The following is a 72,089-nucleotide window of genomic DNA, read 5'->3' as shown; positions in this document are numbered from 1 at the left end:
GACCCAGGATGGAGCATCAGATAAAAGACTACGTCAAATGCTGTCAGAGGTGCATCCTGGCCAAGACACCTGATCCATCCGCCAGAGCTCCCCTCGAAAGTATCAGGACCTCAGCTCCTATGGAGTTAGTGTGTTTGGATTTTTGGAGCGCAGAAGACAGCAAACAGTGTTCAGTGGATGTTCTCGTTTTAGCAGATCACTTTACAAAGTTGGCCCACGCATTTCCATGCACAAATCAGACAGCAAAGCTGGTTGCTAAAAGGTTATGGGATAACGTCTTTTGTGTCTATGGATTTCCAGAGCGCATCCACACAGATCAAGGGGCCAATTTTGAAAGTGAGCTGATAGCGGAACTACTCAGGTTATCAGGAGTCTCCAAGTCGCACACTACAGCATACCATCCAATGGGGAATGGAGGAACTGAGAGATTCAACTGGACTCTGAGTAATATGCTTCGTCCGTTGCCATTGAGAGAGAAGGCCAAGTGGCCCCAACAAATACAGACTCTAACGTTTGCATAATATGCAACGGTGCATGAGACGACTGGATATGCTCCCTTCCATCTCATGTTCGGCCGTGTTCCGAGACTCCCTGTTGACTTCATGTTCAAACAGGTGTTACAGGACCCTGTGGTTGTTGACTACAGCAGCTATGTGAATACACTCATGTCCTACCTCCAAGAGGCAGCAACTATTGCGCAAAAACATAGCATCAAAGAGCAGGAAAAACAGGCCAGGGGTTACAATCAAAAAGTCAAAGGAACTTACCTGAACAAGGGTGAGAGAGGAAAGAAGAAGCTTGAAGAGAAGTGGGCGGCGACAGTATATACCGTCATAGACAAAAACCCACAGACACACTGTGGCAGTGGGCGTGGTCTGCGCTCAGCTGCAGGCGAGAGAGGTGGGGGAGTGGTTCATGGGAACAGTGCCGGGGTGAGTTCAATGAAGACGGCTGTAACATGGTGCTAATCAGGCTGAATGTATTTAAGCAGTAGCAGGCGGGAGTTCGAGAGCGACAGTCACAGACGAGGAACGGACTGAGACAGAGCGAAGCCATCAGAGAGGTGGCGACGGAACGAGACCGGAAGCCATCAGAGAGGTGACGTTACGGGAACACTGGACCGAGTGCGCCCGAGAAGCCGGGCAGCGAAGCGGAGCGCACGACGGTTCGCATTGTGTGGTGTATATTGGATAAAATAAATATACCTTTGTTAAAAACCTACCCACTGAAGCCGTGTCTGTGTTGGGGAAACCTACGGTAGTCGAGAGTCGGCTACACTGGCGCCTAAACGGGGACCTCAACACCGTGATGACGGAGCAGCAGATACAGCCGGTGGCGGCGTTGGCCCAGATGCTGGGGGAGATCGCGGCCATGCACCAACAGCAGACGGAGGTGAACCGGCGGCAGATGGAGGCACTCCACAGCCAGGCGGAGATGCAGACCCGGGTCCTGGAGAGCCTGCTGTCCCGGTCGGGGGCGGCGGCTCCACCCCCTCCGTCACCGCTCACGGGCATCACGCTCCACAAAATGTCCGCGGAAGACGACCCACAGACCTTCCTGGAAATGTTCGAGGGGACGGCGGTGGCGTGCGGGTGGCCGGCGGCGGCATGGTCCGTGCGCCTGCTCCCCTTGCTGTCAGGGGAGGCCCAAACTGCGGCGCTCGGCCTGCCAGCGTCCTCGCGGGGAAACTTCCAGGACATAAAAAAAGCCGTCCTTGATAGGACGGGTTTCTCCCCCCGAGGACCACCGTCGCCGGTTCCGGGGCACGAAATGGACACCCACCGACCGTCCTTTCGTGTATGCACAGAAGCGGAGGGACGCAGCTAACAGGTGGCTACAGCCAGGGGAGTCTGATGGTGAGCAGAAGATGCTGGAGAGGATCACAGTCGAACAGTTTGTGGAGGGCCTCCCGACTGGGACGTCGGAATGGGTGCGGTGCCACCGACCTGGGGACTTGGGGGCGGCCATTATCCTCGCAGAGGATCACCTCGCCGTCCACCCCCGGGGACAGGGAGCGGAGGGGTGGACATCAGCGCCTGTCCGACCGACTCCTGCTCCTCGCAGGAAGTTCCTCACCTCAGCCTCCCTCCATCGGCCCCCACAAGCTCATGCATTTCAACCGCGCAATAACCCTCCCTCTGTTTCCTCCCATCGCCAGGCTCCAGGCGCTGTTCCCAACCCACAGGGGGCCCCTCAGGCGTCAGAGCAGGAGTGTTGGAGGTGTGGGCAGCCCGGTCACTTCTGCAGAGAATGTCCACTGATGGAGGTCGGCCAGGTGTGGGAGTGTTCCCCATCCCGCTGATTGGGGGGAAGGACCCGGTGCTCTCCGTCGCCGGCTGGTGGGTGGGGTGGTACACCCCGTCCTTCACGGTCCCACAGGACCGTTCAGGCCGAGGCTTCAGGGGCGGGATGCCACACTCCCCCTCGTTTGCTCAAGCCCCTGGTCTCTGGGGAACCCACCCAGACAGGCATCCCGACGTGACAGGGCGTCGGCGTTGGCATGCTCCCGGCCCGGTCGGTGGTCCACCCGGAACCGAAAATCCTGGAGAGCCAGAAACCACCGTGTCACCCGGGCGTTTGTATTTTTGGCCCCCGCCATCCATTTCAGGGGGGCGTGGTCGGTGACTAAGGTGAACTCCCTCCCCAGGAGGTAGTAGCGCAACTTCTCCAGGCACCATTTAATGGCCAGGGCCTCCTTCTCCACGGTGGAGTAGTTGCGCTCATTGGGGAGGAGCTTCCGGCTGACGTAGGTTATCGGGTGCTCCTCTCCGGCCCGGACCTGGGACAAGACCCCCGAGTCCCACCTCCGAGGCGTCTGTGTGGACAATCACAGGGAGATTAAAGTCAGGTGTTATTAGTACCGGTTCTGAGCATAGGGCCTCCCGGAGCGTCTTGAACGCCCGGTCCGCCGCCTCTGACCAGGTGACCCGGTCTGGCAAGGCCTTACGGGTTAGGTCGTTCATGGGGCTGGCCAGCGTGGCGTACCCGGGAATGAAGCGCTGATAGTAGCCCACCAGCCCCAAGAACGCCTTCACCTGCTTCTTAGTCCTAGCACTGTCCCTCTCCCGACCCGGTACCCCAGGTACGTCGTCTCCTCTCTCCCGAGGCGACATTTGGCCGGTTTAGCGGTGAGGCCCGCCTTCCGCAGCTCTCCCAGCACGGCCCTTAGCTGGCGGACGTGGATATCCCAGCTGGAGCTGTAAATGATAATGTCATCAATGTATGCCGCCGCGTAATCCTGGTGGGGCCTCAGGAGCTGGTCCATCATCCGCTGGAACGTGGCTGGGCGCCGTGTACCCCGAAAGGGAGGACGGTGTACTGGTACAGTCCCCCGGGGTGGAGAACGCCGTCTTTTCCCGGGCCGCACGGGTCAACGGCACCTGCCAGTACCCCTTGGTCAGGTCCAGGGTCGACAGGTACCGCGCCGGGCCCAGGCGCTCGATAAGTTCGTCGACCCGGGGCATGGGGTAGGCGTCGAACTCCGATGCCTCGTTCAGCCGCCTGAAGTCGTTGCAGAACCTAAATGTACCATCTGGCTTGGGCACCAGGACCACCGGGCTGCACCAGGCGCTGCGTGACTCCTCTATCACGCCGAGCTGCAGCATTCGGCGCACCTCGGTCCGTATGGCCTCCCTCCGGGCCTCTGGGATCCTATAGGGCAGAACCCTTACCCTTATGCCGGGCGCCGTCCGGATGTCGTGGTGGGTGGCGGCCGTCCTCCCCGGCAGGTCGGAGAACACGTCCCGATGCTGGAGGATGATCTCGTCCAGGTCGTGCCTCTGGGCCGGGCTGAGGTCCTCCCCACCGGGACCTCCGGGATCTCCTGCCGGGCCGCCAGGGACAAGGGAGCGGGGTCGGCGGGTGTCTGCTCCCCCCCCCTCCACTGCTTCAGGAGATTGATGTGGTATAGCTGCGTCGGCTTCCGCCTCCCTGGCTGGCGGACCCGGTAGTTCACCTCGCCCACGCGTTCCACCACCTCGTAGGGCCCCTGCCACTTGGCCAGGAACCGGCACTCCGCCGTGGGGACCAGGACCAGGACCAGTTCCCCTGGCTGAAAGGTCCTCAGCTGGGCTCCTCGATTATAGACCCTCGCCTGGGCCTGCTGCGCTTGCTGGAGGTGCCCCCGGACGATGGGCCACACCCGGGCCATGCGGTCACGCACCTGCTCCACGTGGTCCACGGTGGTGCGGTGGGGGGACGGCTGGCTCTCCCAGGCCTCCTTGGCGATGTCCAGGATCCCGCGGGGCCTCCGCCCGTACAGCAGCTCAAAGGGGAGAACCCGGTGGACGCCTGGGGGACCTCCCGTACTGCGAACAGTACGTGGGGTAGCAGTTGGTCCCAGTTCTTCCCGTCGGCTTGCATGGCCTTCTTGAGCATCTGCTTTAGGGTTTTGTTGAACCGCTCGACCAGGCCGTCCGTCTGGGGGTGGTACACCGAGGTCCGGAGCTGCTTCACCTGCAGGAGCCTGAGGACCTCCTTCATCACCCGTGACATGAAGCACGACCCCTGATCGGTGAGCACCTCCTTCGCTATCCCCACCCGGCTGAAGAGGAGCATAAGTTCACGGGCGACTGCCTTGGCGGTGGCGGCGCGCAGGGGAAGGGCCTCGGGATACCGGGTGGCGTAGTCCACTAGCACCAGGATATAGCGGTGGCCCCGGCTGGTCTTGGGAAGGGGGCCCACGATGTCTAAGGCCAAACGCTCGAAGGGGGTCTCAATGATGGGCATGGGAATGAGGGGGTGTCTAGCGGTGGCCCGGGGGCTACCCGCTGGCACTCGGGGCACCCCTGGCAGTGGCGCTCAACATCCCGCTTAACCCCCGGCCAATAGAACCTGGCTAGGACCCGCTCCCGGGTCTTGTCCATGCCCAGGTGGGCCCCCAGGAGGTGGGTGTGGGCCATAAAAAGCACTTTACTGACGTAGGACCGGGGCACCACTAGCTGTTCCCTCACTCCCCCCTCCCCGGAGGCTACTCGATACAACAGACCCCCCTGGTGCTGAAGTGCGGGTGTGGTGTGTGACTCACCGAGTCTCGGGCCTGCCCGTCATGAACCAGGACGTGGCTCCAGGCGTGCTTGAGGGCCTCATCCTGGAGCTGAGCGGTGGCGAACTGGCCGGGTCGGGACGAGCCTTCCCCCTCTGGTAAGAAGTCCGAGAACTCAGTAAGGGGGAGCTCTCCGGGTCTTCCGGTGGGTCTGGTTGCTCGGAGGCTGTGAGGGTCTCCGGGGTGTCGGGGGTAGGTTCCGGTGTCTCGCTCCGGACTGGTCCTCTCGCCGTGCGCGCCGGGGTCCCCGGTGGGGAAGGCCCGTTCCCCTCAGATCCCTCGTCCTCCGCCGTCAGCTCTCCCGGGGACGATGGACGCCGGGTGGCCCCGTAGGCCTGCCGAACCCCCCGCGCCCCTCTGCGGGGAGGGCCTCTCCAGCTCCGTAGCTCCCGCGTCGGGTCCCACAACCGGTGGAAAATCGGGCAGTCCCTCCCGATTAACACGGGGACCGGTAGGTGGGGGACAATCCCCGCCCGGATCGTGAATACACCGTGTGTGGTGCGGACTACCACGTGGCACGTGGGGTATATCCGGGTGTCCCCGTGGACGCAGGCCACCTCCATCGGGTCCCCTGCCTTCCCGCCCGCCAGGTCGGGGCGAAGGAGGGTAACCGCACTGCCGGTGTCCAAGAGGGCCTGCGTGTCCTGGTTCATCACCCGCGCCGGGATGGTCGGACTACCCGACGTTCCCTGCGTCCAGCAGGTCGCCAACATGCACGTGTGGTCCGCCCCCGGGTCCGCGTACGCTGACGGCATCGACACATCACGTCCCCTCGGGCAATAGCGAGCGATGTGGCCGGGCTGGCCGCACCCAAAGCAGCGCCGCACCTCTCGGTTCTCCGGTACTCCGCTCATTGGGGTGACGCCGGGAGCCGGGTTGCCGATGGGGGGTCCCCTCGGGGCTTGGCGGGTCTCGGCGCGCCGTGGGGCTGGGGCGGGTCTGGCGTCCAGGAGCTGGGCCACCTGCCAGTTCTCCAGCTGGAGGACCAGGTCGTCCACGGTGGCAGGATGATGGTGGGCGGGAGTCGCCGCAGGGTGTGGTCGATAATCACCCGGTCGATCGGGCTGGGGCCCTCTCCCGCTGTCAGCCACCGCTTCACCAGCCGGCTGTGCTGGGCGATCTGGGTGCGCACAGCTCCCTGCGCGTCAAACCGCCAATCCTGCGCGCGTTGCGCGCGCGCCGCGAGGTTGTGGCCATAGTAGGCCAGTATGGCCTGTTTGAGCGCCGGATACTGGCGGGCGGCGTCCGCCGGCAGGTCCTGGCTCGCCTGCTGGGCGGGTCCGGTGAGGAACGGCGTCACTATGTGCGCCCACTGCTCCTCTGGCCAGCCTTCCCTCTGTGCGGTCCGCTCGAAGACCTCGAGGTAAGCCTCCACGTCGTCTTCCGGTCCCATCTTCGTGAGGCGACTGGTCGGGGCGGCGGTCGGCGCAGCGCGGACGGCGTGCTGAGTCAGCCGCAGAACAGCTTCGCGGAGCAGGGCGAGGCTCTCGGTGGTCTCCCGCTGGTGTTGCTGGGCAGCCAACGCCGCGGCTCCGTCCGGGTTCGGCATGGTGGGGTAGTAGTCGTGGGAACACTCAAAATGTCCGCCTTCTCCACCATATGTGGTATCCGGGAATGAAGAATGCTCCGGGATTCCGAGAAAACACGAGGCAATGGTTTGTTTAAGCCGACTTCGGCGTTTATTTCAGTTATCAGACAGGACAAGGGTATGCTTGGGTCTCCGTGAGCCTCTAGCCTCTGCAGTCCATGCGTGTCTCTGCCTCTCGCCTCCATGCGTGTCTCTGCCTCTTTTATAGTGGCTCCGGGCCTTCCTCCTCCCAGCCGCCAGGTGTTCCCCATCCCGCTGATTGGGGGGAAGGACCCGGTGCTCTCCGTCGCCGGCTGGTGGGTGGGGGTGGTACACCCCGTCCTTCACGGTCCCACGGGACCGTTCAGGCCGAGGCTTCAGGGGCGGGATGCCACAGTATCACATTTAGTAGTTTTGTTATATATTTTATAAAACCTTAAGTATTTTTGTATTTAAGACATCATACAGAACATGTTTTTATTATTTATTTTTGCATTTATTATTTATTATATAGGCCATTTTATTTTTATTAGGCAAGATTTGTAATTGTACTAAGAATGCACTGGAGCTGGCCGAGAGCGGCATGTACTGAAGATGAATGACCAACGCTGTTTCTTTTCTTCTGCTAAAACACTGAACAGAGCACATTCAGCAGCAATAAAAGTCCTGTGCCGAAAATCAAGTCCCGGTCTTCTGCTTCACAAACTGACACACAACGCAGGTAACCGGCACAAAGGACAGACCGGTTACATATAGACCTATCTCTAACCTTCCCTTCCTCTCTAAGATCCTCGAGAAAGCAGTCCCAAATTCGCTGTGTGACTTTCTACATAACAATAGTTTATCTGAGGATTTTCAGTCAGGATTTAGAGTGCATCATAGCACAGAGACAGCACTGGTGAAAATTACGAATTACCTTCTAATTGCATCAGACAAAGGACTTGGTGCTGTGTTCAACACCATTGACCATCAAATCTTATTACAGAGACTGGAGCATCTAATTGGCATTAAAGGAACTGCACTTAGCTGGTAAGTCGTATTTATCAGACCAATCTCAGTTTGGGGAGGCAGACACACTCACCACTTTTAAAAGTAGGCTTAAGACCTTCCTTTTTGATAGCACTTATAGTTAGGGCTGGCTCAGGTTTGCCTTGGTTCAGCCCCTAGATATGCTGCTATAGGCATAGACTGCCGGGAGACTACCTAGGATACACTGAGCTCCTCTATCCTCTTCTCTCCCTCCATCTTTATGTATTCATGTCCTATTTATGCACATTACTGTCTTCCCCGGAGTCCTTGTGCTTTCTCGCCTCACAGGTTTCCATGAATCGTGCTTATATCTTGACCATGGTCGTGCCTCCTGCTGTGGTCCTGCTGACACCCACTGCTACTACCATTATTATTATTGTTATTAGTCACATTACTATTACTATTCCCTATACAATTATTATAATTCTACTATATTCATTGCTGCTGTTATTATAAGTGGTCTTAATTAATTCCTTCATTACTGTGCTTACTACTCTTATTATATGAATAATTCTGTCAAGTCATATACATTGAATGTTTTGTAACTCTGTAATTTTGTTCATTCTGTACACATGACATCTATTGCATTCTGTCCATCCTGGGAGAAGGATCCCTCCTCTGTCGTTCTCCCATAGGTTTCTTCCTTTTTTCTCCCTGTTAAAGGGGTTTTTAGGGGAGTTTTTCCTGTGCCGATGTGAGGGAAGGACAGAGGATGTCGCATGTGTACAGATTGTAAAGGCCTCTGATTGTGACTCCTATCGGCCTTTTGTCTCAGAAGGGTTTGTTACACAAAGTGGTAGTGACATTAAGGTGCCCGTTACAATTTTGAGAGATACAGGTGCTGTGATTCTGGGCTATAGAAAATAAACTCAATTGAATTGAATTAACCAGCGCAAAGCATTTTTGGTTGAAAAAAAGATGTAATACACAGCGCTGTGCCATCAGTGTCTGATTTATTAAACTGTCAACACTGAAGATTGAACATTGTTGCATTGAACTGAGTGCTTTTGGATTTACATTTTAGTGAGAAACTTGTGCTTGTGCTTCACTGAGAATCTTTGTCAGTCTCGGTGGCAGGGAGGCAACTGCTGTGATCAAGCTCTTCTCCAGGCACAGTCTGTTTCTCTGCTTTGTTTTGATCACAATCACTGCAGAGAAGGAGGCCTCACATAAATATGTGGAGGCAAAGGGTAGTAGCTGCTCCAAAGCTTTCTGTCCCAGCTCAGGGTATTCCTGCTTCACACACACCCAAACACACCCAACTTGCTCGACAATGTCTGTTCCCATTTTATCTACTCCTGCGGCACACAGAGTCATTTGACAAAGGCACAGTCTTTCATTTCTCCACTGCGTTTGTGTCCAGCATGGTCTCAGCCAGCACAACAGCGGCGGGAAGGAGCAGGTCTTCGGCTATAGTGAACGGTTTCTTGGCTTAAGCTATGAGCAAAGACACCGCGAGAAGAGGCCTCCAGGGCTTTGGCTGATGTCGTGGAGGCTTTCCGCATCGTGTCTTGAGATGACCTGAATTCAGAAAGTTTCCTCTTAAAAAACTCAGGTGGCTTACCAACATGACTTGCATGTTTTGTCTTGAGATGCCGCTGAAGATGTGCTGGCTTCATGCTACTGTTGGCTAATCTCTCCCCACAGAAGAATCACAAAGCCTTGGGTGGGTTGCAACTCGTGGAGCTCTGGTTTCGCCTTCTTTGGCACTTGTCCCTCCGTGTTTTCAGCAGCATTGCTGCTACGCTCCAACCACGACTCCATTGTTTGAATTTTCAAGGCGGCAGTGATTGACAGGTGATGACAGGTGGCGTGTGCCAGGTTGGGTCAAACCATCCTGGTATCGGGGAGACTCAGGGTTTTTAGGATAATGAAATTGAATAGCCTACTGAATGTAACATTCAGTTTATGAACTTACTTATATTTTATTGAATATTTATTCAATAATAAGGATTTTTGCGTGTACAGATTGTAAAAAGCACATGTACATTCATATCTACGTCTTTGATGTATTATTAGCCACAGTTGTTAAATAGTGAACATACAGTTTGATGTTGTGTAATACATACCCTCTGCTGATCATTTTAGAATATTTTTAAAAGCCCATTTTCCATCAATAATCTAATTTTGTTGCCTGATGTAGACGTGTCCTTTGGCAAGAACAGATGAGCAGGCTAGTGCTTTGCCAGGCATCTCTGTCCACAATGGCATGAATGTGTGTATGTGAGTGAATGTGATTTGCTGCAAGGTGAAACACCTTTTATAAAAGTACAGTCCGTTTACCATGTGGCATTTAGTCGCTGATTCAGAGCTAATCCGGAACAATTCATTGGGAAATTGTTCAGTATTACCAGATAGATATGTCTAATGATAGGTTTATATGGCAAACATACATCTATTTACACATCCAGCATGATGGTGCAACATTCATTAAGAGCCGTTTATCTGGTCAGTGGCAATATTTACTCTTGCTTTAGCTCTTGGTCTCTTACAACTCCTGGGGGAAACTAGTGATACAATGCTCCACGAGGTTTTACAGCTAGTCGCTTACTAGCTGTCTGTTTGCTGTTTGGTGCTGGTTAGGTAGTGTACATGCAACTGTGTGCTGCTTGTTAAAAGAGGTTAGGAACCAAAACAGTTAAATTGTGGGCTGTAAAAAAAAAAAACCTTAGCTGGAAGAAGCTTAGGACTCCATAGAGTTGAATTTAATTGCAGGGTCGGGAGAGTCTTTGACACAATGATCAATATCATACAATCAATTATTCATGTGTGAAAAATATAGTTTTGTGCAACTTAATTGCATTTTTTCTTAAGAAGGCTAACTTAACTCCACCGTCGAACAATAGCTTGATAATGCTAACATTCACATAAGACCAGGACAGCCAGATGAAATTTGGTGAAATTAAAACCCACTTATCACTTCAGCCTTGGTGACAATTTTGGGAAATCTTACAAAAGATTTTCCCTTAGAAATAATCAGCTCTGGCTCTTCATTCCCCAATGATGAGTGAAGAAAAATTTGGTTTAGGTGCACTGTACATCTGGTGGGGGCAGATGTACCGAACAGATGTTCAGAATCTGAATATCACAACAGAAACGGCATCATTGTGTCATCACATTTTTATTTTTAGCTGACAGTTGAACACAGAACACTCTCTTTATTACTGAAGCCTCTCAAACTTTTGCCCATTCTATTGTTCAGACGAACGGTAATTGAACCTCTCAGCCAGGTGTGAGCTGTCTGCATTAACTGGGAGGTAAAACAAGTAAACTTCATACTGAGCATTGTTTTCATCCCTCTGAAATATTTCTTCACTTTTTAACTGACTGTGCTCAAAGTGTACAAAAAATAGCACGTCTACTATTCCTTTCTTATAGCCTTCTAAGCTGTACTGTATTTGCATGTTTTGCACTAGTCAGGATGAAGCTGAACTACAATGCCTATAAAAAGTATTCACCCCCATTGGATGTTTTCCCCTTTTATTGCTTTTATACTTGAAATCATGGTCAATATAATTTGGCTTTTTTGACAAGAATTCGCAAAAAAAGCTTCCTTCATGTCAAAGTCAATTAATTAAAAATATATAGTGTAAAATAAGTGTTTGCATAAATATTCACCCCCTTTAAAGTGACTGACCTAATTCAACAGAGGTCCAGCAGTGTCACAATTAGTGAAATGGAGATCACCTGAGTGCAGTCAAGTGATTGTAGTATAAAAACACCTGTGTCTGGGAGGTCCAGTCTCTGGTTCATCAGTATTCCTGCTACAATTGCAACATGAAGACAAAAGAACACTCCAGGCAACTCAGAGAAAAGATCATTGGAAAGTATGGCTACAAGTCAGGAGATGGCTACAAAAAGATTTCCAACTCACTGGACATCCCACAGAGTTCAGTTAAATCCATCATTAAGAAATGGAAGGAGTATGGCACTTGTTTAAATCTGCCTAGAGCTGGCCGTCCTCACAAACTGAGTGACGGGGCAAGAAGAAGACTGGTGAGGGAGGCCACCAAGACACCTACGACCACTCTGAAGGAGTTAAAAGCTTCAGTGGCTCAGATGGGAGAGACTGTACATACAACAACTGTTGCCTGGGTTCTTCACCAGTCGAAGCTGTATGGGAGAGTGGCAAAGAGAAAGCCACTGTTGAAAAAAGCTCATAAGAAATCTCGCCTGGAATTCGCCCAAAGGCATGTGGGAGACTCCAAGGTCAATTGGAAGAAGGTTCTTTGGTCTGATGAGCCATCAGACTAGAAGCTATGTTTGGCAAACACTGCACATCACCACAAACACACCATCTCCACCGTGAAGCATGGTGGTGGCAGCATCATGCTCTGGGGATGCTTCTCAGCAGCAGGCCCTGGAAGGCTTGTAAAGGTAGAGGGGAACATGAATGCAGAAAAATATTGCCAAATCCTGAAGGATAATCTGACTCAGTCTGCAAGAGAACTACGACTTGGAAGATTTATTTTCCAGCAAGACAACGACCCCACAGCAAAAGCTATACTGAAATGGTTCAAAGACAACAAGGTGAATGTTCTGGAGTGGCCAAGTCAAAGCCCAGATCTCAATCCAATCGAGAATTTGTGGCTGGACTTGAAAAGAGCTGTTCACGCCCGATCCCCAAGCAACCTGACAGAGCTTGAGCTGTTTTCCAAGGAAGAATGGAGAAAAATTGCAGTGTCCAGATGTGCCAGCCTGATTGAGACATATCCACACAGACTCAGTGCTGTGATTGCAGCCAAAGGTGCATCTACTAAATACTGACCTGAAGGGGGTGAATATTTATGCAATCATTTACTTTACCTTATATATTTTTAATTAATTGACATTATTTTGTAAAAATCGGTTTTCACTTTGATATTAAAGAGGTTTTTTTTCCAAATTCTTGTCAAAAAAGCCAAATTATATTGACCATGATTTCATGTATAAAAGCAACAAAAGGGTGAAACATCCAAGGGGGTGAATACTTTTTTATAGGCATTGTATGTTTTGTCCAGTGGAAATGGAATAGAGCCGTTCCCAGCCGTTTTGCTTTTTGTTACCTCAAATATCCTAGACACTGAGCTTCAAAAGTTGAGAGTTGATAGAGAAATGTGGTGAAATATTTGGTTATCAAACCAAAAGGGCAGTACTAGATCACACTGCATATTGCTGCTATTATCCATATTTATAAACTAACTAATCAACAGTAAAACAGAGGTTAGGGTGTCTTCATCAACCTTAATGTGACGTATTTCTGAGTGACACATATGAGGAGATTTAATTCAAATCCTTCCTTTCATTGATTAGTGTGGGCATGGCTTAGCCTCAAGGATGGCTGTGGCTCAGAGGTAGAGCGGGTTGTCATTCCCCTGCTCCTCCAGTCTGCCTGTCAAAGTGTGCTTGGGCAAGAAACTGAACCCCAATTTACTCAAAAAGGCTGCTTCATCAGTGTGCATGAATGTGAATTGTTCAGATCTTTATGAGCAGGTGGCAGCTTGCATGGTTGCCCCTGCCATCAGCGTATGAACGTGTTTGTGAATGGGTAAATGTTGACATGTAGTGTACAGATATTTAAATGCAAGTCCACTCACCAAGTCCAAACACAGCACAATAAGATGCTGTATAGAACTGTTGCCCTTCATCCATATTATTAAATCAGAGACAAGGGGATAAAGAATAAATTGTAGCACAACAAATGTATGTAGGACATCTGACATCCAAATACATACTACCTCAGACACATACCGCTCTTCTGGTATGTTCAAGTGCCATTCTATATGATGGGAGGGTTTAGCTAATGACCTCAAATCCCATTTGATTGGAAATGTATATGTACAGGGGTTCTAAATGTCATAACCCATATTTGATAGAAGGAGAAAGGAGATTTTGATATAAATTAATGTAAACAAGTATCTTTAAGAAATTGCATATTTAGAATAATTATCTTTAACATTCAATTCAATAAAAAGTCGCGGGGGCAGCAAGCTAAGGAGGGTCCTCCAGACGTCCTTCTCCCCAGCATCACTTTCCAGCTCCTCCTGGGGAACCCCGAGGCGTTCCCAGGCCAGACGAGATATATAATCCCTCCAGCGTGTTCTGGGTCTACCCCGGGGCCTCTTACCAGTTGGACGTGCCTGGAAAACCTCTAAAGGGAGGTGTCCAGGGGGCATCCTGATCAGATGCCCGAACAACCTCAGCTGCCCCCTTTCGACGCAAAGGAGCAGCGGCTCTACTCCGAGCTCCCTCCGGATGTCTGAGCTCCTCACCCTATCTCTAAGGCTGAGCCCAGCCACCCTACGAAGGAAGCTCATTTCGGCCGCTTGTATCTGCGATCTCATTCTTTCGGTCACTACCCAAAGCTCATGACCATAGGTGAGGGTTGGAACATAGATGGACTGGTAAATCGAGAACTTTGTCTTGCTCAGCTCCTTCTTCACCACAACGGCCCGGTACAACGCCTGCATCACTGCTGACGCTGCACCGAACCGCCTGTCCATCTCCCGTTCCATTTTACCCTCACTCGTGAATAAGATCCCGAGATACTTGAACTCCCTCGCTTGGGGCAGTGACTCACTCCCAACCCAGAGGGTGCAATCCACCATTTTCCGGAAGAGAACCATGGCCTCAGACTTGGAGGTTCTGACTCTCATCTCGCTTCACACTCGGCTGCGAACCGCCCCAGTGCGTGCTGAAAATGTATTTTGTATTGCCCAAAATGACAAATTTGCCTCAGAGGGCTTTAACTCCTCTAAAAAAAACATTTAACAGGGAGAAAAAAGGAAGACACCTATGGGAGAGCGAAAGAGGAGGGATCCTTCTCCCAGGATGGACAGAATGCAATAGATGTCATGTTGTACAGAATGAACAACATAACAGTTACAACTCATTCAAGTAGCAGTAAGCAGAATAATGATGGAAATATTACTACTACTAATATTAACAGCAGCAGCGGATTTAGTATAATATTACAGATAATAAAATCTGTAATGGTATCATTAATAGTAATGTGACTGATAATAATAATACCATATATTTTGAGAAAATTAACTATTTAACCCACAGGCTTAGGACCTGAAAGACTTATTTATTTTAGTTAACTTTTTCTTTCTTGTCTGTTAACATTGTAGTGGTACAGTAAACCAGGCATTCATCACACAATCTTACAGTCTGACACTGATTATGGCAAGGTCTATTTCTTTTTTTTTTTTTTTTTGTTTCAATACTTTTGTTTTACAATTCTTCACTTAAAGACTACATCTACAACTGATTCCCAAAACCTAGACAATAAGTTGAAGTCACACGGGGGATTCTGAGCAACTATTACATCTATCATCTTTCTGGGTACATTTTGGAGAGTGTATCCCTGCTGTAATGCACTCCATGGAGTAGCTTAAGTTGTATGGACAGGAGGACGAGGAGGAATCGATTGATTCTAAAGCTTCTTCCCAGAATTCATCTGAGGGGGTAATTTATATATTTGTTTGTAGACGTAGGAAACATGACCACTCTTTAAAATATGCCACAAGTAAATGATCTGCAATGTCGGTCGTAGCAAAGCATCGTAGTTGGTTGTATCTGAAGAAGTCTGAGTTATTTAACTGGAAGCTAAAGATAGGGGAACACCAGAGACAATGGGTATGCTTCTTTCTGACTCTGTGTAATGGGTGCACAAGCATAGCAAGGGTTAGGTCAGAACAAAATAATATGGAAAGCAGAAGCTTTGAATTTCTTCTCTTGTTTAACTGTGTTTAAGGCCAATTCAAAGTATGTGATCGGTGGATTGGTGAAGCAAACTACCCAACCACTTGACACAAAGACCACAACAATAAAGTAATACATGTACGATGACAAGGGTTAAATAGTCCTATGTATTGTAACACTGTTCTATGTTCAGTTAAAGATATCAGTCCATGAAGGGAGACGGGAGACTTAGTATGCTGCATTGTTAGCTGCTGATTCAGTCAGTTGTTGATGAGACAGGCTGGCAATAGTTGTGGTTGTTGAGTAGTCCTTTGCTAAGCATTGTTCTGATTGTGCATGTCGGAGGACACTGGTCACTGCATTGTTCACCTGACAGAGTTAGCAGTTCTGCGCTAACTTGAGGAATACTTCACGATAGATGCCCTGGCATTGTTAGGACTGCATAAATGTACAAGCACTTTGATTTCTCTGTCAAAAAAATCCTTTTCCAGGTCTTCCTCTTAGTAGTTGCCCCGATTCAGTGTAAAGACCCTTTGTTCAGCAGGCTTGTTTCTATGCAACAACATTCAGAAGGTGCTTTGCATTGCCATTTATGGTTTAATGTGGGGGTGTAGAGGGCGGGATGTGAGGCTGAACCAGCTGCGCACATTTAAAGGTTGATTCGGGATTTCTAAAAAAAAACTGCGCACTGGCAGGCGTACAGAAGGTTTTATAAATCAGAATTTTTTTGGGCGTGCAAACATTTCCTCGTTTGCATGAACACAAAACTTTAGTTTGGATCCTACGTACTGTTTTCTAAATGAGATCCCTGGAGTCTATGCTGCTGTCTTGCTGCCATTAAGGACTGGAAGGCTTCCAACGTCCTGCAACTTATCACAGATAAGACTGAAGTATTGGTTATTGGTTCTGGTCATATATCTAACAATGTTACCCCACCTTAGAACACTATCAACAAACACGTCACACTCAGCTAGAGACTAGGGAGTTGTTTTTTATCTGTACCTCAACTTCAATCAGCACATTAAGAGTCTTGTTCAATCCTGTTATATATAAATTAGGTTATTTCCACAATCAAACCAAAAACTTAGCGGTACACCTCATCCACACCCTCATTTCCTCCGGACTAGACTACTGTAATTCCTTATTTACTTCCCTAAACAATGCAGCAGTTGCGCGTCTACAGTTGGAGCAGAATGCAGCAGCAAGACTCCTCACAAACACTTTATGTCGGGAAAATATCACTCCAGTCCTGGCCCAATTACACTACCTCCCCATTTGTTAAAGACTTTAATTTGAATTATGTTGATTACTTTTAAATCCCCACATGATCTGGCTCCAATTTCAGAATTCTTAACCTTTCGTTCTGATCCCTCCTCAGATCATGAATACAAATCCTGCTAAAAATGTACTGGTCCAGTCTCAAAACAAAGTGGGACCATGCTTTCTCATTTTAGCTACAATGCTGTGGGACAAACTCCCATTCAATGTTAGATCAGTAGAGCCAGTGGCTCAGTTTATAATGCTTTTGAAATATTATAACTAAAAGTCCTCCAATTACTTACGTAATAGTACTTGAATAAATGTAATTAGTTGCTCTCCATCACTGGCAGTAAGTGCATTCAACTTTGATGTTATAGATACCAATAGCGAGCAAAGGTCACACATAAAACACTCCTTAAAAATTAGGGGTTTGGCTCTCGTGTATTGAAGGAAAGGTGGTATATCCAGTTTGTTCATGTTTTACAAGGCTCCCACAGAAAGTAGAATGTAGATTTACTGTGCTGTGTCAATGTACAGCGGGTAAAATAAGTATTGAACACGTCACCATTTTTCTCAGTAAATATATTTCTAAAGGTGCTATTGACATGAAATTTTCACCAGATGTCGGTAACAACCCAAGTAATCCATACATACAAAAACCAAACAAATAAGTTCAGAAATTAAGCTATGTGTAATAAAATGGAATGACACAGGGGAAAAGTATTGAACACGCTTACTGAAATTTATTTAATACTTCGTACAAAAGCCTTTGTTGGTAATGACAGCTTCAAGATGCCTCCTGTATGGAGAAACACTAGTCGCATACGTTGCTCAGGTGTGATTTTGGCCCATTCTTCCACACAAACAGTCTTCAAATCTTTAAGGTTCCGTGGGCCTCTTCTATGAACTCTGACCTTTAGTCCTTTCCATAGATTTTCTATTGGATTCAAGTCAGTTGATTGGCTGGGCCATTCTAGCAGCTTTATTTTCTTTCTCTGAAACCAATTGAGAGTTTCCTTGGCTGTGTGTTTGGGAACATTGTCTTGCTGAAATGTCCACCCTTGTTTAATCTTCATCATCCTGGTAGATGGCAGCAGATTTTTATCCTTCCTTCAATTATATGAAGTTTGCCAGTGCCGTATGCTGAAAAACAGCCCCACACCATGATGTTCCCACCTCCAAACTTCACTGTTGGTATGGTGTTTTTGGGGTGATGTGCAGTGCCATTTGACCTCCAAAAATGGTGTGTATTATGGCATCCAAAGAGTTCAATTTCGGTCTCATCTGACCAGACTACAGGTGCATCTCAATAAATTAGAATATCATGGAAAAGTTCGTTTATTTTGATAATTCAATTCAAAAATTGAAACTCATATATTATATAGATTCATTACACACAGAGTGAAATATTTCAAGCATTTATTTCTTTTCATTTTGATGATTATGGCTTACAGCTAATGAAAACCCAAAATTCAGTATCTCAGAAAATTAGAATATTGTGAAAAAGTTCAATATTGTAGACTCACGATGTCCCACTCTAATCAACTAATTAACTCAAAACACCTGCAAAGGTTTCCTGAACCTTTAAATGGTCTCTAAGGCTGGTTCAGTAGGCTACACAATCATGGGGAAGACTGCTGACTTGACAGTTGTCCAGAAGACAGTCATTGACACCCTCCACAAGGAGGGTAAGCCACAAAAGGTCATTGCTAAAGACGCTGGCTGTTCACAGAGTGCTGTATCCAAGCATATTCATAGAAAGTTGAGTGGAAGGAAAAAGTGTGGTAGAAAAAGGTGCACAAGCAACAGGGATAACTGCAGCCTTGAGAGGATTGTGAAGCAACGGCCATTCAAGAATTTGGGGGAGATTCACAAGGAGTGGACTGAGGCTGGAGTCAGTGCATCAAGAGCGACCACGCACAGACGTATCCAGGACATGGGCTACAACTGTCACATTCCTCGTGTCAAGCCACTCCTGAACCAGAGACAACGTCAGAAGTGTCTTACCTGGGCTAAGGAGAAAAAGGACTGGACTGTTGCTCAGTGGTCCAAAGTGGTCCTCTTTTCCGATGAAAGTAAATTTTGCATTTCATTTGGAAATCAAGGTCCCAGAGTCTGGAGGAAGAGTGGAGAGGCACAGAATCCAAGTTGCTTGAAGTCCAGTGTGAAGTTTCCACAGTCAGTGATGATTTGGGGAGCCATGTCATCTGCTGGTGTTGGTCCACTGTGTTTTATCAAGTCCAAAGTCAACGCAGCCATCTACCAGGAAATTTTAGAGCACTTTATGCTTCTTTCCGCTGACAAGCTTTATGGAGATGCTGATTTCATTTTCCAGCAGGACTTGGCACCTGCCCACACTGCCAAAAGTACCAATACCTGGTTTAATGACCATGGTATCACTGTGCTTGATTGGCCAGCAAACTCGCTTGACCTGAACCCCATAGAGACTCTATTGGGTATTGTCAAGAGGAAGATGAGAGACACCAGACCCAACAATGCAGACGAGCTGAAGGCCGCTATCGAAGCAACCTGGGCTTCCATAACACCTCAGCAGTGCCACAGGCTGATCGCCTCCATGCCACGCCGCATTGATGCAGTAATTCATGCAAAAGGAGCCCCGACCAAGTATTGAGTGCATATACAGTGGGTACGGAAAGTATTCAGACCCCTTTAAATTTTTCACCCTTTGTTTCATTGCAGCCATTTGCTAAAATCGAAAAAGTTCATTTTTTTTTCACATTAATGTACACAGCAACCCATCTTGACAGAAAAAACCAGAAATGTAGAAATTTTTGCAAATTTATTAAAAAAGAAAAACTGAAATATCACATGGTCATAAGTATTCAGACCCTTTGCTCAGTATTGAGTAGAAGCACCCTTTTGAGCTAGTACAGCCATGAGTCTTCTTGGGAATGATGCAACAAGTTTCTCACACCTGGATTTGGGGATCCTCTGCCATTCTTCCTTGCAGATCCTCTCCAGTTCTGTCAGGTTGGATGGTGAACGTTGGTGGACAGCCATTTTCAGGTCTCTCCAGAGATGCTCAATTGGGTTTAGGTCAGGGCTCTGGCTGGGCCAGTCAAGAATGGTCACAGACTTGTTCCGAAGCCACTCCTTTGTTATTTTAGCTGTGTGCTTCGGGTCATTGTCTTGTTGGAAGGTGAACCTTCGGCCCAGTCTGAGGTCCTGAGCACTCTGGAGGAGGTTTTCTTCCAGGATATCTCTGTACTTGGCTGCATTCATCTTTCCTTCAATTGCAACCAGTCGTCCTGTCCCTGCAGCTGAAAAACACCCCCATAGCATGATGCTGCCACCACCATGTTTCACTGTTGGGATTGTATTGGGCAGGTGATGAGCAGTGCCTGGTTTTCTCCACACATACCGCTTAGAATTAACGCCAAAAAGTTCAATCTTGGTCTCATCAGACCAGAGAATCTTATTTCTCATAGTTTGGGAGTCCTCCATGTGTTTTTTGGCAAACTCTATGCGGGCTTTCATATGTCTTGCACTGAGGAGAGGCTTCCGTCGGGCCACTCTGCCATAAAGCCCCGACTGGTGGAGGGCTGCAGTGATAGTTGACTTTGTGGAACTTTCTCCCATCTCCCTACTGCATCTCTGGAGCTCAGCCACAGTGATCTTTGGGTTCTTCTTTACCTCTCTCACCAAGGCTCTTCTCCCACGATTGCTCAGTTTGGCTGGACGGCCAGGTCTAGGAAGAGTTCTGGTCATCCCATACTTCTTCCATTTAAGGATTATGGAGGCCACTGTGCTCTTAGGAACCTTGAGTGCTGCAGAAATTCTTTTGTAACCTTGGCCAGATCTGTGCCTTGCCACAATTCTGTCTCTGAGCTCCTTGGGCAGTTCCTTCGACCTCATGATTCTCATTTGTTCTGACATGCACTGTGAGCTGTAAGGTCTTATATAGACAGGTGTGTGCCTTTCCTAATCAAGTCCAATCAGTTTAATTAAACACAGCTGGACTCCAATGAAGGAGTAGAACCATCTCAAGGAGGATCAGAAGAAATGGACAGCATGTGAGTTAAATATGAGTGTCACAGCAAAGGGTCTGAATACTTATGACCATGTGATATTTCAGTTTTTCTTTTTAATAAATTTGCAAAAATTTCTACTTTTCTGTTTTTTTCTGTCAAGATGGGTTGCTGAGTGTACATTAATGCGAAAAAAAATGAACTTTTTCGATTTTAGCAAATGGCTGCAATGAAACAGAGTGAAAAATTAGTGATGAGAAAGGATGCTCCGCGGACACTGTTCTTGCTGGTATAATAAAGTTTATTACAAACAAGCAACACATGTCATGACGGACGTCTAGAGCGCCCGGAGGTCTCGAGTCGAATCTGTGAGTTCCCTGACTTTCGAGCTCTTACACCTCATTATATAGGATACATGTTAATCACATTTGGGGGGGAAAGACAAGATAAAGTATGTGACCCCGTCATTATACACACTTAATCACATTTGGCCCCTGGTATCCTGTCCATCTGCTTCCTGCACCCTATGTAAGACAAAAACACTTAGGTCCTTCGCTGTATTGTGCAAGACCTGAAAATATACCACATATTCCCCCCTTCGAGACTTACACAAAGTCTCGAAAAAAATAAAAGAAGAGACATACAGGTGTATAATCATGACAAACTTAACAACCCGTCCTTTTTAACATTAAAGCAACTGTACGGAGTATAAAAGTGAGAGTGAAAAACCTGTCAGGCAGCTAATTTTTCTTGAAATATCCATTAAACAATGTAGACAGGAAAATTCCCTCACGGTCCCTCTGCCAAGGCGACCATACGCAGTACTCCATAACACTGAAATGTGGAATTTTAGCAATTTGTGTAAGGAAATGACTTAAGCAAATACATATGGAACTCTCAGTAAATCAAAACAAAACAATGTCCAAAGTCAGGCTGGTCGACCCATCGCACCTTTCTATGGACCTTTTCCTGCCTACCCCACTGTCCCTAAACATCGAGAAAAAGAAAACATCCGAGGTCCCATTATATTTAGAAACCGTCATTTCCCAAGCATTTAATACACAAAGAAGAAAATTCATTTTTAATAATACTAATGTAACATCTAAGAGAAGACATAAGACTGTATAACGCTGCAGTTTCTCAGCAGCCTTGACTCAGGTGTAGTGTCGATGGCGTCTTGAATCTGGATGTTGTATCGCCAGTCCACGTTCAGAGTCCTTCAGACCATTCGTATTTTCATGTTTGAAGTGTCTGAATCCATTCAGCCCTCGGAGTCCCTGACAATCCACCACCCTCACAGTGGTCTTCCCCCAAAATGTTCTAGAATGGAAGAAAAGAAAACCAGTATCTTTTGCATACAGAATAGATGCAAATTAAAACATCAAACACAGAATAAGAACACTTCTATAAGTAAAAATGTGAAATCACATTGTCCATTAATCATATTGTTCATTTGTTTCCATACCCCCCCTTCGAGACTAAACAAAGTCTCGAAAGAGCAAAACAAAATCAACACTACAAACTACGCAAGCGATAACAGAGGTAAATAATAGGATTATAATCATATGAGATATTCAAAATGGATATTCCTCCACCAATTCGATCTTTATCGCGTCATCCTCATCCACGTCCGTGTCAGCTTCGTGTAATAATGGCATCAGAGTTTGATCGCCGGGCAGCACAACTCCAACCCATCTAATTATCATAGCCTTTGCAAAGGTCAACAACAGCGTACAAAAACAAAACATCACACACAACGACAGAACGAGCGCTACCAAACCTGAACTAACACTGCTCCTAGTGGCCCCAATTTATCCTGCAACCAAGCATTTGCAGACCATCCCGCGTCTTCTGACGGGCCAAACGCATCTCTTATGAGCTTCAATGCCTCTATGACACTAGTCATATTATCAGAACTATCAGGAATCAACGTATAGCAAGCCGACCCTGTTAAGTTCAAAGTCATACAAAGGCCCCCTTGTTTGGCCAAAATATAGTCAAGAGCCATGTCATGTTTTAGCAACGTCAGTCTGTGGCTTTTCTGAGTGTTTGACAAATATTCAAAACCTCTTATGGTTTCGTTCGCAAAGCCCTGCAAGGTGTAGGTAATGTTGTCGATGTGATCTGCCAAGAATGTCACCCCATACCATGGAAATAATCCTATACCCCACTTCTCTCCTATACTTATTCTCCAATGGTAAGATTCCAAATTGTGGAACTGTGCCAACTCACGTTTCTTCCTACTACTTGAAGCGACATCGGATTGGACCCCATCTGGCCCTACTCCCTTCTGGATAGTAAGAACCTCATATGGAAGTTTCAACAGTGCCATATAACAGCATCCTGTCCACCCATATGGTAGAAATATGTATGCCTTATTACCACAGACCCACCAAATATCTTTGAAATTTCCTATAGTCACATTCCCCGGCAATATCTGGTTATGTACCCTTAAAATTGTCTTCTTTTTGTGTTCTGGTACCTGAAAAGATGCTTCATACGAATCATTACTATTCCCATGTTTCATTTTACCCAAGTCCATCATATAGTCATCACAATCTGATAACCCCATAAACGTTCCCGGCCCATCATAAGTTGTATTTGAACAAAAACAGCTGGTAGCTCCCACTTCTGTCACCTCCATTACATCAGGGAACGCAGTTCTGATATCTTCATGCTGATCAAGTAAATTTACATATGGTAATTCCATCAACCAAGAACAAGTAAATCTAGGCCTAAACAGATGCACTGACAAAGACATCACTATATCTACTGCTGACTGCTGGTGATACAACAGCCATGATAATGCATAACTTTGACACTTAGGGGTTAGTGGTTCTGGTATAGTCTCTAAAATCGCAGGCCATGAGTTCGGCGATAGGACTTTCACCAGACATGGACCATCCGTTTTCACAACCGATCTTACGGAGTGGGTTACTTGCTGGAACCATAAGTTCCTACCTGCCCAAGGGTCTGCGATGTGTAACACTGAAGGATCAAACCCAAATGCCTTCCATTTAGTGTCTCTCTTTTGTATTGTATGGTATTGATCCATCATGTATTCTGGTGTCTGATCAGAGTCAACAAAGTTATTATCTACGTTTGACATAGTCCTCTGAGCTGTCATAGATGACTCTACATACCTCTCTTCTATCCTCTGTTCTCTAACTTCAACAGTGTCATTACTGCTGTTCACGCTAGGCTCTATTTTTGACATTAGCTTCTGGGTTGCATTGATCGCATCCTTAAATGTCCAAGATGTCATATTAGATGTCTGCGTTATATTTACAAATGTCGTAGATGCCACAGATGTCGTCACTGTTGTAGCATTCATCCCCTTTGGAGTCATAGCTAGAGTAGTAGCCTGAGTAGGTGTATGACCATTCTTAGTTGTTTCTGGAACTAACGTAACAAGCTTCATCTGTGTACTAATCACCTTTGGAGTAGTTACTGTAGTAAATTGTTTCTGAACCCGTTAGTATTCGTAGAAACTCCAATAGGCCCCAAATCTCTTATCAGGAGTGACACTCTATGAGTTACACGACCTTCGATCCAATAATTTTGATATGGAACAAATTTAAACTCCGGTTCTACATAAGTACACATGTATTCTCCTTCGTCTTCCCGAGTAACATTACGCAGGACAAGGGAACAATCATCTGTACTTTTCTTCCACCTCATCTCATTAAACAAAATATACTTCCTTTGATCACGAGGCACAATGTCATCTTCAGGTCTTGTCAACAACAAATCTTCACCACGACTATTCTCCCATTTGGGAGGCAAGTTACCACCACTGTTCCATCTCCCACATTGACAAGGAAGGTAAGCTGTTCCTCCTAACCTAACTCTGATCACAGTACTCAAAGGAGGTGACGTTATAGATACCTCCTGAGGCGCCTTTGTAGTTACATGTGATGCATTTATACCTTCAATAGCTTTTGCCATTGAAAGAGTAGATTTCTCTTCCATTTTCCCAGCTTTCGTCTGGAGAGTTGATGTCATTGTTGTCAATTCTCTTGTTTCCCCAACATCTTGGAAGTCCATACTCTTATTCCCCCCTAGTATCACTAGAGACACTATGCGAACTCTAAATCCTAACTCGGGCCGCTTACTTCCAATATGTCGATCGTAAAAAGTACACCTGTAATCACCCTGATCTTCCTGTTGAGGCTTGCGTACATAGAGACTACAGTCTCCCTCAACCTTCACTCTCCTTTTGTCATTAATTAATGTATATTTCCCTAATGGTACTGTCTCTGACAGATCTAAGATCTTACCATGGCCATCTTTCCACTGAACTCTGAGTTTCCCTTTACCACTATTTTCTTCTGTACACTGACATGGAAGCCGAACTGACTCCCCCAAGGTTGCTTCAACCCTGGTTCTTGTAACGGTTTGGTTTGACTCTTCTCCTAACTGGTCTCGGGCTCCTTTGTCTAACTGGATCCCTGGGTTGTCCTGCAGCGGAGTCACCGCCCTTTGATATCTCTGGCGCTTTGCAGGCAACTGAAATAGGTCCTGCTGGGTCTGGGACATGTTGAAAGACAATGTCTCTAAATCTTCTTTCCTGTCCATCAACTGCCGAGTCATTTCTGGCATCATCAGGAATATGCACAGAAACATCAGCATTGTCCACAACTTGGACGATCTCTCCTTCTGAATTCTGACTCTGGGGATTTTCATGCATCTCCCTCTCCGGTGTGTGTTCTTCCACATTGTCTTCGGGCTCTCTTGAGCCTTCAACATCTTGGATCGGTGAATGTGGCGCCTCTTCACTTGGCGCTTTGACACAATGTGATAAATGATACCACGTGGGAGACCCTTTAACCTGGACCGCGGTTCCAGTACTACGAACTACTTCAAATGGTCCTTCACGGCGTTCGTTATACCACTTCCGTCTAAACACCTTCACGAACACCTTGTCTCCAGGTTGCACTGTGGTCCTTTTTGCTCATTGAGCTTCTCCTGCACCTCCTCCTTAGTTTGCCTGTCAGACACATATGTGGATATTCTTTTATGTAGATTAACCATGTATGTGACATATGTTTGCATTTCATCTTCTAAAAGGGCCAGACTTGGACCTTTCCCACTTGTCCGCAGACAAGGCGTTGGCATCAGTCTTCCTGTAACCAACTCATGAGGTGTCATATGTAAATCGCGGAGCTCACTAGAGCGACATACCATTAACGCCAATGGAAGCGCTGCTATCCAATTTAACCCCGTGTGCTGGCATATTTTGACAATACGATTTTTCAGAACACCATTCATTCTTTCGCACATCCCTTGACTTTGCGGATGATAGACTGCACCAAGACGCTGTTTAATTCCTAGTTTTTGCAAAATCAATTTCACCGTCTTATCCACAAACTCTTTCCCATTGTCTGAGGATATTCGATCTGGAAGTCCCCACATGCTTATGACCTCTCTACATAAGAACTTGGCGACCGATTGAGCATCTTTCCGTTTTGTTGGAAAAGCCTCAGGCCATCGTGAAAATCTGTCCACAACGACTAGCATGTATCTTTTCCCTTCAATCGGTTTTATCATGTCAACATAGTCCACAACTAGTTCACGCATAGGACCCCTTGGAGTTGGGATGTGGCCCGGAGGAACCGTCACTCCCCTCCGAACATTGTTTTTCAGACAGATAGTGCACCTGCCTATGACATAATCAATCTGTTCAAGCAAACATGGTGCCCAAAAACCATACTCTTTTGTAATCTTTCTCTTAACTTCCCCCCTTGCAACGTGAGCTAAACCATGCGCCTCCTGAATCATCAGACCCAACAGGTCTGGAGGTGATAGTATCAGCCCCTCATGATTTCTCCTAGTCCAGTAGAATCTCGGGTGGCACCTCGGTCTAGCCACAACTGTTTGTCCATTTCAGGAGCAGCTTCCTGTATTAAAATCACATCTTTGAGCGTAATTTTGTCTTCCAAGTTCACTTCATGCGTGACGAGAAGAACTTTGCCCAATTTATCTGCTCCTGTGACTGCTCTTGCAGCTTCATCGGCCGCTCTATTCCCTTGTGAAACCCTTGATGCATCCCTCCTATGTGCCGCACATTTAGCTATTGCTATTTCTTTAGGCTTCATCATAGCATGCAGCAATTTCATGATCTGGGCGTGATGCTGTATCGGCGAACCATCCGTTTTCTTAAACCCTCGGTTCTTCCACACTGCTCCAAACAAGTGGCACACATTATGTGCATATGCAGAGTCGGTATATATCGTCACTCGCTTCCCTTCTGCCAACAAACACGCTTCAGTTAGCCCCACCAGCTCAGCAAGTTGTGCCGATGCAGGCTGTGGTATCCCTTCAGCCTTCTCAACTGCAAATCCAGTTCCTTGGGCTTTTACTACCGCATAGCCAGCACTTAATTTATCGCCCACACGATAACAAGACCCATCAGTCCAATACTCCAGGTCCACCACATGCAATGGGAGAGCTTGTAAATCTGATCTAAGCCTAGAGTATTTCTCTGCTTCTTGAACACAATCGTGTGGCTCACCATCTTCTGGAGTTGGCAAATTCTCAGCTGGATTTACCGTAACACACCTTGCTAGGGTAACATCTTCCTGCTCTAAGAGCCTATGATAGTCTCTGAGCCTAGACATAGTCAAGTTGTTCTTACCATAATTCAAAAGATTTCTGAGACTATGATGTGTAAGAATTGTCACTGGATAACCCATTGTTACAGATGATGCTTTATTGTACATTAGAGAAACTCCCACCATAGCTCTGTAACACAGTGGTAACCCTAGCTCCACTTCTGAATAAGCCGTGGAGTAATATGAAATGGGTTGAGGACTCGTCCCCGTACCCGTTGGTTGACAAAGAACTGCACATGCATGTTTACCCCCAGTAGAAGTCGATACATATAACACAAAATTCTTAGAGTAGTCTGGAATTGCTAGCGCCGGAGCCTCTTGCAACTTCTTTTTTGTTGTTTCAAATGCCAAAAGGCCATCGTGTGTCCAGGACAGATTACAGTGTAGCTTAGCATTCCCAGTACTTTTAATCATAGCTCTCAAAGGCCCCGTCAAGCTAGCATAATCCTCAACCCATGCTGAAGAATATCCTGCAATACCAAGAAATGTCATCATCTCTCGGACTGTTCTGGGTTTTGGAGCCTTGCGAATAGCCTCCACGTGACTATCAGAGATGCTTCTGTGTCCCTGCGTTATTGTTTGACCCAAATAAGTTACCTTCTCCTGACAATACTGCAGTTTCTTCAGAGAGGCCTTGTGACCCCTCTCTGCCAGTATTTGTAGCAATTTAATTGAGTCCTTATGACATGTCTCCTCATCTGGTGAACAAATGATGATGTCGTCCACATATTGAATTACATTGCTTTTTAATACCTGCTCTATCCCCTCCAAATCGTCTTTCACTATTTTGTTGAAAATGTGAGGACTATGTTTGAACCCTTGTGGCAGTCTCTCATACTCATAAGATTGTCCGTTGTACGTGAACCCAAATAAGCTTTGGCTTTCCCTACTAAGTGGAACACTGAAAAACGCACCACATAAATCTAACACTGTGAAATGTGTCGCATTTGGCGGAAGTTGGGCTAACAAAGTATGTGGATCCGGCACTTCTGCTGGAAAATCAACCACCACTTCATTGACCGCTCTTAAATCATGTGTCAGGCGATATGAATTATCTGGCTTCTTTATCGGCAACAAAGGCGTGTTGCTCTGGGGATCCTGTGTTATCCTTAAAACACCCGCCTTAAAAAGTCGTTTTCTCCCCTTTTTTCCCTTCTTTTGCTCTGCCTTGTATGTGGATACAAGTACCAGCATTATTTTAATTACCTCTGGGTTAAGAGTCCCCTCCACTGGCCATGGTTGGTCAATTTCAGGCCAGCGTTTGTGCCATTTTTCCGATATTTTTGCAATATTTGCGATGCCTCTAATTAAAGGATTATTCTTCTGTACTATATCAACAGGAGTGATTACTTTTGGATTTTTAGTGTTCTTTTTCCCCATTATAACGGCTTCCTTATGTTTCGTTATTGTACTTTAAGAAGTAATTGCTAAATTTAAAACTACTCAAGGCTATTTAGATTACTTCCCCCTTTTTTTTTTTTTTTTTTTTAAACCCAATTAACCAATTATCCAATTAACCAATTAACCAATTAACCAATTAACTAATCAACCAATTACCCAATATTCAGCTCAAATCGTCAAACAGACACCATATTGAATGTCCACCACAGCACAGATCAGAACAAACCACGCACAATAACAAAAATGGACGTCTGTAATTGTCAGCAGAGGTTAGACCAAACAATCATATGCCACTAATCAATTAAATGCATTAACTAGTCAATCAGTTGCCAAGTTTTCTATTTATTTATTTATTTATTTCTCCTAACTGCCTAGAGCATGTATTCTTTCATGTGTATAGGAGCAGGTCAACATCCTCTTAGGCTTATAAATGAAAGCAGGTTTATATGTGTACCATCAATATTACCTACGACTGAGAACACATACAAATATGGAAAATGCAGGTTTTGTTTTTGCCAAAGAGTCTGTGGATAAAGTTGTACCGGCCTTTAGTAGATTGAAACGGAAGCCTCCCCGTGGACGTCAGCAAACCTTGCCTCCCGTCTCAATTCTCATTTACCGTAAATGACATAACAGACAAGAAACAGGCAATGATTTAGTCTCTTGTGAACCCATTAGGTCCCTTTAACAGCATCATAAATTCTATTCCTAAATTAAACCCCTACCTAAACATTGTAGTATTTAGTGAACACCGACTGGACCAAACAGTTCAAACGGCAAAGGACTTCTTTGTAACTCCCAAGAAAGTGTCACCGAACGCCTTTTTTGAGACGAGTGAGGGGGGGTTTCAAATGCTACCCTTCTTAAACGAAGTTCATTGTGCATTTAACAGCTTATTTATTATATTACGTCCCTTTTAAGAAGAGCTCATGTTTTATTTACTAACTCGTTCAATTCATTACGTCTTCTAAAAAGAAGCTCATAGTTTTATACAATACTTTATTCAATTCATTACGTCTTCTCAAAAGAAGCTCATAGTTTTATACAATACCTTATTCAATTCATTACGTCTTCTCAAAAGAAGCTCATAGTTTTATACAATACTTTATTCAATTCATTACGTCTTCTCAAAAGAAGCTCATAGTTTTATACAATACTTTATTCAATTCATTACGTCTTCTCAAAAGAAGCTCATAGTTTTATACAATACTTTATTCAATTCATTACGTCTTCTAAAAAGAAGCTCATGGTTTTATACAATACTTTATTCAATTCATTACGTCTTCTAAAAAGAAGCTCATAGTTTTATACAATACATCGGGCCACATATCTATCCTCACAAATTATTAAATGTCCCGTTCTCAAATCACCACCTATGCATGTTTATTCAATCATAATGTGTTTTTCTTTCTTTTAACTTTAACACATCTATTCTCTTCCTATGCATTTTATGGCACACAGTTGGAACACATCAGCAGCCAAGTTTCACACACACATGCAGCACTCCTACGCACACCCATTGTCCCCCTCTCTTCTCATCCCAAAGCAAACACACACACCCATTCTCAAATCAGTTTCAGATCCCTTCATTCATACAGCATGCTTATTGCCGCTATTTCCTTATTTTTTATAAAATTTATGCTACCTCTGAGATGTAGATTTCGATGAGAGGCTGCATCAGACACCATTCGTCAACAAATGTCAGAGTGGGAACAGTCAATCGAATTATGATTCTACATTCTCCAGTTATTAAACTGACCATCAGATGTCATTCCAGGTTTTATTCGGCCCGTACTACATGCTCCTACTCTTGAGGGCTCTATCCTATCCGATTTGCGGCTCAATCATATGATCCTTTCCTTTATTTCCTTTATTTCCTTATTTCCTTATTTCCTTATCACTTTTTACATTTATTTATACAAATTACCTGGATCCAGGTTTCCCCAATTTTGTCTTTCTAACTTAATTCCGGACTATGTCAAAGCCATCGTTACGCAGTGGCTAATATGCATGTGTCTTACCGTTAAGAAGTTGAGGGCCCATCTTCAATTAATCTTGCACGATACTGTTTAACACACCTTATCGTTACCATGAAGCTATTCTAAACTATTCCTTGTATTTCTCATACTTCTTTCCTTCACTTTTTATCTTCCCCCTTTTACACTAAATTTAGCACGGAGCCTCACTTTAAACATCAAATCAACAGGACGTGTCCATAACAAGAAGGTTCTTGATTTACGGTGTGACCAAACAACTCCACATAACAGCCCCAATTTATGACCAGCATTCAATCGAGTGCGCTCACCGTATGTGAAGTTGTAGCAGAAAACCGCGAGGCCACCTCCGATCCTGTTCGTTCTTCAACAGCGACAGTGCTGTTGAAGTGATGAGAAAGGATGCTCCGCGGACACTGTTCTTGCTGGTATAATAGTTTATTACAAACAAGCAACACATGTCATGACGGACGTCTAGAACGCCCGGAGGTCTCGAGTCGAATCTGTGAGTTCCCTGACCTTCGAGCTCTTACACCTCATTATATAGGATACATGTTAATCACATTTGGGGGGGAAAGACAAGATAAAGTATGTGACCCCGTCATTATACACACTTAATCACATTTGGCCCCTGGTATCCTGTCCATCTGCTTCCTGCACCCTATGTAAGACAAAAACACTTAGGTCCTTCGCTGTATTGTGCAAGACCTGAAAATATACCACATTTTCTTTGAAACAATTGTACCAGCTAATTCCAGGTCTTTCTGAAGCTCTCCACAAGTGGTCCTTGGCTCTTGGACAACTCTTCTGATAATTATTTTCACTCCTCTGTCAGAAATCTTCCGAGGAGCACCTGCTCGTGGCTGGTTTATGGTGAAATGATGTTCTTTCCACTTCCGGATGTGGCCCCAACAGTGCTCAATGGAACATTTAGAAGTTTAGAAATCCTTCTGTAACTAATGCCATCAGTATGTTTTGCAACAATAAGGTTGCGAAGGTCTTGAGAGAGCTCTTTGCTTTTACCCATCATGAGATGTTTCTTGTGTGACACCTTGGTAATGAGACACCTTTTTATAGGCCATCAGTTGGGACTGAACCAGCTGATATTAATTTGCACTGACAAGGGGCATGATTGCTTTCTAATTACTGATAGATTTCAGCTGGTGTCTTGGCTTTCCATGCCTTTTTGCACCTCCCTTTCTTCATGTGTTCAATACTTTTTCCCTGTGTCATTCCATTTTATTACACATAACTTAATTTCTGAACTTATTTGTTTGGTTTTCTTTGTATGTATGGATTACTTGGGTTGTTACCGACATCTGGTGAAAATGACATGTCAATAGCACCTTTAGAAATATATTTACTGAGAAAAATGGTGTACAGGTGGTATATTCAGTCTAGCATAAAATAACACTGCCTCCAAGTGGTAATTGAAGTGAAGGGCAGTGGTGGGTCTCAGAGTAGGATGTCAGGACAGGATGTGATATTCTATCTCATCACTCGTCCCAAACAGGTCTGTTGGGTATGGTGGCCCACATGATGTTCACCACAGCCTTCCAGCTGACTGTTAGTTTGGGCCCAGAGGACTGGAAACCTCAGACATGGGACTACAGCTGGTCATACATGTGAGTTCACATGCAGCATTTGACAATCTGCAGATCCATATAGCAAAGACTGTGGTAACAGTGGACCACAGAATGTTGTTTTTCTAAACTTTGTAACAAAACTTGTATTGTAAGAGAGAATTTGAATACTTGGTTGGCTTTTTGCCAGTGGTATTGTGGTTTTGTCATGTTAAAGCACAATCCTCCCCACAAGCCTCGGTACTGCGCTCTCTGGTACTTTTTCAGTTTTCTCTCCTGAACAATTAATCATTTATCCTCTGTATGGTACAAATCCATGTGCTATAACCCGGTAACTTTAAATTAAATTGTTTCCATATTTATTCAAGCAGCCTTGCACTTTTATCTACATTTCATTGTCGTTGTTTTGTTGTGTTTTTATGTTCATATATATACTTTTGCATTTTATATTTCTGTGTACAAAATAGTTAATGTTTATTCTTTTTTCCAACCTGAGTCAAATTCTGATTCTGATTAAAAAGGGAAAGGATCAAACACAAACTACTGACACACACAACCCAGTTGGAAGTTGGAAGCACAAAATCGCTAGATTATAATTTTATGCTTTATGATTAAGATTGAACTGGAATCATGAAAAACAGCCTTAGCTCAAAGGTACACACATAAAACAGTATATATATTTTGTTCTACATTATATATTATGTCCTAGTTTGAATGAAGGGGCTCAAACTGTTTCTTTCTCTTTACTTCAGTTTGGCGTGGAGCTCCTTCACAGCCTGCATGGCGTCCTCAGTCACCACCATCAACCGCTATACCAAAACCATCCTGGAGTTCAAGCACAAGCGCAGGAACATTGAGAAGAACCTGAAGATCAAGCAGAAGCTGTTGGAGCTGGACTCTCCGGAGCAGGTATGGGACATGTACATCAGCTCGGTGCCAAGCACTGCAGAGGAGCTGCTAAATCTGTCATCAAATGGTCGCAAACTGTCCAACACCTCCATCTTCCTGGACATCAACGACCTGCCCGACCCACAGTTAGAGGACTACTGCTAAAGGAGCAGCATGTAGCATTTTCAAACATCAGCAGGTTATTGTCCCGTTCAATGTGGTACAATAATAGTGTTAGTGTAAACAAATGAGACCATGGCTGAGAGCTCCGGTGCTTCATGACTCCACAACAAGCTGAATCACAGACACGGCGTACATAAAGTTAACATTACAGCTAATGATTTAACATAAAGAGAGTTAGGCTATGGGCAGCTTACCACTTACTCTGTGTTGTTTTATTCATGTTATTAAGGATGCATCATGTTTCCGTTGTCCATCCTGACTGTCCTCAGAATCAGCTGCTGTCAGCACTTTCTCTACACAGAGTTTTTGTCTTTATCTCTCCAACGGTAGTTGCTGCTCTGTGCTCACAAGAGAACAGGCTCTATTCCCGTGAACCCAGCAGTGCAACCAGAAACGTCCTTTTTTTTGTAATTTAGGGGCCATTGTTCATTGAATTATACATATTACCAAACTAATTCAGGTATGAAAATGTAAGATTCTGTTCATGCACATATAACAGCATGTGTTTTCTCAGGAATCCTTTTCATCAAATGCAAATTATGCAATAGATATGATGGAAAAGCATCATGCACCAGCAAATAGAATTCATTGCATAAGCATACACACACATTTTACTGATCAAAAAAAACAACGTTCAGACTTATTCATATTTGTCTGTAAATATATATATATATATATATATATATATATATATATATATATATATATATATATATATATATATATATATAGATGGATATGTGCTTGTATCTGGCAGTGTATTCTCTCCTTTATTCTTTTCATATCTGCCTCGTAAAACACTTTGCTGCTCATTTTGATAAGTTTCTATTATTATTATTATTATTATTATTATTATTATTATCATTATTATCAACTACACCTTCATTCTACAGCATAAGACCAATAGCCAGCAATCTAGCGATAAAGGTTACAATTACACAGAAAATTCCGATTTTCTACTAAACGTAGTGTTGTCCAAACAAAGAGCCAATCAGCTCTTTAAACAGGCGACAGTCGGGCATTTCCCATCATGCCCTGGTTCATGCAGTCGGTGGAGAGCAACTGCGTTGCTGGATCTAGTTACTGCTGCCCCATCTCCTCATACCCTCTGTGTAGAGAAAGTACTGACAGCTCAGTTGCTGATCCTGAGGACTGAAGCATGGCACAACTTTACAAAGTTCATCCCTCCTCTGTCGCTCTCCCATAGGTTTCTTCCTTTTTTCTCCCTGTTAAAGGTTTTTTTAGGGGAGTTTTTCCTGTGCCGATGTGAGGGTTCCGGGACAGAGGATGTCACATGTGCACAGATTGTAAAGCCCTCTGAGGCAAATTTGTGATTCTGGGCTATACAAAATACACTGAATTGAATTGAAAGTTAAGTAGGAATCAGACGTATCAGTGATATTGTTTAATGATTTTCTGTAATATTAATTACATTATTAAGTTTAACATTTTTCAACTGCAGACATGAATGCACGCGCACATTAGCTGTTGCATCTGTTCTACATTTGTTTTTCTCTGTGGTATCTATAAACGTTTCATCACCTCCATCTACTGGAGAGCACTGTGTCATTCCTTTACTTGTGAATTGAATGTGACACACAACAGCATGGTGTAACGGCCTAAAGGGGGCGGCTGTGGCGTAGTGGAGAGCAAGGTAGTTCTCCAATCAGAGGGTCAGTGGTTCGATACCCAGCTTCAGCAGTTGATGTGTCCTTGGGCAAGACACTTAACCCCAAGTTGCTCCCGAAGGCTTGCCATCGGTGTGGACTGGATGTTGTATGAATGTTAGTTAGAGTCTGATGGTGGCACCTTGCATGGTAGCCTGTCATCAGTGTGTGAATGGGTGAATGATATGTAATATACTACTGATTGTAAGTCGCTTTGGATAAAAGCGTCTGCTAAATGACTGTAATGTAATGTAATGTAATGTAAAAGAGTACACACAGGTAGGTGGACATTTACAGATATATCTCCTTTGAGTTGAGGTACAAATGATGATAAACGAGTAGTACTTTAGAGGCACAGATAAAGAATTTACAAATACAAATCACTCTTCATTTACTTGTTCATTGTGCAGCAGAAATCAGTCCTAAAACCTAGTAAGCAATTTTGCACTTGTGGTTCCATTGTCTTGAAGTCAATGGATATTTTGAATAGGTTTTTGGTTAGATGTCTGAAATAAGGTCTGTGGTTAATAGTGTAAGTCCCACCTGGTTACAATTGTAACGTTTTGTTCTACAATATAAAATAGGAAAGTACCCTTCTCCTGATTTTTTAAGCTTTTTACCGATCTTACAAAAGACAGTTGCTAACAGGCTGCTAAATGAGACACCAAAACGGCCCTACACAGAGTATTAGTTATATTCTAATAAGCCTGCAAGTTACATAGGAAGAGGACCCAAATCTGAATGGCTTGTTGATGCGATTGCCTCTCATGTCAGTTCGTGGCTGGAAAAAACAAAAGGACAGGAGAATACTGCTTACCTCCTGTTTGCAACACACCTACACAGAGAAGTCCAACAGATGGCGCCATTGTGAATGAATCAAAGCAGAGGACAGAATAGTTGGTAAATGAGGCCCACTTTTGAAGTTCTGGGGTCACATTTATAACCATTGTGTTTAACAAAACGGGGCCTGAAAGAGGCGTACGCAACTTTATATGCAAAAGTTGTGATAAAAACAAACTTGACGGGGAATGTGCGCACCTGTACTCACACTCTGACCCATGTGTACAAACATTTTGGAGAACCGATTTTATTTCACTTCATATTAGTTTGCACAAATAGATAATTTTAATCATAAACATTTAAACCAGCAGTGTTGGTATGACCTCAATCATCAAATTTTGCTTCGTATTTCCATCAGGGCTGTCTGCTCTCCACAGCTCAGAGGAGAAGACCGGACTACCGACACTTGTGGAGCAGCTGATGAAATTATCATCTGTAAGATAACATAAAATAGCGTAAAAGACGTGCAGAAAGGAGCGCAAGTAGTTTTCAATAATCTTCTAATACTGTGCATATATCACCAAGTATGATTTTAGTTTGTATTTAGTTTTTCTGAGTAAAATCGCTGCTGTGAACATGACTTTATTAATTTATGGTTTATTCCAAAGGGACGAATATATACAGCACACTGAAGCAGACAAACTGTAAACAGCTATGCGATGCCAGTATCAGAGCTCCCTTGAGTCATCATGGTGACTGTCAGACACTCTACCTTCATAAGTCACCTCACCAGTCACATATTCACAAGCTACAAACAAGAATTGTGTAAATTAGCAGTCTAGAAATAAAGCCAGTACAAACACTCCATATCCTCATTATCAGTCCCATCATAGGGCCATAAAAAACAAAACTCAAAACAAATAAATGAAGTGTGTTTACCTGTCAAACATAAATGGAAGAATGGGGAGGAAAAGAGCGTTCATGGATATCTTCATCCACAAGCACTTTTATTTCTTTGCCAAAAAATAAGCTTTTTCTTGGTCTTACTCTCTGTAGTTGCTGTGATTCACCTTAAAGAACCACTGATCAGCAGCTCATTTCTATGCATTAACATTCATAAGGTGCTTTGCATTGACCATTTAGATGTAGAGTGTAGAGTGTAGAGTGCTGATTGTGAGGCTGAACCAGCTGCTCAGATTTACTGGTTGATTTGGGATTCATTACATTACATTACATTACAGTCATTTAGCAGACGCTTTTATCCAAAGTGACTTACAGGAAGTGTATTCAACATAGGTATTCAAGAGAACTACTAGTCACCAGAAGTCATAAGTGCATCTCCTTTCTTAAACAAGCATCTTAAAGCATAAACCAGAGCAAAAGTATAGTGCAGAGGCAAATTACTACGAAAACAACAATTGCAACAGACTAATACGAATATAATAAGTGCTACAAACTACTACGAATAGGATAAGTGCAGTAAACGAATACGAATTCAATAAGTGCAGCGAACTGATACGAATACAGTAAGTGCACCAACTAATACATAAAAGCAAACTGTGCACTGGTTGGCATACGCAAGGTTTAAAAATCAGAATATTTCTGGGTGTACAAACATTTCCTCATTTGATGTACACAAACATTTAGAGTGGATCCTACGCACTGTTTTATAAATGAGACCCCTGGTTACAGCCCTGGTGACAGCTGAACTTTCGAAAGAGGACAAATATAATGGAGCTGATTTTCCAGCAGCCTTCAACATGCTCCGTCATTTACAGATAAACTCTTCTGTTCCTGCTGTTGAGAAGCACCACAACAAATTTCCCACCAAGCCCACCACATGTGTACATTGCAAGATAAAGGTTTGCAGTCTGTTCAGCAGTGGTCTCAGTTGCTTACAGAAGCTACACCAATGTCTCAGAATTGATGTATTGATGCTAAAATGCTATATGTGGCACCTTTCAGTCAGTGCTGAACCACACACCGTATCTTTTAACCACATTGACTATACAATTTTTGTGTTAGTAGGTGTTAACTTACATTACCTCTTCCCAAACAATGCTGCTATGCAGGGCCACTACTTAAACACTGTGAGTTAAAGGGAGAGTTACAAACCTAGAGCCACCTGAATATAAAAACAAAGCTCTGTGAAGTGGACAGTAGCCTGTTCAATGATCTTCCTCAGCTGATCTCCCTCAGCAAACACTATTTTGTTCAAAACTAGCACCCTGTAATGACTCAAAAGAGGAAACATGTAGCTGTCTGTGCAAACTGCCAAAGCTCATCAGCTAGAGGAGCGTGTTTCTTTTGAAACTCTCTTTGTAATATTTATGTGATGGGGTACTTTACTTATGTAATCACACAAATTGTATACAAGGAAAACATTTTGCATATTTTTATTTTAAGCCAAATGTATTATATGGGCTACACGTGGTGTGGTGGCTAGCATCGTCGTCTCACAGCAGGGGGGGGCCCGGGTTCAATTCCCAGGCTAAAAGGCCCTGTGTGTTCTCCCTGTGTCAGCGTGGGTTCTCTACGGGTTCTCCGGCTTCCTCCCACAGTCCAAAGACATGCATCTTAGGTTAATTGATGACTCTTAATTGCCCGTGGATGTGAGCGTGAATGGTTGTTTGTCTATACCCTGTCTTTGCCTAATGGCAGCTGGGGTCGGCTCCAGCCCCCCTCCCCCACGACCCTTAACAGGATAAGTGGTTACATATAATGAATGTATTATATATATTATGTATTTTATTGTTTCAATTCAAAGTGAAATGTAATGTAGACGACTTAAAGCTTGGGTAGGTAAAATTGGAGAATCTAGCAAGAGTGTGCTAGATTACAAAAAAGATCCAACTTAAAATCTCAGCCAGGTGTGGCTGTTGTTAGAATCCACCACTGTCAGGCTAGCAGTTTGTTGAAGACTCCTCTGCAAGAGAAAGGGGAGTATATGATAAGGCAAGTAGGCAGATCAGTAGGTAGGCAGACAGGTAGGTAGACAGTTAGGGAGGTAGACAGGCAAGTAGGCCGTCCAATCATTTCCTTGGAATATGATTGGATGGGATTATTACAGTCCAGCGAAAGCCGCAGAGAAAATATTTTGGTTTGTAGGAGCATTTTAATTATTTATTGCTGTCGATGTGTAAATATAACAATAAAATGTATATTAAGCCAAAATGTTTCTAAAATGTTTACCTACCCTTGCTTTTAGGATCTATCATGGTTCAATTTAATTTTCAAGTGTGTCAGCAATTTATGCTGATGGATTGTTGAGTCTTTTTGTGAATGTCAGACTTATTTATAGTTTCACTTTTTATGTGTTCTTTAGTTACATTTTGTGGGTAATTATTTGCAACCAATATTAATATTAATACATTCAAATGAACATATATGATTTAAAAGTAAACAAGGACAGAACATTATAATAAATAAGCAACTTGTTTTTATTGTGCTTTCTACTGGACCTCAAACTCTCCCTTTTATTGTCCACAAGATGGTGATGTTGTCTTAATCTGACATAATCAGAACGTCTTTTTCCAGTTAACCCAGCAACTGTCCATTTTTCTGATGAAAATAGCTCTTTGTTTTTAATCTTTAACTCAGTGTGTACACTTATGCAGGAGTGGAAACACCAGCATGTAATCTGTTAAATATTGTACTTTTTAATTTAATTTACCCCTTTAAACATATAATTTCCCATAAAACCAACAGTAAATCTCAGACATTCTATAAAATTCATAAATGTCATCAGTATTATTACAGGGACATTTGCAAAGCAATTGCACTAGACCACTTACTATCAGTCAACTAAACTGTTGTCTGCACACACATTCAACATAAAATCCAAACTATACTCTTTATGGCTCAATGAAAACAAATTATTTGTTTAAAAATAGTTTTATTTAGTATGATTTCAAACTAGTGCAAATACATGCAAATTGAAAACAGAGAACCCTGTAAGCAGGCCGTCTCACAGTAACACAGTAAAGCCTGAAAGCTTCATACATCACAATCAGAGAAATGGCCTTTGATACAGTAGGTCGACCTTGATTTGGTCTTGTTTTGGTTGTCTTCAAGTGGGCCCTTTACTTCACTCAAGGTACAAGTCGGGTGCTTTTGCAGCCTAATGCCGTGTTCACACCAAAAGCGAAGCGAATATTCGCAACGCGTCTTCGCGTCAGTTTACTCGCAGGTCCATTTGTGTTTATTCGCTTCATTAGCTAGACGCGCCGCAGAGGGGGAGGGGCTTATCTCCATGGAAACCGTTGTCAACTCATCCATTTATTTCCGCCATCAACCATTCATAAATAACTAGAAATAACTACTATATCTGCTTTATACTTGTTGTGGCAGTCCCAGATATCCCGGGAAACTATATCTGCTTTATACTTGTTGTGGCAGTCCCAGATATCCCGGGAAACTAAACGCCGTCTTGTCTCGGTTCATAACATCATCCGGTGGCGCCGTATTCACTGAATCCAGCAAGCCACCCGTCGGCTGGTTTACTACAGATGTATGGACCGAAAATAAACCATTTTACTGTGATTTAATTATAATAAATGTACAAAAAGGGACGCCGAAATAACAACACAATGATGGTTGTTTGTAAAAAGTCAGAATTCATGTTTTGTTAGTTCTCTCTGCAAGACGACAAGGACATCCCTTCATAAATGCTTGTTTTCTGAACGGAGCTCGGATCGATGACAGAGTGAAAGGAGGAGAATCTCAACACTGATTGGCTTTTGCAACACAGCGTCACGCGAATTTTCCGCCGGAGTTGAGATATTTCAACTCTGGCGAATGAAGCGATGATGCGAATTTCGCAATTTCGCCTCATTCGCGACGCAAGGCTCGAGTTCGCGTGTACTCGCGTATATTCGCGTCTGTGCATTGACTTTACATGTAAACTGAACGCGCAAAAAAATCGCTTCGCTTTTGGTGTGAACACGGCATAAGCCTTCCTATGTGCCGATAGGCTAGGAGGCAAGTGATCCACACCAGTTCACCTACATCCATTTATGCACATTCATTATTCATGAATACAAAACCACTCAGTCAAATATCAGCTCATATAAATTCTCTCTCACCCCCTTCTGGTGCTCGCCAGATAAAAGATTCATCCCCCATTTTTTCTGTGACAGTGCTTGGAGGAAGATACTCAATAAGTTTGTATTGATTGCCCTTAAATTCTTAACCAGTGAGTGTGAAGAACAAACAGGTAGAAAAAGAAAGCTTTTGAAATTTGGGAATGTGATAATACACCTGTACTGGGTTCATTGTCCCTCTGCATCCTACCAACTTGAGCATAAGGTTAACCAGAGACACTCAAAGCTACACAGCTTCACCATCCATCTTTTTACAGCTGTAACCTCTAGCAACTACTGTCTCATTACTGACTGCTCATTTATTGAACCACCTGTCATAGGAATAAGAAGCCTACCAAACCAGAAAGATGGGAAGGAACGCCCTTGTTTAAGTGACCCTGCTGTCTTTCAAACACTGGAACCAGATTATTGATTGATGTATTGATAGGGGTCTGCGTATTAATGCTGGGTTTTCGTTTTTAAGATTCTGAGATTTTCCCACTGCTGGTCAGAAGCGGTTCATTGACTCTGTTCTCTGAAACTTTTGCGCTCCATAATGCCAACAAAAGCTTCTGATTCCACACAATCAGAGCGTCACTGCCATCCAAAGTCCTGGCCTGCCATCTGATAGAAGCGCTGGTTATGTGGCTTGTAGAAATCCCTCAGTCTCTGCATGACCTCCGGGTCGATGGAGGCATGCGTCCTCCCTTTTGTCTTCCCAAGGCAGTGAGGTTTACTGCTGCCCTCCGGCTTCTTCAGGCAGGGGAAGCCTTTTGTTTTGTTGAAGTAGAAGTGCTTGTTTGTGACAATCCTCTGGAGACCAAGAAAGTCCTGGACTTTGCCCAGTTCTCCGGCTGGGTCCGAGATGAGCCTCTCCCCACTGACCAGATGGATGTGAGTCCTGGGGAACCAGGACAGCCAGCGCTCCAGGTGCTGGGCATACAGGCCAATCCACAGGGGGCTCCACAGAGAGTCGATCTGACCTAGAGGCAAGAAATAGATATACCATGTTCTTTATTCAAAACCAGTATTACTGCAATCAGCATGGCCTTAAATTCTCATCCACCTTTTACAATTAAGGTATCACCTTTTTGCTACTGACCTAGTCTAGGCATGTTTTACGTATGACACTGAGGCCCCCCCTAAGCCAATATATGATAACCTTATTATTGGGACATTCTAAAGAGTTTTTTTTAGAAATTCTCGATCTGGCCTGGCCCGTCCCACTACTGCTGCTCGTACTCGGTTGATTAGTGTAGAGTCTGGGAACCCATCTCCTATCGGTCTGGCTACAGATAAGTTTCCGGGGGCAAGGGTCTATATTTCTGAGGTTCCGGTGTAATCAGCAGATATCAGGGCAAATACTTTTTTTTCATTGTTAACAGTCCAATTAGCAACTTGAGATGCAAGACTGGAGTTCAGAGATGAAATGTACCACCGGGTTGTTTCATAAGTAACTAGTTTACAAGCTCATTTTAAACCAATAAAAAGCTAAATGCTAAATCATGGTCAGACAATAGCAGGTGGGATCTGAGATTGCATTTTGTCTTTTTTGCTCTCCACACGGACAGTTTACCTGCATTCAACAAAAGCCTGCTCAAATGTGATTGGTCAATACTACTCTTACTACAAACGGAAACCAGAAAGCCTTGTCACATTCCCTGAGCATGTTTGTGACAAAAGCTTGTTGTCTAATGATAATGATCCGTATTATGTATTTTTTCTGTTGGTGCCTTTACTAATGCCGTGTTCACACCAAAAGCAAAGCGAATATTCGCGACGCGTCCTCGCATCAGTTTACTCGCAGGTCCATTTGTGTTTATTCGCTTTATTCGCGCTAGACTCGCTGGAGAGGGGGAGGGGCTTATCTCCTTGGAAACCGTTGTCAACTCAGCTATTTATTTACGCCATCAACCATGCAAGAAATAACTACTATATCTGATAAATACTTGTTGTGGCAGTCCCAGATATCCCGGTAAACTAAACGCCTTCGTGTCTGGGTTCATGACATCATCCGGTGGCGCTCGGTGGAGCCGTATTCACTGAGGCCGTTTCTCAATACCAAGTATGGTCAAGTATGGACTTGCAAACTTGCAAGTTCATACTTGGATAGTTCGACTCGGGAGTACAAACTCCCGAGGACGGGAGGACGCAGTACGGTCATTTTGCAATTGGAACAGCAGCGAACTTGATGACGTCACCAACGTCACGACGTCACCAACTCAGCTCGTCGGTCCCGCCTACTCCGGTTATCTTCAGTCATATATATTGACAATAAAACGAAATATGATATAAAACACAACCCTGCCTTTTTTCATTTTCATTTAGAAAATATTAAAATATTAATATGTATATGTTTTGTGTTACATCTGCAACCACAACCACAGAGACACCGGAGCCAGCGGCACATCTGGAGGAGCCTTGCCGAGATCAGGCTGCTGTCAGCGGGCTGCATGAGCACCACCGCCCGGTCTCCTCTCTGGTCCTCTCATATCTCCGACAAACGTCGGCGCTTTTTTCAAACAGGCTCTATCTTGATAAATTGACCGCATATTTTAAGTCTTAACAACTACATTCTCGCTTAAAAAAAATGTTAAAACTAAATTCCGTTACACAACAACAGCAGTATTTAGACAGTTATAACTGACAGTTGTGAGCCGTCTCCGCTACTGTCATCTCTTGTTTGCTGGTGAAATGCATTCTGGGAGACTTGGCTGTCCAAAGTCCACACAAGTCTACTCCGATGCATCCTCGATATAATGGGCGGAGCGAGGACACATCCGGGTATCTGGACCGTACTTGGCTGAATGCGAACTTGTGTATTGGAACAGTACTTGGGCCGCGCTAGATGACGTTTCACAAGTTCACGAGGACACAAGTACAGAGAAGTTCACATATTGAGAAACGGCCTGAATCCAGCACTCCACACGTCGGCTGGATCGATTGGTGCTAGACTTTGCTTACATGACAGGATGACAGTAGGAGAATCCCAACGCTGATTGGCTTTCGCAACACAGCGTCACGCGATTTTTTCAAATTTCGCCGCCGTGTTCACACCAAAAGCGAAGCGAATTTTTCGCGCGTTCAGTTTGCATGTAAAGTCAATGCACAACGCGAACTCGAGCCTTGCGTCGCGAAATTGCTTCATTCGCTTCATTCGCCGGAGTTGAAATATTTCAACTCGCCGCGGATGAGGCGAAATTGCGAAATTCGCAATATTCGCAATATTCGCTTCGCTTTGGTGTGAACACGGCATCACATTCGCGCCGTCAGGCTCGAGTTTGCGTCTACTCGCGTATATTCGCGTCTGTGCATTGACTTTACATGTAAACTACACGCGCGAAAAATTCCCTTCGCTTTTGGTGTGAACATGGCATTACCTGCACAGTAGAGAAAACCAAAGACTGAGAGGGAAAGAACAGAGTGCTAAATCAAAAAGCTCCAGGATCAGTCCAATGTCATGAATCAGCAGCCAGGAAGATCCCAGGTTTGTCTTTATTTATGTAGCGTGTCAAACTGAGGCCCTGCTCTAAACACCAGGATCTGTACCTGTGGTGCGGTTCTTGAAGGCCAGGCTCTCAAAGGGGGGGATGTCGGTGGTCTTGGAGATGATCTGTGTGTAATCAGATATGGCTCTGGACACAGGGTCACGGACTACCACAATCAGCTTCACATCCTGTGACATGGCATGGATTCGTGCTGGCGTTTCCTGGGTAACAAAATAACGAGGCGTCTTCTCCATAACAATCTGACCGTCCAGGGCTTTGGGCATCATACTTCTGAAAGTACAGGAAAAACATGTTGAAAAGACAAATTACTGGCAAAATACTGATTAGAAAAGCAGAAGCTGATATTGATCTAGTTAAAATATAAAAACATAGAGTAATTGAAATGAAATGAAGCACAGTATATCTAGAAAATATTTGTTTTAATAGGGTGCACATATTGAATGGAAATAATCTTTATATGCTATTTCATTTGTGTATGAAGTGAGGAAAATGTTAATAGAATAAAGAACAATTAAATAGTTAAATATCTTGGGAAATAAAGTTCACACTTTCACATTCACTTTCTTAACGAGAGTTAGATGAGAAGATCCATACCATAATGGGCGATGGTTAGCTTAGCTTAATCTTTTTGCTTGGAAAAGCTAACCGTTTCCTGGCTCTCATCCATATTTAGGTTAACAGACTGATATGTTAGTGGTGTCATTTTTTTCATCTAACTCTCACCAAGAAAATAAATAAATTTATTTCCCAAAATGTGAAACTTCTGCTATAAAACTTTACAGCTAATTATGCAGGGATTTAGTGAGGAAGAAGTTCAATAAGTTCAGGGTGCATACATTAGCATATATTTAGCTGAAATAAGGTTATTCTTCATGATACTTCTACAATATATTCAGCGATCAGAAACACACCCACACTCCATAATACAAATCCCCCATTAGTCACTTTGACAGACATCACGCTCTTACAGAGTGAGCAGTGACCGTGTCTATCCACAGAGATCGCAAGTTATCGAGACACAAAGGCAGTCTTCCATTGATTGTGTCCAACTCTGCTAACCTCTATTTCCCCACCAAAAGGCCAGCAGATGGGACTCATTTACAGATAAATGACTCCAGAGGCCCCACAGGACCAGCTGGGGACTCGGACTTCTGCCAACATACCTGCCACACACCTGACTGACTGACCAAAAACGCACAACCTCAGCATCATGGTCCCACAGAGCAGGGCCCCTACCAGTGTGTTCAACTCTTCTCTGGAAACTATATTTTTGCTGACCATTGTCAAATGAATGCTGTTCAATTTCGAGAGCTATTTTCCCTTGCTGTTCCAGGCAACCATTAGTTTCCCTTAATTTCCATACTACAAAAAATCTATTGGAAAATCTAAAATTTGTTTGCATCAAGTTTGCACTACTTTTTTCAATCAGTGTTACATTATAGCGCTGTAACAATGCAGTTAACATACAGATTTTCTGAACAGTTTTGAAACTTTGACAAATTTCAGACTTGTTTTTTACTGATAGAAACTACAACTGTTTAGTCATTGGTTACCATTCATTTTCTAAAGCTATAAATGGTAATAAATCTAAGTCAATCAATCTAAAATGACAAAAAATATATTTATGTGATGTAACATTAAGCAAATTTGTATTACGAAGGCTTTTAACTGAACTTTATAAATTGCCTCCAGGACCCTGAGGCGGCAAGAAAGATTGTTGCCGACCCCTCTCACCCTGGAGTCAAACTGTGTGAGTCCCTCCCCTCTGCCAGGAGGCTGGGGTCCATCACCAACACCTCACGCCACAAAAACAGTTTATTCCCGTCCATAGTTGGGCTCATCAACAAGGACAATTTCTTACAGTCACACACCCTTGCACTTTTCTATTAAAATAAACACTTGACACTTTAATAAAGTACTTGTTTTGAAGTAGTCTTTATTTGTTTGCTTATCATATTATATTGCAAATTTGTGATATTTTCTATTTCTAAATTATGACTTTTACTATTGCACTACGGTTTATTATCACTCACCAATCACCAAGCCGAATTCCTTGTGTGTCCATACTTGGCAATAAACCATTTATATTTTTTTCTGATTCTGATTCTAAATATCAGATTTTATGAAAAATACATACATACATACATACATACATACATACATACATACATACATACATACATACATACATACATACATACATATGCAACACGCCCTTCATCCACTTAGCCTGAAGACTTCCTTTTTATCTCATAAACCCTGAGCAGGAAGAGCCTCACAGTCTGTTAACCACACACACGCACGCACAGAAAGACATTAACATAAAACAAAACTAAATCCATTATTCACTAATTCCTCAAGCATTTTCTATCTATTTCCATCTAACACACACTTACAGAACGACACATTTAAAAAAATCCAAAATTAAACACACACACAAACAGCTTGAAAGTGTGGATTTGTACCAGACCCCTAAAAGACTATGTATGTGGCTTATGAAGGAATAATGGGAGTGGGTGCAAATGCACCTCCATTAGCAATCTGTATGTGAATACTCTTCGACCAAGAGTCCAATGCCATTACCTAAGCACAAAGAGCCAATCACAACTCCTAAGAGCACCATCATAAGAAAAACTGTATACATATGGTTCTGCTATGAGCTTTGCACAGACACACTAATTGATGGATATAATTGCAGTTTTTCTAATAAATGGATGTGTCTGTATCTTAAGGAGCTTTTTGATTCCTGGACTACGTCTGTAACTTTAATTACATTTCAGCCCTGAATAGATGCAGATTGGAGTTTTGTTATGCCGCATTTTCAAAGAATCAGAAACAATTATATATTTTATGAATATATTGCTATATTCATAAAATATTGTTAGTTGGAGGGGCATTCCTGCAGAATCTGTTTAAGTTTTTATTTAGTTCCTGAATTGTTAACTTTTTCTGCAATCACTCAATTTTGCGTACCAAGATAACGTATTATCAAAGTGCGTCAATAACATTTTCTAGTCAACAACCTTTATTGCAATTGAAACGGCGTACTTGCTATTATGACTGCCCATAACAATGACTGACCAGCTCTCCAGGTCAGGGAAAGATTTTGGTCATGCTCAAGGGTAGGAATTCATCACTGTAATCATTTAAAGTAACCTGTGTGGTACATTTTCTTACAACAAAGTCACTGGATTTGTAAATCCAACCATAATGTGTGCTTGTCACAATCAAAATAAATATACTTTACATATTTAAAACTAAATAAAATCGTTTGTGTTGATCTGACGAGGTCATCTCAGGTCAGGTGAGCAGGGATAAAGTGCTTGCCTGCTTTCGCAGAGTACGGGACGTTTTCCTGAAGAATAACTTATTGGCACAGGTGGGAAGCAATCAAAGCTTATGTCATACTCACCGTAGCAGGGCCAGTGCGTCAGAAAATGACCTAATTATGGCAGGAGCAAGGTCAGAGTGCTTGGTCGTGCACCACTGAATTTTTGTAACCTGGTGTGCACAAATCATGTGACTGTCCATATATTTCACTGATAAAAGCATTAATAACATGTCTAGGGAATATACAAAGAAGGGCAATTCATGTTTAGATGCTTTAGAAACAAGAGGTCTTAAAAATCTACATTTGAGAAAAAAATTCAGCCAAATACTATAGTTTACATGATATTCAACCTTTTTTTAATAATGCATTTAATACATGACTTCTTTCTTTACAGGGCTCATACTAAGGCAACAAGTAGTCCATGAATATGAGATATGAGTTTACAGATAATTACTATGCCTCCTCTGCATTGTTGGAGGTTAGTTTATGCCTTTTGCTGGTTACACCTACAGTCTAAGGGCTTATCTGTGAGTTACACTTGTTGTCTTTTTGATTCTTCATAGTTCATTTTGTTTGAACGCCCTCTGGCGTTTCTGAGAATAATAATCGTACAGCGCAGAGGGTGTAAATGCCTCCGTTAATGTGGAGGCTCGCGCTACGGCGCCAAGCGCTAGTTAAAGCAAAGCTTAGCACATATTCTTCTTGCTACCGAACTAGTGACTCCTACTGGTTGGCCTGGGTGTCTGCAGAGTGGGGCGTGGAATGAGCGGGTAAGTTGGGGATATGAAACTTCCAAGCATAAGAGCCCATCACTGGCAAGTGAATAGAACTGTCTGGCTACACCATGTGTTTAATTCCCCTCAATAAAAGATGGCCCAATTAATTGGAAGTTTAAAAGCTCTGTTTTAGCAGAACATCCTCTCCCTGCTCATTTACTACTGACTGTAAGATCAAATATCCAGTATGATGAGCACATGGATTATCCAGCAGCTTCTAAAAGCGTCTGTTTTCTTTTGAGGAACCCTCTCTTGTCACTCATTTCCCAGTATTTCAGCAGGCCTCTGGCAGCGAGAATGTGTTGGTGTAAATGTTAGGGGATGGACTGAGAATGGTAATGCAGCACCGGGTCTCAGCTGGTACGATGAGTGCCAGGTGGAGACTGGGGGGGCCTGCACCCTCTAGAGACCCATGAGTAGTATGCTGTGTCATGTGTTTGTGTATGTGTGTGGGTGTGTGTCTGAGTCTGTGGGTGTGTCTAAACAAATGTGAAGAAATTGCAATGTTCATCACATGAACAGCAGGAAAAATTAAGCAAAGGATTCGGGGATTTGAGGGTGTGATAGATCAAAGATGTAAAATAGATCAAAGATGTAAAATCTAGTCTGCTTATCTTTGATATCTGATCTAAGAAAGAAACAATAACCAATCAGAGCAGAGTATTTAGAGCATGTGTTCACTGTGCACACCCCAATGCTCATTTGTGTGTCAGATATGAGATTGTATTGTGTATTTGTGTGTTCCTATGCATGCATTGTGTGTGATATTTATGGCCCGCTCATCCATTTCTTCTTTATGGGGTTGTTCCATTGTGGCTGTGCTCTGTCCACTTCCAAGAGACATCCATCATAGAGGGGCCCCAGACATCCCTACACAGCCCCACCCCCTCACCCCAAACCCCAGGGGAGGGCCTTAATGAGGGCCAGATCGCCCCACCCGTCTGGGCCTTATGGTGATCACCTCCAGAACAGTACAGGGACAGGATGGACCGCACCTGAACCCTAGTTACACCCAACAAACAAAACTCGACCTAAACCAATCTGTTCATACAGCTTTAATCACTTGGCACTTCAACATGATGTTTGGTAGTGCAATAACTAAATTCCCCTCCTGCAGATCAACAGATCAGAAAATCTGCCTGTCCGTGTCTGCTACTAATTCCCGCCCACTAAATCCTGCTGTCATTCTTCTGTGATTTGCATGGCAATTATGTCCATTGTACGAACACAAAAACAAAGTAGCACCATGTGCTGAGTCATGGTAGGACAATGGAACCAATGTATGGGTATGAATTTAAAAGCCTCCTTAACAAGTTCAAAATAAATTGCAAATTAATTGTGCCATCAGAACAGCTGACACTGAGAAGTAATTTCAGCCCCTCCTTCTTATCATTGTAGGTGCTTAGAGGCGTGGTGTCTCCAAACTAATTTAAACTAACAACCTCCAACCTGGAACATAAAAAACAAAAAGTTAATATTTGACCACACCCAAAAACATCCAACCTATGTGAAAGCTACAGGACTTCCAGCTAAGTATGGCAGCCTGGGAAAGTCCTCTTTCTGCAATGAGATCAAGAGGCCCTTAAAATTAAAAAAACTCAACAGAAATTGGTTTGGAACAGAAGAGACAAAGTTGGGCCATGGGGAAACAAAGGCATTGTTTTCTTGCTTTTTCACAGTATATTGTGTTTGTACGCTTTATGGTGTTTCTGTGCGTGGCATCGTAGCGCCTCCACAGATGACATGCAAGCTATGAGCATGGACAAAGGTGTTAGTGCTGAATCTGTTGTTCTTTGCATTATTCTCAGAAACCTCGAGTGTAATTTACACTAAACTATTATTTAATTTTAGTATTCATGGGCATACACTGTTGCCTTTACACAATATCTGGAAAGAAAGGAGTTAAATGTTTGGAACAACAAATTTAATCAGGGTTGTAATGCTATTGGTTGAAGTACCAAGCATGCATGGTTAAGTTGTGGCCCTTTCAGAGGATATGTTATCACTGTTTCTACAGGGGCAAGTTATCATCAACTAAAACTCACCACACAATCAAATGAAAGACGGACTTGTAGAGTTTCACCATGTTGAGAAAATGACGCAGCACTCAGCCAAACATTTTAGTAATCCAGAAATAATTCACTGTGCCGCTCTCAAGCTACTGGCAGCAAGTGGCCACTTTTAAGGTGGATTATTCCTTTCATGTAACTCAATGTATGAGTCGACGTTGTGAATCAATCGACTCACCTTAAAAGTCAATATGACAACATTGAGCAGGCCTGGTTCCAAAAATATTAAACATGTATTTCAATGAACACCTAACAACAAAAATCGGCAAAGAAAATAACATTTAATGTGGTTAAAGTATCCTAAATCTGTCTGCATTGATATATTAATGAAGGTTGGTGATCGTTACAGTATCTGCTGTCCACAGCTGCTTCTTACTGTATGAAGTCGATGACAGTGCATAGAGAGCAGTGCCGTTACGGCTTCAACAGAGCTGTTTCTCTTCACCCTCTATTTTATCAACCCTGTTTTTCAACGTGCATCTGTCGTGCCCTCTTTCAGCAAGAAACCATCCCCAGTGAGATGTGAATTTCCCTCTGAGCAGTTTTAATGGATTCCTCCAGAGCTGCAGAGAGAGTTAAAGCTGTGTGTAACATGACCCCTGTGTGCCTATGCGGAGGGATTATGCCAATGTAGAATAAAGCTTCCTGCTAATTGTAACAGAAGCCGAGCTTAGCGACGCTAACTGCTCTAATGCTGGAGTCAACCCAAGGTCAGAGCGAGGAGATAGAGATATCGATCCCAGACAACACAGTGAGGAGGAAACTTCCAGTCTATCTCAGGGCTCATTGCAGCATTGTTCCAGATCCAATCTCCACTCCAAACGCCATTAGTGGATCTTTGTCAGGGGCTCTGATGTTTTACTGTGAGAGAGACGAGGAGTGAGTCTGAGAAAGATACAATATATCTCATGTTCGTGATAGGATTTAAGAAAACAAAGGCATCTACACAGACATGTAATGTTAATCAGTTACGCTGAGTGATTTCAAAGCACATTTGCCTTGAAGGATAATTCTTGTTTACTATAACCTGTTCCTTACTTTCATATTGTTGGCAATAATTCATGTTAGCTCTATTGTCATTGTACTTACAAGTTAACTGCTAAAATCTGGATTTAAAAGTCCAAAGGCAAGAAATATGGGCAGTGAAGAGCTCAAGAGAAAACAGAGGCAAATAGTGAAATTACTACCCAAACTTTCCACTGTCAACAGTTTCACACTTTCCGGTTGAACTTTGAACTTTAACTCTGTAGATGTGTCCATACAGTTTTCCTGTACAATGAGGGGTTATTATCAACACTGGTGTTGTGCTGACTTTTAGTTTTATACATATAAAGGGGTTTAGTAATCTGGCTACACTGTTGTCTTCTTAACAAGCTGTGTAACTGCTTGTTTTTTCTTGCCCCATCAGACTTGATTGTAACAATGTCATTATGTCCCTAGATCTCAGCAGTTACTTTGGTTATAACAATGTCATCACACAAACAAAACTGCAAGTTGAACTAAACTAGAATTATCCTATAAAACACAAGAAGATACGCTGATAACTGATAAATCCGTTTTAATTTAAAGGTAATTCTGCAACTTCTTTTTAGTTGTTTCTGTTTGAGAAAGCAGCACAAAGACACATTTCCTTTTGACAGTCGGTGTACTCTTGTTGTGTGCTGTTTGTCATGAAGTGATGTGAACACATCATTAAATCTCAGCGTGACGTGACCTGGGGTCAGAGGTCAATTGACAGAGCTTGACAGTGATGTCAAGTGGCGCGACATGCAGCGAGTCCCATCTGGCCAGAGGGAAAGACGTGACAATCTGGTGTCACATTCACATCACACAGCAGAGATGCTGCCCATGCTGGCAGACAGGAGAGGCTACAGTGGATTCTCTCTGTTTACATCCTGGAGCTTTGACATGGTGGTGGGTTTTTCTGTGTGCATGTTCATATCAACTTAAAAAGACAACCCAGGGTGGAAATTAATCCTTTCACTTCATCTCTGTCATAGATCAAATTGTTAAAAAACTGAGCCATTGCCACTATCAAGCCCCTATAAATTGGTTAACAGCACACAACACACTGTTTAATTTGGTATAGTTGGAGCAATTTGTGGGTCCATAGGTTCATGCGCTTACAGTAGGCACAGTTAGAAAAAGCTAAATGAAGCTCAGATATCTGAGTTTTCTTCCCAAATTATCCTCAAGCAGTCTGAGAGACTAGAATCTGGATCCCTTGAATCTCAATAATGAGTGTGTTCTAAGTACTTCCATGAAGAACCGGCTGAGAACAAAGCCACATGACAACAGTAACATCTGGCTCAGGCTCCAGAGCAGAGATGATTACTCTGTTGCTCTGTGAGAACTCATCCTGGAAGCCCCTCCTCTCTCTCCCTACTGTCAGACACACACATGCAGAAAACATACACAGCAAGCACTGTAGGCACACATGCACAGATTGGCCAAGCCAGATGGCAGCGTCTCTTTGACTGCCACCTATCTCTGTGGAATAGCTGTTGATATGTTCGGGTATGCAGACAACGCAAAGACATCCATTCATTCATTCACATGCACAAACACACAGTCATTGAGATTTGAAGACTTTGCTTTAAACGCATTATATGAAGTTTATGAAAAGGAAGAAAACATTAAGTGCAATAAATGTGGACTTCTCGTTGTGATGCGACATGCAGTTACTCTGCTGGTGTGGATTCCGTGCATAATGTGTGCGTACCTGTACCAGTCTAGTCCCCGTGCGTAATGCCGGTCGAAGAAGTGCGGCTCTGACCCTAAGGCACGGATGTCCGGGTGGAGCCGCAGAAACTCCAGTAGAGCCCGGGTGCCTCCCTTTTTAACCCCTATGATCAGAGCCTGCGGTAACCTCCGAGCGGCTGTCCATTCTTTCCCTGAGCTGTTTGCTTCCATCCCGGGACTGCCGCTGAACGCGCCTTCACCAGTCGCTGTTGTAACCTCCTTGACAACGCCGGTTCCGTTTCTCTCGTACGGCCATTCTGACCCTGACACGAGGAACTCCCGTGTGGGTGCCTTGATCTCAGAGTGTTCCGTCAGCTCCGACTCACAGCATCCGGTGAGGAGATAAACCAAGGAGAAGCAGAGGATGCTCAGAGAGGACGCGATGGTGAGCCGATGGAAGAGCCACCGCAGGTCCGCGCTCGTATGGTGGTGATGATGTTGGTGGAAAGCAGCCATCCCTCAGAGATCCATGTGAGATAAAGTGCCATCCTACCACAAGTTCAGCTCACATCCCCTCATACTCTACCGCCGTTAACACAACGTTACTGGAGTCCCTGTCGGTGCGCTCCGCTGCCCTCCTCCTCCTTCATGTTGCGTGTCCGGAGGTCAATGAGCCCCCAAATCAGTTAACCAGTCAGCCTCAGTGAATCAGAACTAGTTTGTGGGTGACTTACAACTTTATAAAGATTTAATATCCGCGCTGGGCTGATGCTTTCTTTCCACTCAACGGGATTACGCTGCATCTCTCCCACGGCTCATCTCACAGGGGTTGGCGTCCTGGGATGTTTCTCTCTCTCTCTCTCTCTCTCTCTCTCTCTCTCTCTCTCTCTCTCTCTCTCTCTCTCTCGCTCTTTCTCTCTCTCTCTCTCTCTCAATGAAATTCAATATGCTTTATTGGGATGAATGTAACAGGGACAATATTGCCAAAGAGTCATGATATAATGAGAATAAAAAAGAAAAAAGGACAAGCTACAATTCATAAAATAAAGAAGATAGAAAACAAATAGCAAGTAATCTTTGCTCTCTCTCTCTCTCTCTCTCTCTCTCTCTCTGTGTGTGTGTGTGTGTGTGTGTGTGTGTGTGTGTGTGTGTGTGTGTGTGTGTGTGTGTGTGTGTGTGTGTGTGTGTGTGTGTGTGTGTGTGTGTGTGTGTGTGTGTGTGTGTGTCACTACCTGGACAGTCTAGGTGATTGTGTATTTGTCTCCTACTTTAGACCTTCCATCACACAGTGAGTGTCAGTATCAGTATGAGTTGTTCTAAGAGCAAGATATCTCTCTCTATCTCTCTCTCTCTCTCTCTCTCTCTCTCTCTCTCTCTCTCTCTCTCTATCCACTCACATAACTTTGATTTGAGGATCATGGCCTCAGGCGCGCAGAATTCCATTATTATTTATTGGGGCGACCAGGGATAGGTCCAAAAGATGGTCAAGTCGCATATCTCATAGGTGTCTTTATCATTCTCATCTATTATGATTGATTTAGATCTGGTCACACATTGTGTTGTATTCTGCAGCGTTGTGCCATATAATAGTACATCTAATTGCTACAATAAATAATCAAATAGACACGTAAGTTCCCATAGAAATGCTTTGATTTGTGGGTCCAGGAATGGATCTGGGTCATTGGTGTTATTATGAGCTGTGTTTACAACACTGACACTCTGTACTCTAAGACCAACCTCATAATTAGCTTAGCCGTCAGACGGTATTAGACTGTACAATGCAGCTGCCAATAGTCAGCTGATCCTGACCCAAAGGACAGTCTGTGTTAAACCACATCATCCAGAAATGTCTCACAACCTGAGAATCATATCAACACTGTAAAATACAGTGATTCCACTTGAGTCCCTTTCAGATTTCCACCCCAAAAAAATTGAAAATTATATAATTCTGAACAACTGACACTTATAAGAAAAGAAAGTATCTGCTTATTAACTGTTTTTGATCCACTTGAATTGGCAAAGGCGTGTGTTGTGTGGCAGACTCCTGTTAGGGAGCTCTGCAACGTTGGCTTTTATTATTGCAGAGTGCCGAGCTTAGGTACAGATAATAGCTCATAGGAGACTCATTAGTCCCCCCTTTCAACCACACGTGCATGAGCACATGCACATGCTTGCACACACACATTCACTCACACACACAAATAAGCACCTACTTTATGTTCCTTTTGGCTTGCCCCTGTCATTATCCCATAGCAGATGTGACCCATGCCATAAAACCAGTGCATTGTCCTGCAATAGACGAAAGAGATCTTCGATCCATTTCAACAACAAGATAGAACTTTGTGTTATTTGACTGTCTTACTTGTTATAGAGATAAAAAACAGCCAACCACCAGATATAATAGGATATGGCCTACTGTTTACTTGTAAATTGCGGTGGGCAATATATCGAATATAGAACTAACTTCAAAATAAGAGCAACGTTCCGTGAATGGGAACATTTTATGTTTATTCAGTTTGTCAATAATAAATAAATTAAGTCCATGTTGATATGTCTTTGAGCAAGACACTTAACCCCAAATTGCTCCTGCCGGCTGTGCCATCGGTGTGAGCATGGGTATGAATGGTTAGATAGTCCTGATGGACAGGTGGCACCTTGCATGGTAGCTCCTGCCATCAGTGTATGAATTGGTGTGAATGGGTAAAAGATGACATGTAGTGGTAAAGGGCTTTGGGTGGTCCGGAGACTAGAAAAGGGCCATTTACCATTTACTGATAGCAGACCACTTCAGAATGACACTCAGAAAACATCATGTCATCCTTATGTATAATTTCAAATTAAAGCACTTTAAAAGCTCATACTTTATTTGAGTCAAATTCGTCTCTAAATAGGACCTTGAAGTTTCTAAATTTAAGGTGGCGTTGTTTTCAAGTCATTGGTCTTTGGAAATTAATTCTTTATTAATAATTTTAACCAGAATTATTTACCAGATTGCACTGCAGTTAGGAAGCCTACCACCAGGAAGTTAATTTAAACGAAAAAATGCTCTTTGCATGTGGCCTTTTTACGTTGTTTTCTTAATTTACTCTATTTGAATTTAATTTAGTTTACTTTCAGAGGGATAACTGAACTAATTATGTCAATACTTACCGAAAAAAATCTTATAACTGTAGTGATTTGATGATTGAAAACTTGATCAAAGAATTGGTAGAAATGTATTAATGGTAAAGAAAATTTGCTAACAATGTTAAATCAAAATTGAATATGGCACACTTTTCTAGTAAATTGCTGTAAATATGATAAATGTAATGTTCCATTGTATATTTTGTTAAGTTATATCTGTATCATTTTTCTGATGTTTTGGAAATGTTTTCAATGCAAATTGAGTGACTAATTAGGTAAATCCATGTTTATATTGCTAATACTGGAAATAATAAGTAAGAAAAGCCAAATATATGTAAGAATAATTGGTGTGCATTTCGGATACCTTGCACTGATTATTGTCCAAAACTAAAACTAAGTATCAGTCCAGTAAAAACTACATGCTGTAATCTGTGTTGACCCTAAAAATAAGACCATCGTTACGAGACACAATTGCTCAATAACACTTACCACCAAAGTCACCCTAAAGATTTCCCTTTATTCCACCATTACATGACAAACATTTAAGAAGTGGAGGAGAACCAATTCATACACAGACATAATAAATCTGTTTTTCCAATCATTTCCTGTTTATTTTATTCCCCAACCTCCCTCCATGGATCATGAGGCAAGGTCATCATGTGCAGTTGTGTCTCTTTAGTCTACATTCGCCCAGCAGATTGTTCTGTGATGGAGTGGTCCACTATAAGAGCATGACCCTGGGGTCAGGGCTGGAGCCCAGGCAGTGATTCATTATCTGTCAGAGGGCCAGAGTAAGCTGATTAATACACTCCTGCATCACAATGTTTGAAATGAGGAGGTTTAAGAAATGTGTTTATTTTTAAAGTGAACATTGAACTGGACATCACTGCGTAATTTGCTTGCTTTTAATTCTTAGAATATTCTGGATGCCTATGTCATACATTTTCTGAAGCTTTTCTATTTATGCACTTGGATGTTCTTTAGAATTAACATATTTGTCCTAAACCCTGCATCTATGAATCTCTTCAGGAAGTCTGCGTATATCCTTTATCCTTCCCCTGAGTGACAGTCTAATTAGAGTTAAAGTAATGGTGTATGTAATCAAGGCTAAATTACAACCACAAGTCACTCAGTGGAGCCTTATACCTGGAAGCCAATCACAGATGCAAACTAATGAACCATACTCACTGACTGCTAATCCCCCCCATCCATTTCAACACAAAGGCCAGGTTTCAACTTGTCTCAGCACCAAAGGCCACACTAATGCCATTTATGTGGTGTTTTTAAAGGTTCAGTTCACCCAAATTACAAAAAAACTCCATATTTTTCTACTCATCCCTAATGGCATCAAGCCATGCAGATACAGTAAATAAAGAGAACATTTTGTGATTTGGTTGAACTGACCCTTTAAAGCCCACGACTATCGCCTGACAATGATTCAGCTTTTTATAGGGTTGAAATTGCTTTTAAACTTGCTACAATCTGTCGTCAGACCGATAGCTGATGGGTTCATAAGTTGCTGGTTTCCAGCAAGATCCTTTTTTATTAATACTGAAAATGTATATAATGCAGTTTGTCATTTTGCTTGTGGAGGGTGGAGGATGAATTTCTGAGTCCCAGAGCCTGAGGAAATAATCTATTCTGAAGTCTGGTGGTAGGGCAGATGATGCTTCTATAATATTTGTCAGAAAGCAGCTATCAAGACAATGAGTTTTTGTCCCCGTGTTGCAAGCACAATCTAATAAGAAAGAGTTCTTTTTACATGTAAGTTTATTTAAGTTTCTGTTCAACTGGCGGTAATGTAGTAGTGGCCTAGTTACTGTCTACAGTTCCCCTAAAGAATTGTGATGTCCTGCTTGTGTCCCTGGATTGGAGGCCTGGGTTAGTCTTGCTAGAGCAACACACAGATCAGAGGCCTGCACCTGCTGCTCCCCCAGCACCGTCTCCACCTGTCATTGATCCACATGCTGAAATGTAAGAAAACACATAATGCTCTGAAGAAGAGTGAGTGTGTGTGTGTGTGTGTGTGTGTGTGTGTGTGTGTGTGTGTGTGTGTGTGTGTGTGTGTGTGTGTGTGTGTGTGTGTGTGTGTGTGTGTGTGTGTGTGTGTGTGTGTGTGTGTGTGTGTGTGTGTGTGTGTGTGTGTGTGTGTGTATGTGTGTGATTGTACGTTTGACCCATAGGGTGAGCAGGGATGAGATATGCCAGCTCAGATCAGATCAGAGCACTCCAAGAAGGGATAAGCTCTACCTATGCTGCTTTGGGAAGGCTTGTGTGTGTGTGTGTGTGTGTGTGTGTGTGTGTGTGTGTGTGTGTGTGTGTGTGTGTGTGTGTGTGTGTGTGTGTGTGTGTGTGTGTGTGTGTGTGTGTGTGTGTGTGTGTGTGAGCCCTCAGGCTTTTTATTGTGTATCTGGTTTTGGTTTTAATGAGCAAGGTGCTTCATTGACCCCTCCATGTTATACAGGTCAAGTCTCTAGGCTGTGGTCAGCTTTTATTTGGTGGAATTTAAAGCTACAGTATTCTCAGATAATGGAGGTAAAATCTGCTAGCGGACTAGTTGGTCCAATTTCCAACCCTTCTATTAAATATTTGACAACACCTACCTGGTGTTTTCCGTCTATGCAATAATTAGGGTTCCTAACTAACAACAACTACATATGCTCTTTTTCATTATTAATTCTCAATTCATGAAAATGGGACAGCTGAAGTGAAGAATACTACAACTTTACCAATTGTTGTCATCATCTGTTGGTTTACTTAAATCCGTTAAAGTACTACCAAGGCTTGATTGGTTTGGAACTCTGCTTGGTGAGTATAAAAGATTAAAAAGTATCTGGTTCTTTGGTAAAAAGGCAAAGCCTGTGTACTCCTGGAAGGCCCTTTAGGCAACCTGTTACCCAGGCCCTGTAGGCTGGATAATCTGATCTGAATGTTGGTGTTTTGCTGGAGCTCACCCAAGCGAAGGCATGGGGAGTTGATATTCCACTGAGTGGCCTTGAACTTCCTGCGGTTGCTTGAGGCAGCGTGGAGCTCAATCTCGATTCTGTTTTGTATGCTGTTAACAGTAAACTGAAGCTAATATGCTCTGTATAGACATGATTTAGAAAATTCCACAATTCTGGGTCAATATTAAGATGTGCATGTGGAACAAATTGTAACCTCACGCAAATTTTGACTGCTGGATTATTTTCAAGTCCACATTCATTCATTCATTCATTCATTCATTCATTCATTCATTCATTCATTCTCCGTAACCGCTTATCCTGTTAAGGGTCGCAGGGGGGCTGGAGCCGATCCCAGCTGTCATTGGGCAAAGAAAGGGTTCACCTGGACAGGTAACCAGACTATCACAGGACTACCATACATAGACAGACCATTCACACTCACATCCACAATTCATCCACAATCCACCTATGGGCAATTGAGGGTCTTTAATTGTCTGTGGGAGGAAGCCGGAGAACCCGGAGAAAACCCACGCTGACACAGGGAGAACATGCAAGCTCCACAAGAAGCCCGGGAATTGAACCAGGGCGCAACACTGTGCAGCCCTCCAGTCAACATGACTTGCTTAATATTTCCAGAAGGAGGTAGAAATCATGAATCATAGAGACTGGATCCAGGCTCCCTGATTTGGAAATTAAGTTCAAAGTGCTCTGCGGAGGAAAGGCTTTGAATTGGTGTCACATTTCACATTTCACCCAAAACAATATTATTTTCCTACTGTCTTACCATTCAAACATTCTTATACTATAAACAAAGTGCTTGTTAGATAATCTCAGTGTCTAAAATCCTCTTTCCAAAGGCTGGATCAGGTGTGGCTGTGTACAACATTTTTTGCCAACTTTTCCAAAACCCCAACAACCACAGAGCAATTGCCAAGGTGTGCAGAGGTGGGAACATTAAGCAGACTTTGAACCCCTCTTTTTAGGGTACAACCAACTTCATGAGTGCTCTTGAGTGCAACAACATGACTGGATATCTGAATATGTGTGCTGTTATCCCCATTCGTACAATTCATCACTTTAAGACCACAACAACATGCATAGAACAAAGAGTTCTTAGAGAAATAACATGTTGTCCTTCTCTTTAGAAATGATAAGCACATTTGTGTTTAGATGTGGATGGCTGTCACGTTCGTGTGAAGCAAACTGCGATCTTGACACTGACCTGTTTACCTCACTATATCTTGACTCTCCATGCCTTGCTCAGGGGTTATGGTTTGCCATGCCTCCTCCAGAGCTCAAGAACAGGCAGGGGGGTTTAACGGGCTTCCCGGGCTGACCCTAATCTGCCCTAATGCCTTCTGCTAGTGTCAACACCCCTATCAGCTTGGCAACATCTCCACAGTGCAGCAGAGTTGGGTTAATCATCTGAGCCACACCCTCTAACCCCTTTAAATTACAAGATTAACACAATTTAAGGGATGAAGGCCTTTTGCATGGAAGGAAGACATTTACAGTTTGTTCGGTAGCTGGAACGAGCCTGCAGGAGCTGTACTCCACTCTGTATCATCAGAAGAGCTTCTCTATGAATTCAAATGGAATAATAATGAATTGTTATTGCAAAGATTCTCTCTCCACGTCTTGATGCATTTTTGATATTGACCCATGTGCAGTCAGCTGAAACACAAACACCTCAGTTTTCTGTCATTAAAACATATTAAAACACATTATCACACTCAGGCCAGTCCAATTGCACACAAATGCATGAATGCTCACCAACACACACACAAACACACACACACACACACACACACACACACACACACACACACACACACACACACACACACACACACACACACACACACACACACACACACACACACACACACAACACACACACACACACTGGGGGGGACAGGCCCCTTTGGATTTTCTCCTCATTTACATGACAGAAATGTGTTATCCTTTTGTTACAGAGTTTTGACATATTGTGACATTTAATCAAATGTTATCAGAGCGCATATACCAACATTGATCCCACCAATGTAATCATACCCCAATAATAGCAGGCAGCAGCAAAGGATGTTGAACTCCCCAGAGAAGAGTGACCTGGAGGACAGACTCACGCATACCAGCTGGACCTGACACCCCCAGCACGCGCACACACACACACACACACACACACACACACACACACACACACACACACACACGCACACACACTAACACATACAGCTGATAGCACTTTGAGTCTCACCACCAGACTCTCACCGCTAGAGACAACAGGTTAATGTCCCGTTACTCACAGGAAAAGACAAAGTGTGTGTCTATGTGTGTGTTTGTGTGTGTGTGTGTGTGTGTGTGTGTGTGTGTGTGTGTGTGTGTGTGTGTGTGTGTGTGTGTGTGTGTGTGTGTGTGTGTGTGTGTGTGTGTGTGTGACACAGAGCGAGACAGATCAGGGAAAATAAGAGATTAAGACTACCTGCTGGAAAGCCTGTCCTCATTTCAGGAGGCTTCTGCACACATCTGCTAGCATTGTTTAACGTCCCTGTTGTAAAGAGAGACGGATTATTGCTCCCCTTGGCCTCTAAGAGGAGGGGGACTATGTAATAACATGAATGTTATCCCAGATAAATCTGTTATCCAGTATTTGAACAGGGTTACTCTGTACAAGGGGATTAAATACTGAGAGAGAATATAGCAATATGGGAGTAATACCATCCAGTTTCCTGTTTCACCAGTTAAAAAAAACTTTTGTCATGGAAAGGAATTCTCCTCATGAAAGTCTACCAAGGTCATTTTAAGGTACATAGACATTCTCGATACCTATTGGATGTATACTTAGTGTAAGTCCTGCTTACTTTTTACATTCCACAGCTTATATTAAAGAAAAATTAATCCTAAAAAATGAATTATGCGCTCTGTCTGCCCATAGGTTTTCATGTTATTACAATAAAAAAGGACGTGGTTATGGATATCAAGTGATTACAATTTTTGGACTGCTCAAATAAAAAAATAATAGAACTTTTGTTCACACTCAATGTCATTAATTTTTTGTTTTCAAGTGACCCATTAGATTTTCATGTGACAGTGTTTTTCTGCCAAGAGCACAATGCAAAACATTCTGTACATAATATGTCATGCATGGTTGAACTAGGGATTAAGTGTTTCCTCTTGCATCTCCCACCACTAGATTAGTGCCCCCTTTTACCCATAATCCTGATGTATTTACCTACCTTTAATCAAATGTGCACACTAGGAACCCTCCTGTGTTGATAAGTGATATATTTGGCTCTCTTAATGTTATCTTTAAAATCCACTCGTGCGGATATTGGTTGATTTTGTTTTTTTCAGGGCAAAGCAGGAATTTTGATTGTTCCCATATTTGGCTCCATATTTTTTCTCACCAGCTTTCATCAGAATCCTTGCATCAGCTTCCTGAGCTAATTTTTCTGACACTCTGTTATTAATAGCTCCAGGCCTTATACAATACACAATAATGTCCATCCAAAATCATCCGCATGTCCACATTTCAACCTGTGTCCACATCCCCCTAAATCACCATATGCTCCCTTTCCACTCCCCCTTTCCCCTGACTTAGTCTTGACAGCAGCAAATTTTCAGAGACATGTTCGTTTCGCCGGCCTCTGGTGCTTTTTTATCTCATTGGCTCTTCATAGGACAGACACAAAACTACACAAGAGTGAACACACACAGTGACACATTTGGACTGTATGGAGGTCTCTCTCATTAAATTCTTTGTAGGCAAAGTTTGACACACAACGTGACATCGCTTTTACACCCTGCTGCATATCATGCAGTGTTTGAGGGTTTGTTCTTAGATACTGTCCTAAGGCCTGGTCACTGTGTAAATGGTAAATGGACTTGTACTTGTATCAAGCATTTCAAAGCTATTTAAGTGTGTGGCACAGACTCCGCATTTCTTTGTGAGACATTTGGTTCAAGGATTTGGCGATGCTGTGACTTGCAGGGCTTGTTCAGTGTGCCTGCTAACAACAATCCATCCATCCATTATCTGTAAACCGCCTATCCTATTATTAAGGCTTGTGGTTAATCGGTGTGAATGCTGGAAGCTATGTTCTTCTACAAAATCTTTATTTTTTATTATTCTGTGTGGCTGTGTAGCAACAAGGCTGCAACAGCACAAAGTATATAATCCTGCGGGCTTCTTCTTCTTATTCTCCTTCTTCCGTACAAAAGTTTGCCGCGTAACTCCCGCCGCAGCGTTGCAAGCACATGCGTCAAAAATACATCAAAACGTGCGGCCTGGTCGGGAATCGAGTGCTATGTCTCTTCTCAGAGATTCGCCCAGCGGTTTCCACGGGAACCGGGAAAAACGTCGAGAAATTTCCCCATAGAGATGAATGCGTTTTGGGCGTGGAGAGAGCTTAAAAGCACTCAACTTTGGGCCCAGACTGACTCGTCATACTTTAACGAAAAAAAATATATTCAAGGTTTAAAACGTGAACAAAACTCTGGACTATATTGGGCCAAATGGGCATTTTGATAGCTAGCACAGATTTCATGACATCAGAGTTTAAGTTTCAGGAAAATTTAAGCCTTTTTCAGATTTTATAATGGGTGTGTATTGGATGGAATGTTCAGACCTAGAGCACGTGATGTCATCGTTAGAGTGAGAGGAGCTCAAAAAAATATTTTAAAATTGCCAGAATTCCCACAATTTTCACTCTTCAGGTTCAAATTGTAGATAAACTTGTCCTAGTCGCAGCCATAACACTATGGAATCCAACAGTCTTACACATTTGATTCCAGGTGCCTGAAAGCAACATGAACTCCAACCAACTGCTTTCTCAAAGAAAGCAGATGGTACCAGTTTTCTAACCTGCTCTGAAGCTCATATTTTTTAAAACATAAAAAGTACATCTCTGCGTTCGTCAGAGTCTTAGCTTTCAGAAGATAACAATATCTTTTCCATTGGAATTATGGTTTTACAATTGTAGGTAGGAGTTTGACAGCTAGTTTTGTTCAAAATCAGTGTCTGCTCTCACCTCTCTTAATTAGTTCACCCAGGTGCTCCCTCACCATGGCTACCAGTGACACATGCACAGAAGAATGAGCACACACACGCAGTGTGTGTGTGTGCGTGTTACCTATGGATCTCAAAAACAGAGATGAGAGGAGCGATAGCTCTTCATTCTCAAGTGATCTCGTGGTCACATTTCAAACACCACTAACAGTAACTCAGCACAACTACTATTGATACTACTATTAATACTACAACAACTTCTTCTACTACTATTGCTGATTCGACAATTTTTCAACTTAACCACTGATATTACTGCTGCTACAGATACTACTACCAAGACTATAACTTCTGTTTCTAAAACTTCTACTCTTCTTATGACTGCTTCTTCTACTATTACTACCTCTACAGTTTAACAGTTCAGCTTCCAGATTTTTCTTCATTGTATTTCAGCTCTTTGCTTCTTTTGATGATGCAGTTCAGCTTCCATCTCTGCCAGTTTTACAATTCAACTATCAGGTTTTTTCAACAATGTAGTTCTTTGCTTTTGGGCTTTTTCAGGAAAGTCATTTGAAACTTCCACATTTTCAGCAATGCTCTGTGACTGATTTCAGCTTTCAGCATTCCGTTTGCGCTCATTTGCGCTCATGTCGAGGGAACTTGGGCGTCTTATGTCCACTCTGGTTCAGACTTGCCGCCAGGTTTGGCTGGCGCAGTCACCTTTGTCGGAGACAAGTAGGAGGACCCTCCATACTGTCCAAGTGGAACCCAGGGAGGTGTTCGGTTCAGCTGCTATACAGGTGCTTCAGAGGACTGTTCAAGCTAGTCAGGCCGGGCAGCAATACTCTGGTCTTCGCAGGGACATACCCCCACCTTGCAGGCCTAGGGGTCCCACATCAGGCCCCGAGGCCACTCTTAGCCCCCAGCTCACCCCAGTAGCAGCCATTGTTTCTCTGTTTAGTTTTATCCTAACGATTGTTCTTAATGTTTCTTCTATTGCACTGTTTTGCTGGCTTGGCAGTCGAAGCACTTTATAAACCTTGTTTTTAAAAGGTGCTATATAAATAAAGTTATTATTATTATTATTATTATTATTATTATTATTGGCCCCAGCGCACCGCTGAGAGGCCAGTCCGCTACTAACGCAACCCTACCCGCTTGCCCTCAAGGCAACCTCCCAACATGGTCCATCGCTCCAGTGTGTGGACGACATCCTTCCGAGGGGGCAGGCAGTTGCCCTACATCCTCTTTCTTCGCCTCTTGGGCAAATTGACAGCTGCCTCAGCTGTAGTTCCCTTGGGCTTGCTGTCACTGCGCCCCCTGCAGAGATGGCTGAACAGCCTTCACTTGGATGCCAAGTGGCACAGGCACAGGACAATAGGGGTATCAAAGCAGTGCCTTTTTGCTTTATCCCCGTGGAGGGAGAGGGCATATCTGTCAAAGGGTGTCCCTATTGGCTCCGTTCCATTCCGCCGGGAGGTTTGTCACAACAGATGCCTGCCTCTCAGGGTGGGGTGCAGTGTAGCACAACAGGTATGCTCTGGGGCAGTGGACTGCTCAGGACTGCATGGAGCATATCAATGTTCTAGAGCTAAGGGCCGTGCACCTAGCGCTCAACCATTTCCTTCCATACTTGAGAGGAAAGCATGTGCTTCTCCGGTCGGACAACACCTCAACCGTGTTTCACACAAACCATCAGGGGCGCACCAAATCTGCAAAGCTGCTAAGGGTGTCTCGTGTTCTTCTGACTTGGGCGGCCACTTGCCTGACCAGCCTACAGGCAATGTATCTACCAGGGGAACGGAACCAGGTCACGGATTTCCTCTCCCGTCACTCTCCCGGAGTGGCAGCTTCATCCAGAGGTGGTACGAAGCGTCTGGGGTCTCTTCGGCAGGGTAAAGGTTGATCCCTTTGCCTCAGAGATGTCGACCCACTGCCCACCCTGGTTCTCCTTGATGGAGAACCATGTCGGAGGTGGAACTCACACTGTATTAGGCCACAAATACAGAGTTTCTCCCAAAGGTGCTGGCATGCTGGCATGTCAATCAACCTATCCAGCTTTGACCCCCCGTTAGGTGCGGAGAGGTCAAGGCTGCTGTGCCCGGTGCGGGTTCTCAGAGCTTATGTGGCAGCCCCCGCCTGCTACAGCAGTCGGAGCAGCTCTTTGTCTGCTATGGAGGTCCTAAGAAGGGCTGTGCTCTTTCGAAACAGCACCTGTCTCACTGGATAGTGGAGACCATTGCCCATGCACACAGTGCTCTGCCATCAGGGGTGAAGTTTCATTCTACTAGGAGTGTCTCCACGTCGTGGGCGACCCTGAAAGGTGTGCCCGTGGAGGAGATGTGCTGCGGCCTCATGGGCATCGACGAGCGCATTCACCAGATACTACAGAGTGAACATCGCAACACCCCATCCACTGGGTGTGGTTCTTCTGCCAAGTTCCTCTGCCTCAGCTATATGAGGTATGTACTTGGGATTCCTCGCGACTCTGTTGTCATCCAGTGTTAAGCACTGCCTCTGGCAGAAGATATTCAGTGTTAAGCATTCAGGATTCATAAAACCGTTGTTACATCTGTAACTTTCGTTTTAGTCTGTTCTTCCCCATATATATATATTTTATATGACACAGCAAAATCCAATCATGATGCAGAATTAAAACTTCTTAAACTCATGCTCAAGATAACGCAACTATCTTTTGTAGAGAAGCAATACCAGACATCTCGGTTTTTAGGGTTCAACTACAGTATCCCCCTTAATCACATGTTTAGATATCAAAATGTAGATTCATTCTTTATTTTGTCCCTTAGTCCGTTACAATTGTCTAAAAAAAGGGTAAATGAAGGCATTACAATCTTTCTATATGTTACACATTTTTCCAGTAAGCCTGAAAACGTCAAACCATATTCTCTCAATTGAAATAAATAAAAATCGTACTGTTAAAGGGAGTTGGTCCCTCAATTTTTTATCAAAAATACATTATTATGTCTTTTAGTGTACATTGCTCGAAAGTGTAAAAGATGTTTAAACATCTTTTCATGCCACAGAAGAAACCTGCTGAAAAACAAGTTCGTGAATGAAGGCACATGTACACCCCAGGAGCCACGTTCTTTGCTCCAATATTCAGTTAGGGGCCAGTAACTGGTCACAAAGTTTACCAAACAGCCAACTCTATTCACAAATCCTAAATAACCCTCCAGCCAGCCAATCAAGGGCAAAGTTCCACCAACAGAGACACCAACAGTTACCAGCCCCTCTTTTCATAGCCAGTGATCCGAGGCCTGTTAGCGGCCATATAAAAGACACACACACATACAGGACCTTTGAGCGGGCACATAAAGAAACATCCTGCCAGCCCCGTGCTAGAGAACAAAAGTCTTATTAACAGACAATTACAACTCCTGCCTCTTTCCTTGTCTGTTCTCACCTGACGTGCTGACGTACTGCGGTAAGCGTGTTGCCTCACTTCCGGTTCTCAGCGTAGTTGATAGCGTACTTTTCGCAGCTCCAGCGAAAACTAGTGAATTGTGTGACATTCTTTATTATAGTGGCTAATTACCTGTTTTACATTTAAAACACTTGAACACTCATAGCTCACATCTTAATTCAGCGACTTTTCGCTTAAACCAACAGTTGTTTACACATTGTTCAGTTCTGCTAACGCTAGCTAGCCTCATTTAGCTTAGCAGCTAGCGATGGCTCTCCTCTCTCCTTCTCTCTCTCCTTCCCTCTCTCTCCTTCCCTCTCTCCTTCTCCCTCCTGCTCAGTGTGTCTCATGTTTAGCCATGCCTCTGCCTCCTTTGCTGATAAGGGTACATGTAACAAATGTAGTTTGTTTGTTAGGTTGGAGGCAAGGCTCAGTGAGTTAGAGGCACAGTTCCGCACCATTGAAGCTCAGTCGTCAGCTACTGTAGTTAGCCAGCCCACCCCCGTAGGCGGTACTGGCCAACCAGACGTAGCTCCTGCTAGCCGTCCCCCGGCAACCCCCGAGCACCCGGGAGGCTGGGTGACTGTCCGAAGGAAGCATAGTTCTATGTCGAAGCACACGGGTCACCACCAACCGCTTCACGTTTCTAACCGGTTTTCCCCGCTCAGCGACACACCCGCTGAGAAACCAACTCTGGTGATCGGCAGCTCCATTCTGAGAAACGTGAAGTTAGCGAAGACAGGGGCCATAGTTAACTGCATCCCCGGGGCCAGAGCGGGCGACATAGAATCCCATTTAAAACTGCTGGCTAAGGCTAAACGTAAATACAGTACGATTGTTATTCACGTCGGCGGTAATGACACCCGATTACGTCGCTCGGAGGTCACTAAATTGAACGTGGAATCGGTGTGTTCATACGCAAAGACAATGTCGGACTCCGTAGTATTCTCTGGCCCTCTCCCTAATCTGGTCAATGATGAGATGTATAGCCGCATGTCATCATTCCGCCACTCGACATTTGGCTGTCGAGGTGGTGTCCTGCAAACAATGTGGGCTTCGTAGACAATTGGTATACTTTCTGGGGAAAACCTGGTCTGATTAGGAGAGACGGCATTCATCCTACTTTGGATGGAGCGGATCTCATCTCTAGAAATCTGACCCAGTTCATTAGTGGACCTAATCCATGACCCAGAGTTCAGACCAGGAAGCAGAAGCAGAGTCGCAGTCTGTCACACTTCTCTGTGCTTCCTTTGGAGCAGTTACCCACCCAGTTACCCACCCAAAACCCTATAGAGACTGTGTCTGCCCCACGGCCACTTCAATTATTTAAAGTCAACAGAAGAGGTGTTATACAAAATAACTTAATAAAAGTTAAGGCAACCAATGCAACAGTGCATCAAAACAGGACAATTAAATGTGGATCTCTGTCATCTAAGGGTGTACTTGTAAATGATTTAATATCAGATAATCATATTGATTCATTTTGTCTTACTGAAACCTGGCTGTGTCATGAAGAGTACGTTAGCCTTAATGAATCAACTCCTCCAAGTTATATTAATACTCATATTCCTCAAGGCACAGGCCGAGGAGGTGGAGTAGCAGCTATTTTTGACTCAAGCCTATTAATAAACCCTAAACCTAAATTAAATTACAACTCATTTGAAAGCCTTGTTCTTAGTCTTTCAAACCCGAGCGGGAAAGTATTCTGAATTCCTATCTGAATTCTCAGAGTTTTTATCAAGTTTAGTCCTCAAAACAGATAAAGTTATTATTGTAGGGGATTTTAATATTCATGTGGATGTGTATAATGATAGCCTTAATACTGCGTTTAGTTCATTATTAGATTCTATTGGCTTCTGACAGTGTGTTCATAAACCGACTCACTGTTTTAACCATACCCTTGACCTTGTTCTGGTATATGGTATTGAAATAGAAAATGTAATTGTCTCTCAACAGAACTCTCTTTTATCGGACCATTATCTAATAACCTTTGATTTTTTTCTACCAGAGTGTACGCCATTAGGCAAAAGTTTCTACACTAGATATCTATCTGATAATGCTGTAGCTAAATTTAAAGAAGCGATTTCTTCAGGGTTTTATTCAGTACCATTGCTCAATATAACAGAGGACGCCTACGCTAACTTTAGTCCGTCTCAGATTGACCATCTTGTTGATAGTTCTGCATGCTCACTGCGAATGACACTAGACTCTATAGCTCCTCTAAAAAAGAAGCTAATAAAAGAAAGGAGGTTTGCTCCATGGTATAATCCTCAAACCCGCGATTTAAAGCAAATATGGCGAAAACTTGAAAGGATATGGGACTGGCGAGACAGTCTTAAAATATATAAGAAGGCACTCTGTAATGCTAGAGCAGCCTATTATTCAGCATTAATAGAGAAAAATAAGAACAACCCCAGGGTTCTCTTCAGCACTGTAGCCAGGCTGACAGAGAGTCACAGCTCTGTTGAGCCGTGTATTCCTATAAACCTCAGTAGTAGTGACTTAATGAACTTCTTTAATGATGAGATTCTAACTATTAGAGAAAAAATGTATAATCTACTGCCCTCAACCAGTACCGATCGATCCACAGCTGTAGAACCTGAAATATATTTAGATGGCTTTTCTCCCATCGACCTTCAACAATTGACTTTAACTATTTTTAAGTCTAAACCTTCCACCTGTCTCTTAGACCCGATTCCGACTAGGCTGCTTAAGGAAGTTTTACCTTTAATTAGCAATTCTTTATTAGAAATTATCAATCTGCCTTTACTAACGGGCCATGTACCACAGGCCTTCAAACTAGCTGTAATTAAACCTCTTCTTAAGAAACCTACTCTTGATCCAGAGGTGTTGGCTAACTATAGACCTATATCTAACCTTCCGTTCCTCTCCAAGATCCTTGAGAAAGCAGTAGCAAATCAGATCTGTGACTTTATGCATAACAATAGTTTATTTGAGGATTGGAGCATCTAATAGGCATTAAAGGAACCGCACTTAGCTGGTTTAAGTCGTATTTATCAGACCGATCTCAGTTTGTATATGTAAACAATCAGTCACGGAGTTCCACAGGGGTCTGTTCTTGGACCTATTTTATTTACCTTATATATGCTTCCCTTGGGGAATATTATCAGAAAACACTCAGTAAGCTTTCATTGTTATGCAGATGATACCCAGTTATATCTATCAATTAAGCCAGACGAAACTAACCAGTTCTCTAAACTTCAAGCATGTCTTACGGACATAAAAACCTGGATGACCTGTAACTTCTTAATGTTAAACTCCGAAAAAACAGAAGTTATCCTACTAGGCCCAGATCACCTTCGAAATCAATTATCTAACGATATAGTTTCTCTAGATGGCATTGCTCTAGCATCCAGCACTACCGTTAAGAACCTTGGAGTTATCTTTGATCAGGATCTGTCTTTTAACTCTTATATAAAACAGATCTCAAGGACAGCCTTTTTTCATTTACGTAACATTGCGAAAATCAGGCAAATCCTGTCTCAAAGCGATGCAGAAAAACTAGTTCATGCATTTGTTACCTCTAGACTAGATTACTGTAACTCCTTATTATCAGGCTGCTCTAATAGGTCTCTTAGATCTTTACAGTTGATCCAGAATGCTGCAGCACGTGTTCTAACAAAAACTAAGAAAAGAGATCATATTACTCCAGTATTAGCTTCTCTGCACTGGCTCCCTGTTAAATCAAGAATAGAATTTAAAATTATTTTACTTACCTACAAAGCTCTAACTGGCCAGGCACCGTCTTATCTTAAGGAACTTATAGTTCCATATTACCCAACTAGAAAGCTGCGCTCAATCAATGCAGGGTTACTTGTGGTTCCTAGAGTTTATAAAAGTAGGATGGGAGCCAGAGCCTTCAGTTATCAGGCTCCTCTTCTGTGGAACCAGGTTCCAGTTTCAGTCCGGGGGGCAGACACACTCACCACTTTTAAGAGCAGGCTTAAGACCTTCCTTTTTGATAGCGCTTATAGTTAGGGCTGGCTCAGGTTCGCCTTGGTCCAGCCCCTAGATATGCTGCTATATGCCTAGACAGCCGGGGGACTACCTAGGATACACTGAGCTCCTCTCTCCTCTTCTCTCACTCCCTCTTTATGTATTAATCTCCTATTTATGCACATTACTGATTTTGCTTCTTCCCCGGAGTTCTTGTGCTTTCTCGCCTGGCAGGTTCCCAGGAATCGGGGTTATATTTGGACTGTCATCGTGCCACCTGCTGAGGCCCTGCTGACACCCACTACTACTACCACTATCATTATTAGTCACATTACTATTATTATTGCCTGTACTATTATGCTCATTGACTTTGCTTCTACCCTGGAGTCTTTGTGCTTTCTCGCTTCGCAGGCTTCTATAAATCGTGGCTGTACCTGGACCGTGGTCGTGCATCCTGCTACGGCCCTGCTGACACCGACTGCTACCACCATTATTATTACTA

The 72,089-nt window shown here is 43.6% G+C and overlaps 2 protein-coding genes across 2 annotated transcripts; one reads left to right on the top strand and one right to left on the bottom strand.

The window, feature by feature from the left end:
* Positions 1 to 18,210: 18,210 nt before the first annotated feature.
* On the top strand, positions 18,211 to 33,220 carry gsg1l2b (gsg1-like 2b). The gene is made up of 5 exons (XM_054602001.1): positions 18,211 to 18,274; positions 19,004 to 19,182; positions 24,310 to 24,400; positions 32,098 to 32,209; positions 32,920 to 33,220. The coding sequence occupies exons 1-5, from the start codon at positions 18,211 to 18,213 to the stop codon at positions 33,218 to 33,220; spliced, it is 747 nt and encodes a 248-aa protein (XP_054457976.1).
* Positions 33,221 to 41,360: 8,140 nt separating this feature from the next.
* hs3st3l (heparan sulfate (glucosamine) 3-O-sulfotransferase 3-like) lies at positions 41,361 to 53,649 on the bottom strand. Its single transcript, XM_054601290.1, has 3 exons — positions 53,174 to 53,649; positions 44,316 to 44,545; positions 41,361 to 41,749 (listed from the first exon to the last, which is right to left on the bottom strand). Exons 1-3 carry the CDS (start codon positions 53,647 to 53,649, stop codon positions 41,361 to 41,363), a joined length of 1,095 nt encoding a protein of 364 aa, XP_054457265.1.
* Positions 53,650 to 72,089: the final 18,440 nt, after the last annotated feature.

The sequence above is a fragment of the Anoplopoma fimbria genome, chromosome 7 (genome assembly GCF_027596085.1).
Source record: "Anoplopoma fimbria isolate UVic2021 breed Golden Eagle Sablefish chromosome 7, Afim_UVic_2022, whole genome shotgun sequence".
NCBI lineage: Eukaryota > Metazoa > Chordata > Actinopteri > Perciformes > Anoplopomatidae > Anoplopoma > Anoplopoma fimbria.
The sequence above is the reverse complement of the archived record's forward strand: the minus strand, read 5'-3'. Positions and strand labels throughout refer to the sequence as shown.

Bases quoted from the DNA above. Each gene is read 5' to 3' on its own strand.
- gsg1l2b (XM_054602001.1), top strand. From the start codon at position 18,211: ATGGGGAAGACTGCTGACTTGACAGTTGTCCAGAAGACAGTCATTGAC. The intron at 19,183-24,309 runs GTAATTCATGCA...TGTCATCTTCAG, and splicing joins TGCCACGCCGCATTGATGCA to GTCTTGTCAACAACAAATCT. The intron at 24,401-32,097 runs GTAAGCTGTTCC...CGTCCCAAACAG, and splicing joins CTCCCACATTGACAAGGAAG to GTCTGTTGGGTATGGTGGCC.
- hs3st3l (XM_054601290.1), bottom strand. From the start codon at position 53,649: ATGGCTGCTTTCCACCAACATCATCACCACCATACGAGCGCGGACCTG. The intron at 44,546-53,173 runs GTACGCACACAT...CTGTACTTTCAG, and splicing joins CGGGGACTAGACTGGTACAG to AAGTATGATGCCCAAAGCCC. The intron at 41,750-44,315 runs GTACAGATCCTG...TCTTGCCTCTAG, and splicing joins CTTCAAGAACCGCACCACAG to GTCAGATCGACTCTCTGTGG.